Source organism: Lycium barbarum, chromosome 4 (genome assembly GCF_019175385.1).
Source record: "Lycium barbarum isolate Lr01 chromosome 4, ASM1917538v2, whole genome shotgun sequence".
Taxonomy (NCBI): domain Eukaryota; kingdom Viridiplantae; phylum Streptophyta; class Magnoliopsida; order Solanales; family Solanaceae; genus Lycium; species Lycium barbarum.
The window spans coordinates 3,008,101-3,080,189 of record NC_083340.1 but is presented as its reverse complement, the minus strand read 5'-3'; the positions used below and the strand labels follow the sequence as shown (position 1 = coordinate 3,080,189).

At 34.8% G+C, this 72,089-nt stretch overlaps 5 protein-coding genes and 1 pseudogene across 9 annotated transcripts in view; 3 read left to right on the top strand and 3 right to left on the bottom strand.

Moving 5' to 3' along the window:
- Positions 1–14,767: 14,767 nt before the first annotated feature.
- Positions 14,768–20,077, top strand: LOC132634850 (G-patch domain-containing protein 1). The gene is made up of 11 exons (XM_060350963.1): positions 14,768–14,956; positions 16,423–16,507; positions 16,842–16,918; positions 17,012–17,039; positions 17,123–17,216; positions 17,307–17,373; positions 17,916–17,997; positions 18,447–18,628; positions 19,054–19,281; positions 19,368–19,481; positions 19,640–20,077. The coding sequence occupies exons 1-11, from the start codon at positions 14,879–14,881 to the stop codon at positions 19,691–19,693; spliced, it is 1,089 nt and encodes a 362-aa protein (XP_060206946.1). The 5' UTR covers positions 14,768–14,878; the 3' UTR covers positions 19,694–20,077.
- Positions 20,078–20,454: 377 nt separating this feature from the next.
- On the bottom strand, positions 20,455–23,937 carry LOC132634851 (meiotic recombination protein SPO11-2). Its single transcript, XM_060350964.1, has 11 exons — positions 23,860–23,937; positions 23,398–23,481; positions 22,566–22,695; positions 22,349–22,486; positions 22,158–22,246; positions 21,556–21,684; positions 21,390–21,484; positions 21,184–21,246; positions 21,030–21,106; positions 20,805–20,935; positions 20,455–20,724 (listed from the first exon to the last, which is right to left on the bottom strand). Exons 1-11 carry the CDS (start codon positions 23,935–23,937, stop codon positions 20,590–20,592), a joined length of 1,149 nt encoding a protein of 382 aa, XP_060206947.1. The 3' UTR covers positions 20,455–20,589.
- Positions 23,938–41,473: 17,536 nt separating this feature from the next.
- LOC132634848 (uncharacterized) lies at positions 41,474–48,219 on the bottom strand. 5 transcript variants are annotated; one of them, XM_060350960.1, is made up of 6 exons: positions 47,952–48,218; positions 46,929–47,055; positions 46,699–46,825; positions 45,680–45,812; positions 45,484–45,588; positions 41,474–43,778 (listed from the first exon to the last, which is right to left on the bottom strand). In XM_060350960.1, exon 6 carries the CDS (start codon positions 42,288–42,290, stop codon positions 41,631–41,633), a length of 660 nt encoding a protein of 219 aa, XP_060206943.1. In that variant the 5' UTR covers positions 42,291–43,778; positions 45,484–45,588; positions 45,680–45,812; positions 46,699–46,825; positions 46,929–47,055; positions 47,952–48,218; the 3' UTR covers positions 41,474–41,630. The 5 variants fall into 5 exon arrangements, 3 of the variants coding, with proteins under 3 accessions (XP_060206943.1, XP_060206942.1, XP_060206944.1); XM_060350959.1 differs by having other exon boundaries at positions 46,929–47,047; positions 47,952–48,217; XR_009580358.1 differs by lacking the exon at positions 41,474–43,778 and adding an exon at positions 44,304–44,607 and having other exon boundaries at positions 46,929–47,047; positions 47,952–48,184.
- Positions 48,220–50,277: 2,058 nt separating this feature from the next.
- On the bottom strand, positions 50,278–57,334 carry LOC132637075 (alpha-soluble NSF attachment protein-like). Its single transcript, XM_060354221.1, has 2 exons — positions 56,714–57,334; positions 50,278–50,520 (listed from the first exon to the last, which is right to left on the bottom strand). Exons 1-2 carry the CDS (start codon positions 57,332–57,334, stop codon positions 50,278–50,280), a joined length of 864 nt encoding a protein of 287 aa, XP_060210204.1.
- Positions 57,335–57,999: 665 nt separating this feature from the next.
- On the top strand, positions 58,000–60,879 carry LOC132637074 (alpha-soluble NSF attachment protein-like; annotated as a pseudogene).
- Positions 60,880–70,148: 9,269 nt separating this feature from the next.
- Positions 70,149–72,089, top strand: part of LOC132634847 (probable WRKY transcription factor 29) — a 2,499-nt gene continuing 558 nt past the window's right edge. Inside the window, exons 1-3 of the mRNA XM_060350958.1 lie at positions 70,149–70,545; positions 70,816–70,929; positions 71,981–72,089. The exon at positions 71,981–72,089 is cut by the window's right edge and continues 558 nt beyond it. Of these exons, the coding sequence (XP_060206941.1) occupies positions 70,214–70,545; positions 70,816–70,929; positions 71,981–72,089 (555 nt within the window). The 5' untranslated portion in view covers positions 70,149–70,213. The remainder of the gene's footprint in view (positions 70,546–70,815; positions 70,930–71,980) is intronic.

Genomic DNA, 72,089 nt, shown 5'->3' with positions numbered 1-72,089 from the left:
ATTTAGGCCAACCCAGAATCTGTGGTTTGAAAACTAGAATATAATCTTATTCCAATTATTTCAGACAGTCCCCATATGATGCCAAAATGCAGGTGTCAAACAATCAGACCTAATACCAGACCTCTAACTTGAGTTAAACAAACTCTCAACTACATTGAGACAAATAAAGATAAGATCCCAGCCATCTAAATATCTGAGAGACATCCTTATGCAATGACAGATCCTTACAAACCATCTTGACAGTGATCTTATTTAAACATCTCGAACATTTACTCTCAAGATCACACACCATACCTATACTATTTCCACTGGAAAAGACATCTTATCACGTATTTTAACATGTAAAGTCACGCGAAAGGAAATTTAGAGAGTTTTAGCTCGAATCGGGAGACACGCAGTAATAGTTTAATCTCAATACCAAACCGCATGAACACATTTTAATAAGATGGACAATGCTGATCGTACACAATATTCAGGTTTCAGGAAAATCTATTGGCGCAACCTTTCACCCTTCCACATAAATCAAATTCAAGATTAAGCTAAGCATCATGTTTTTTTTAAGCCGAGCCACTTATCAAGGATTTGAAATCGATACAAAGTTATACATAATATTGTTAAAGTTGACTGCCCTGTAGATGATTCACATCATCAAACTAAACCAAGATAAGCATATGTTATAAACTGAACATAATTTGGCTGAATCAAATGCATACCGAGAATGAAACAAATCGTACATAACCTAATTAACTTATTACATATAACCTTAACCAATTAAAATCTAGACTATTGCTCTTATAAACACACAGGAATGTTGGACTTTAAAACACGAGGAAAGAAATTTACTTTTTTTTCGTGAAAACAGAAGGGTAAATTTTAACAGAAAGAAATGAACATAGGATGTCGATTTGAATCGATGATCAACTGGGTTCTACTATGTACTTAATCTCGTAACGTCGAAACACGAAAGCAATTAACATAAATAAACAGCGCATCCACAACACACATTAAAACACAACTTCAGCCAAATTTCGTACAAATATATATATATGAAAAAAGAAATAAGACGACTGACCTATTTCGTGTGCAGCGAAATGGGTGCGGGGTTTCGATCTTACCTCGAAACACCACCGAATCCTAAGTCGATGTCTTCTCAGATTCGAAACGGCCAACAGAGAATCAATCAAAATGTTCGGTATTTTCTAATCGATATTAGGTAATATTATGACAGCTAAAAAAATGCACTTTGCAGGGGATTTCGCCAATGGGAAAAAAAACTTGTTCTTTTCAAGAAATTTCGGGGTTCAAGATCTGTATCTCTTTTGGGGGGCTTTCCAACCTGTCCTCAAATGATTCAACTCGCCCCTCTTTATAGGGTTTTGCTCTTTTTTTTGTGTTGAAGAAAAAGGGAGGAGCGGGAGAGAGAGAAGAGCGGGGAACAGGGCTAAGTGGGGGACAGGGCATGGTGGGGAGCGGAGAAGAAGGAAGAAAGGGAAGGAGAGAGAGGAGCGGCGGATAGGGGCGGGAAAGGGAGAAGGAGGAAGCGGCGGAGAATGAAGGGAAAGGGAGAAGGAGGAAGCGGCGGAGAATGAAGGGAAACCCTAGGGTTTCCCTTATGTTGAAGCTGATGCGGGTTGGACCCGGTTCATTTATGGACTGGGTTGATTTTTTGGACCGGGTATTAAGAGAATGGGCTAGGGAATTAAAAACATGGGCTGGTCTAAAATTTGAGATAAAAAATATGGGCTAGCCCAAAATATTTAGGAGCTAATTGGACTTTGATTCGGGGTCCGATAAATCAAAATACGGACCGAGTGCAAGAAATAGTTTGGCTTCTAAATTTGAAATAAGAGACCCATTTTAATTAACGATGTATTAAGGGTGCCAGAATATCACCTAATACGGAAATATGTAATTATAAAAGATCCGGATAATAAAATTATATGATGTTGCAATGACCGTGCAATAATATTTAATAACAAACGCTATCATTTAAATGTGCGAAATAAATGCGATGTGTATGCGGAAGTTGGTAGAACGTTGAGAAATGCAAGTTTCAATAATACTAAATAATAGCAGCAAATAAATAGCGGTAGTAATACTGCTAATAATGATAACAATAATGATAATGGTAATAATGATAATGCTGATGATAATGGTGATAAAAAATAATAATATATATAATAATAATAGTAGATAACAAATATTGATAATTAATAACAAAAAATAACAATAAGAATAATGATAATAATTAATAATAATAATAAAGATGATAATAATTAATAATAATAAATAACAATTATTGATAATAATAAATTAATAATAATAACAATAATAGTGGTAATAATAAAACAATAATGATAATAAGAATAAGAAATAATAATGATGATAATAATAATAATAAATAACAATTATTGATAAAACAATGATAATAATTAATCATAACGATGATAATGATGATTAATAATTAATAACAAAGATAACGCTCATAACAATGATTAGTAATCAATAATAATAATAATAATAATGATAATGGAAATAACAAGAATAATAATAATTAATGACAATTAGTAATAAATGATAATTTTAAGAATAATAATAATAATAATAATAATAATAATAATAATAATAACTGCAGTGGAATAATAAAACGGGGCGTTAATAAAAGACTAATAATTATAGTAAAATTAAAATGCATATTTTTTAATTTCTCAAAATACCAGAGGTATAAATAGGTATTTCGGGGGAGAGGCGGGACAAAATTGGGTGTCAACAGCGCGCCACATTATAATTAGGAGGCTATAAGCATATGTCCTATTCTTGAACGTTCTCGTCACCTGTCTACAACCCCCATCTAGATTATGAATCCACAAAAACTTTCGAACTATATATGGCCTGATTCTCGTGCAGCCCGAGATATGTAGGCGACTCGAAACTGAGATTCGACCATAATTTTTCATAATTTCTTCGACCCTCATAATATTTTCCATTAATTTTCCTAAATCATACTTTCTTACAAACTCATACTCGTTGGTCCAAACAAAATTGGCTACTACGTCAACTTCTTCGCCCGAAGATTCTTACATCATCTCCGGTCGAAGAGGGGCATCTGTTGACACCCAATTTTGTCCCTCCTTTATTTAATTTTATTCACTCGGACGTCTAAATTTATTGACGAGCTAGATACTTTATTTTCACTGCTATTTATATTCGCTACTTTTATTTTAACATTACAAGTATTAATTTATCACAAATTTTAAATGTTCATCGTCATTTCACTTTCGGGTTTGGGATCGTTAAATTAATTACAAGACAACACTTTGTAAATCCTTACTTTCTATATACTAATTACTATTTATCTTCACATAATAAATATTGTACTAATTACTAAATTAGAAGCCCGGAAATAATTAAAATAGCGGAGGAAGGACCAATATTTTTAGCAAATTAATGGCTTAAAATACAAATACAATATTATTTCCTACCCAAAACAAACAACCCACATTTCTATACCCAACCCACATTTTCAACCCATATTTAAATTAATGGGCCAGCCCAAACGGACCAGCCCAATTCTATTTTTTACTCGACCCGGGTCCGGCCCAAATCTTAAATCCCTAATCTCTCTTTCTTTTTCTCCCTCAGCTCATCTCTCTCTCTTTCTCTTCCTCTTTCAGCCGCAACTCACTCCCTCTCTACCCTCTTCCCTTCCCTTCCCTTCTCTCCCACGCTCCTCACCCGCTCCTCCCCACTCAACACCGACGACCCTATTCCTCCACTTCAGCCGCCTCCCTCCTTTCTACCCTACCTCTCTTTCTTTTTCCCTTTTTTTTCATCGCCGCCGCTCCCCACTCCCGACCCTACCTTACGCTCCTCCATTCACGGACGAACCCACTCCTCACGCTCCTCTCTTTCCCTTTCATCATCACCACCGCTCCTCTCCATGAATCAAAACCCTATAAATAATCCTAGTTGAATCAGGGAACAAAAAGGAAGGAGGGGACTGAAAACGAAAACCTCACAAAACACAAGTTTTAATCAACAAAGACAGCGAACAATTACTCTATTTTCCTTTCATTTTCTGTTTAAAACTTTAGTTTCTTTAATCGATTTCGAGTTCGTCGCGTTCGAGTGTAGATTCGAGACCTCGTCGATCCCCACTTCACTGCTCCCACAAAAGGTCGGTGAATTCTAAGCTTTAACCCTTTTCTCTGTTTTCTTTTACTTTCACGGATGAATCTGCCTATTTGAAATAAAAACATGAATTCGGGTCTTTAGTGTAAAATCATGCCTTCGGCATAAGCTAATGTCGTATATGGGATGCTTTTGTTGATATTCAAACATCTGTTATGTTGATATATTGTGAAAATAGATATCGAGCATTCCTCTTATCGATACCTGTGTCATTTGGATAGAATTCATTTTTTTTAGAAATCATATGTTAAGTTGCTGATGTTTTCGGCCTGTATAAACTGCAGAGTTCTGTTGCTATCTTGGTGGTTTCCAATTAATTTTCTGCTTTGTTTGCTGCTTGTTTAACGTGCGACATGGTTTGGTCGATTTGATTTTATAAGCATCTTAGTATTACGTAGTTTCAGTATACGAATTGAGAAGCATGAATCATTTACAGCTTTTAGTATATATTTTTCCATCTGTTCAAAATGATTTAGTCTGGGCTATAGATTATATGGTTTAGCCTTCAAATGTGTAGGTGTTTGGTTTCATAGTCCCGTTTTCATTTGAATCTGTCCTCGCCTTAGTCTATTTTCATTCTAATAGTTTAGTTTGTTCATGAGCTTTTTTTTTTTTTTTTTTTTTTGTGAATTGATTTAGTAATAGTTCTGTTAATATTAGGCAGTATACTATGCTAGCGTAATCGAAGGGGCTTCGCGGGTAATTAAGTAGTGATTGTGCATGTTTTCTTTATGTCATTCAGTCGGACATGTTCATGACGAGATTTAAATTTTGTTAACATTTACGAATTTGTGTCAGTGCTCTGTTGGAGCCTTATAGAAGTGTTTGAAGTCTTTGTTGACGAAATCTGTAAGTTGTGTGCCGCATTACCTTGTATATGATTTTGTATGCTGCCTTCATTAAATGTACATTTGTTTGCCTGCTTGTGTCTGTTATGCTAGTAATTGGTGTATAAATTTTATGGGAATAAATCGGCCTGAACGTTGCCTAATTTCAGTCCATTAAACTTTAAAGAATTTCCTATAAGAGCATATGTGAAAAGAGGGTTAGTCTCAGACATCTGTTTCATCTTGTGTGGTTTTGAGATAGTTCAAATCTGTTAAGGTCTAGTAGAAGTTCTCATCCGGTAATTAAGGAGTTTTTTTTTAGTTTAAGTAGTCTCCCTTTTCCATTTAACTTCTCATGAGCTACTAAAAGGAAGCAGGGGAATATTGCATGACAGTTTAAAGAAAGGTAGTGGTCACTATTGCCGTATGCTTATATTGACGATTCAAAATATGACTTGTGAATTTCCAGGCGCACCTTGTTAGTTTAAGAAAGTAAAATATAGTTAAGTTAAGATACTTTCTAGTGAGAATAACTTTGTTCTAAGTAGGTGTTTCCCTTCTCGAGTTGGTATGATTCGAAATAACTAGTTTAGGAAGAAAATGTATCTTCCTATATACTGATTATGCTTGTTTGCTTAAACATATTTCATGTCTTGCTGTTGTTCATACCATGAAGTGATATAGCTGCCATGATGTCGTAAATGTTTTCGATTGCATCATAATATAACCTGCTGAGATTAAGGATCATAATAATTATATCTAGTTTGACATGATATAAACAGGCATATTTGGGGTGATAATGCATGGTCTCGGTTCTGTTTTGTCTCGCATGGGTTCGAAATATGCCATCTGTTAAATTATGAAGGAAATCTGTAAAGAATTTCAAAGAGTGGGTTATGTACCACACTTGCATTTTTTTATTTAGCTGAATGATGTGAGTGTTGTGTTTGAAGTTCTAAAATCATGACATGATCTGGTGACGATTGCCCCTCCCAGGTTCATGATATGAAATACTTTGTTGTTCTGGTTGTTAGCCTCTGTAAATAAACTGAAGCATTGGTTTAGGAGACATCATGTATATATTAGGATATATACATAAGAGTATACCTGGTATATACATGAATCATTTACATTATACATGTTTAGTATTATCTATTGTTTATTTACTAATCCTTTGTCTTTTCATGCATGTCGCATACGAGTTCGAGGGACTCGTTTTTCTCCCGCATTCGGGGTTGGGCTAAAACCCAACGCAAAATTTCTCTTCCAAGTCAGTCAACCTAAAGTCAAAAAATGAGGAAATACAATTTGGGCCCAAGCCCAATCACTACCAACAGTAAACGGACAGCCCACAGCAGCAGTCCCTGGAAATGGGCTGAGCCCATTTGATCTATTTGCTCTTCTATCTTATTTTTTGTGCATCTAATTTATGTTGTATGACTAACGTTTATGCTTGTTGATTAATATAAACTTTAGTAATATTAAGAGTTTTAGTTTAGTTATGGGTAGTTAATTCCACAAAAATTACATTCCATTCTACTTTCTAAATTATTATAGTATCTATAATATTTACTTGGAGTAATTGATATTTTCAAAATGGTATGCCTACATATCTTCAAGCTAAAAGAATCAACATCCACTCCTACTACCTTAGAAGTTTGAAACATAACAAATCTTACACTAACGTTAATTTATTCTAAGAAATAAAAACCAATTAGTTTTAACGGATAGCTTTTCACTTTAATCCTTCTCCCAACATTTGGAATGCATATTTGTTGAAACAACCTTAGCGCAATATATACATTTAACCATTAGTCTCTATATGAAACCTTTAAAATTTTATTTTAACATTAATCTCACAATAACTCTTTAAATTTGTGAGTCGGCATAACTCACTTTTTCAAATACACATAAACGTCACATGTCCTGTTTTCTTTTAATCTATTTTAAACTCTTTATGCAACTATTATTCTTCTACAAATTTTACTTTAAATAACTTTAGGAATACTTATAAGATTACATTTGAAACATCATATTTACACTCAGCCTAATTAATTTTAGTTCGGTCGGTTAACCATTGTTAATGGGTCTTGAAGGGTGCTTAATACCTTCCCTTTAGACTAATTGAACCCTTACCTAGAATCTTAAGTTTCGCAGACCTTAAACAGAGCCGACTTTAGAGAAATAACTTTAATAAACTTTAGGTGTCCTAATTCACCATAAATAATTAGGTGGCGACTCCTTAACAACAAACACAAAAATTTAGGAATCTCCAATATGTCGTACTTCTATTTTAACCTCCGGGGTTAAAAAGGGGGTGTGACAACAACCCGTCACAAATAAGGTAAATTTAATTACTTCAAATAATGTTGCTCCTAATGCTAACAAAAATACCTCAATGAAGCCTAAGAAGAAAATATTTAAGAAAAATAACGGTAGACCTCCCAAGAAAAATAATGGTGATATGAACCAAGCACAAAATCAACAAGCACAAAATAGAGGACCATGCTTTGTCTGTGGCAAGAGTGGGCATATTGCTCGATTTTGCAAGTTTCGGAAACGTGGTCCTACACCTCAGGCCAACGTTACCGAAGAGCCACTTGTGGCGGTGATAACAGACATAAATATGGTTGAAAATGTTGATGGATGGTGGGCTGATTCTGGTGCAAACCGTCATGTCTGCTATGACAAAGATTGGTTCAAAGTGTATACTCCATTTGAGGAGCCCAAAACCATCATGCTTGGTGATTATCACACCACTCAAGTGCTTGGAAAGGGAGATGTGGAGTTGAGCTTTACCTCAGGAAGGGTGTTAACTCTAAAAGATGTACTTTTTACTCCTTCCATGAGAAAAAATTTGATGTCTAGTTTTCTTCTTAACAAAGCAGGCTTCAAACAAATTATTGAGTCTGATCAATATGTAATAGTGAAAAAAGGTATTTTTGTGGGAAAGGGGTATGCTTATGATGGGATGTTCAAGCTAAATGTTGAGATGAATAAAGTTACTAATTCTGTTTACATGCTTTCTTCCACTAATTTTTGGCATGCTCGTTTGTGTCATATTAATAATCGTTATGTGGGAATCATGAGTAGTTTAGGATTAATCCCAATGATTAAAAAGGATTTTGAAAAATGTGAAGCTTGTAGTAAAGCCAAAATCACAAAAAGGCCTCATTTTCAAGTTGAAAGAAAAACTGAATTATTAGAGTTAATTCATACTGATATTTGTGAACTTGGAGGAATTTTAACTCGTGGAGGAAATAGATATTTTATCACTTTTATTGATGACTTTTCTAAGTATACATATGTTCTCTTGATGAAAAATAAAAGTGATGCTTTTGAAAATTTTAAAATTTATCTCCATGAAGTTGAAAATCAGTTTGGTAGAAAAATAAAAAGAATCAGAAGTGATAGAGGCCGTGAATATGAGTCTAACGAGTTTAATTCTTTTGTTAGATCGTTGGGAATAATTCATGAAACTACTCCACCTTACTCTCCTGCATCTAATGGTGTAGCGGAGAGAAAAAATAGAACTTTGGTTGAGTTGACAAATGTCATGCTTATTGAGTCGAGTGTACCTTTAAATTTTTGGGGTGAAGCTATTTTAACTGCTTGTTATGTGTTGAATCGTGTGCCTCATAAAAAGACTAAATTAACACCATTTGAGTTGTGGAGAGGTCACAAGCCAAATTTGGGATATCTAAGAGTTTGGGGTTGTCTAGCTTATGTAAGGCTAATGGATCCCAAAATAAGTAAATTAGGTAAAAAAGTTACTACTTGTGCTTTTCTTGGTTATGCTTCAAATAGTACATACAGCCTATAGATTTTTTAGTCTTGAAGATAATACAATAATAGAATCAGGAGATGCTATTTTTCATGAAAATAAATTTCCATTTGATTCTAAAAATAGTGGGGGTCATAGGACTAATGAAAATATTTTGTCACTACCTAGCTCTTCTACTTCTGTTTTGAAAAATAAAGAAAGTGATGATTTTGAGTTAAGAAGAAGCAAAAGAGCTAGAGTAGAAAAAGATTTTGGTCCTGATTTTTATGTTTTTAATGTTGGAGATGACCCTCTCAATTTACAAGATGTTTTATCTTCACATGATGCTAATTTTTGGAAAGAGGCTGTAAATGATGAAATGGAATCACTTATTTCCAATAAAACTTGGAAGTTAGTTGATTTACCACCGGGTTGTAAAACAATTGGGTGTAAATGGGTCCTTAGAAAAAAATTAAAACAGGATAGCTCTGTTGATAAATATAAGGCAAGACTGGTTGCTAAAGGTTTTAAACAACTAGAAGGCCTAGAATTTTTTGATACTTTTTCTCCGGTAACTAGAATTACATCCATAAGGCTTTTAATTGCTATTGCTGCAATTTTTGATTTGCACATTCACCAAATGGATGTAAAAACTACTTTTTTAAATGGGGACCTAAATGAAGAAATTTATATGGAACAACCCGAAGGTTTTATTGAAGCAGGCCAAGAAAGCAAAGTGTGTAAACTTACTAAATCCCTATATGGCTTGAAACAAGCACCAAAGAAATGGCATGAGAAATTTGATTCCTGCATGATTGAAAATGGTTTTAAAACAAACGAATGTGATAAGTGCATCTATCATAAGTCTTGGAATAATTCACATGTTATTGTTTGCCTCTATGTTGATGATTTATTGATCTTTGGCTCTAACATGAATGTTATTGATGAAACTAAAAATATTCTTAGAAGCCATTTTGACATGAAAGATCTTGGTGAGGCAAATTTAATTCTTGGAATAAAAATTACTAAAACATGTGATGGAATATTCCTTGACCAGTCACATTATGTTGAGAAAATATTGAAAAAATATAACTTTCTTGATTGCAAGCATGTTATAACTCCTTTTGATTCAAGTGTTCACTTGTTTCCTGTTCAAAGTGACAATGATGTGATAAATCAAAAGGAATATGCTAGCTTAATTGGAAGTTTGAGATATGTGACTGATTGCACTAGGCCTGATATTGCGTATGCAGTTGGAGTACTTAGCAGGTTTACAAGCAAGCCAGGTAGTGAACATTGGCATGCCATAACGAGAGTTATGAAATATTTAGTTGGTACAAAATCCTATGGCTTGTTTTATAAAAAATATCCTGCTGTACTTGAAGACTTTACTGATGCAGATTGGAACACTTTATCTGGTGATTCCTGTTCTACCACCGGTTATATCTTTACGTTGGCAGGTGGTGCTATTTGTTGGAAATCAAAAAAGCAAACTATTATTGCTAACTCTACCATGGAGGCTGAACTAATTGCTTTAGCTTCAGCTACTGAAGAAGCGAATTGGTTAAGAGATTTATTATTTCAAATTCCTTATTTTGAAAAACCAATTCCTCCTATTTTAATTCATTGTGATAGCACCGCTGCAATTGGTAGAGTTCAAAACCGTTATTATAACGGTAAATCCAGATCTATAAGGAGAAAACGCAGTACTGTGAGATCATATTTGACAAGTGGTACCATTAATGTTAATTATGTCAAATCTTGTGATAATCTTGCAGATCCACTAACCAAGGCCTTGGCAAGAGAAAAGGTCTGGAGCACATCGAGGGGGATGGGATTGAAGCCCATAAATTCATGAGTCGTATATGAGGAAACCCAACCTGGGGACTAGAGATCCTATAACCAGGTTCAATGGGAAAAACGAATCATATGATGACTTGTTGAGAAAAATGCACTATTTTATTTAATCCCTCCCTATGATGTAAGTGCATTATTCTGTAACAATTTGTGGAGGTTGAGTTTATAAACTCTTAATGAAACTCTGTAGCTCGTATGAGTGGGGTGTTAAGTTACAGAAGCACTCTTGACAGATTTCACCTATGTGAGTGTGGAAGTAGGCCGCTTTCTATGAGAATTGGGCTCGTTCTCAAAAGCACTCATGAAAATCGGGATAGCACAAGGCCGTAATGTGCTGGCTATTAAAGCTCATGTCAACATCTTGATTATTATGTGTAAGCAGTAATTCTTTATTTCCCTAAAGCAGTCATAGTTCAAGTCTGAGACCACTACGGCTCTGGAGTAAAGATTATTGTTTTACTAAGTGGAGGTTCAATGCAGAGCACACCTTCATTATGCATATTAATCTACCTTCAGCTGATAAACTCTCTTATGTTAATATTAAAATGAGTGGGGGATTGTTAGGTTTTTGAGCATTTTAATATTGCAAATATCTTTCACATTTTGTCCAAATTCCTCACATGTTTTGTGTCTTGCCATGCAATTTTATTTTCATTTGGGTAGCCACAAAAGTTGACCATATCTTTCACATTTTTTGTGGAAAAAAATGTGAAGACCATGGTAGCCACCATATGAACATGGTAGCCACCATATGAACATATTTGGTCTTAGTTTCACATTGCTTTGTAGTAAAAAATGTGACAATGTTTTTCACATTTTTTGTTGACCATGATTTTCACATTTTTTGTTGAACATGTTTTTTCACATTTTCATCCATTATAAAAGGATGAATTATGATTCACCAATTGATACATTCAAGAAAAAAAAAAAGTTCAATCCTTAATTTGTGGGTGTAGAGAGGAAAAGTGAGGAAAGTGAAAAATAAAAGAGTTTATTAGTTGAAGGAAGGTGTTCTTTTGGTGGAGCTTTGGACTCAACATCTTGTCCAGAGTTCGTTGAGTTATACGACGTGTTCGGGCTGTTGTATCCTGGAGGGGACAAGTCAGAAAGATTACTGCTGGACCGGTAAATTTGCTGCAGTGGGCTTGAATCTCCTTAAAGAGAGCGAGATATCCGCGCCTCAGCCATAAAATTTTTTTATTGCTTCATTATTATTTTTCAATTGTAATTGTAATTTCACTGCAAGATCACCAACAAGAAGTAACAAAATAACAATTCAGTTAATCCTCAAAGGGTGTGACTTTTGAGCTCTTCTTGTTTAACTAATACTACATAGTTATTACATTTTTAAAATGCTTAAAAAATGAGAAAATAGATAAATGATCATTCTATTATAAGGCATATGTCACATCATCGGACCTATGTCCCCTCTCATTCTAATATAAGGGAGATGTCACATCATCGGGCCTATGTCCCCTCTTATATATATATATATATATATATATATATATATATATATATATATATATATATATATAGACAGAGAGAGAGAGAGATGAGGAGGTATATTTACAGACATTTAGAATTTTAAAAATATTATGTTACCCATCTTACTACCACTTTTTTTAAATTTAATTTCTTTTTCTCTATTTTTTACGTCATTTAGGGTGTTAGTCATCTAAAGTGACTTAAAGTTCATTGGAGTCGAGCCTCATTTTTTACTTGGCTATTCCCTACCCAGTAAATATTGCAAGAGTCTTATACAGTCACAAACAGTAAAGAACAGAGTTACAAGTACATTGGTTATTTCTCTATTCAAAGTGTTCTATGATACTGAAAGCTGGATTTGCTTTCTTTCAAGGAAGTGAATTTCTCTAAAAAGATATTGAAAAAAAGTCTGAGACAACCAAAGAAGAAAACATTTTAGATTTTCAGTAGGTATACACGTCTGCAGATACCATCTAGCCCGTCTATTCTCCCACCCCAACATATTATTACCTAGGTAATGTTCAAAGTAAGTCTTGTGTTTAGTTTAGTTTGTGCCTAAAGTTTGATCTATATCCTTTCTACGTCCTCTTTAAAGTTAATCTTATTTCTGATGTGGATTTCAAAGACATGTTCAATCAATGGTCAAGCCAATGCCGCAGATATTGCAGCCTAAATACTAAGTTAACAAATGTTTTATAAAAAGGCCGTCCTAAAAGCGGACAAAATTGTGCCTTCAGGCATAAGGCAAACCCTCCCTTAAGGCAGAGCTGTGCTTTCAGGCATAAGACAAAACTCTACCTTAAGGTAGAGGTTTACATTAAGATAATTTTTTTTAACTCAGTTGGAATTTTGCAAACTCTGTCTTAAGGCCTAACTTTTGCTCAAATAGACCTAATTTTGCTACGAAACTCTACCTTATGAATTATTATTTTTTAAAGAGCTCGGGTTTGACCCCAAATCTCATACTATTAGGCGAAGGGGAAAGATTAAAGACCAGCAATTTGAGGGACAAAAATTAAAGACTAGTGCCTTTGAAAGGCAATCCGCACAACAAAAAAGTAGGAAATTTTACTTGTCATAACTACTTCTGAGACCTATTTATGAATAGTAACTACCTTTTATTTTATTTATTGTTCATAACTAAAATATTTTCTTAAATTACACATCATAACTAGTGTCCTGTATTTCACAAGTTTCTCTTTTAAATTAGTTTTCTCTCACCTCTCAAATCTATTTCTCCCTTACCCTTCTCTTTCTCTCTCCGTTCCCTCTCCTGCCCCCAGATCTAGATCTGTGGGATCTACTTCCCTTGGCTGGACTTCTATTTTTGTTTTTTAATGCAGACTTCTAAATGTTTGCATATCTGAATTCTGTAAAGCATCAAATTACATCTTTATTTTGTAGTTGAAGCAACCAAGAAGTCACTTTTCCCCAAACAAAACGAGATTGTGAATGCAAATAAGAAAGCAAAATGGTAGAGGGAGGAATAAGCAAAGTAGATAAAACAGAGTTCACAAATTGCTGGAGTGCAGTGTGGGAAACTCCATATATTATGAGGCTGGCTTTATCAGCTGGCATTGGAGGATTTCTTTTTTGGTTTGACACCGATGTCATTTCTAGGGCGCTTTTTTACATAAAGGAAGATTTTAAAGAAGTCGATGAGAAAACGTGGCTTCAAGAAACTATTGTTAGTATGGCTGTTGCTGGTGCAATTTTTGGTGGTGCCTTTGGTGGTTGGCTTAATGACAAGTTTGGAAGGAAATTTTCCATTCTCATAGCCGATGTTCTCTTCTTTATTGGTTCAGTCGTTATGGATTTTGCTCCGGTTCCTTGGGTGATTATCCTTGGAAGGATATTCGTCGGTTTAGGAGTTGGTTCAGTCGTGATTTCACAAGTTTCTCATTACTGTAGGACAACTCCTTGCGTATCTAATCAATCTGGCCTTCACTAATGTAATTACTCCACCTCCGATGAGAGTTGTGGAGCTTCATGCTCACCAAGTGTTTGATAAAACGTTTCAGTATATTTTAGTGTACTGTTTCAGTATATTTCGTTGTATTTCAATGTATTTCTGATTTATGAAACAGTTTCTGATATATTTCATTGTATTCCATTGCATATACACATACTGCAATTTTATATTTCTTAAACAATCAACCATACTTCATTGTATTCCAGTGTATATTTTTCTGTATTTGGAAGTATTTCTAAAAGTTTGGAATGGAGTAATTTGGAGAGAGAAACGTGAGTTGTTATAGAACTTCAACAGTTATGCGTGATACATGGTTAATTTAATTTGACTTACCATTTAAAATGAAAGAACAGAATCTGTTCCATAAATACAGCCTATTTTGACTCTGCCAGATTTTGTATTTCAGTGTATTTCAAAAATGCGACCTCTGCCGGATTTTGTATTTCCATGTATTTCCCTGTATTTCAAAAACGCGAAATACAATGGAATACAACAAAAACTAGCTACGATTTGTAAATATAGAAAAAGTAGCTATAAATTGTTTATGTAAGTTTACTAAAAAAGTAACGTTATTGGGTCGATTTTCAGCTTCCAAATTTGGGCCTACCTCATGGGTCGCTTCAAAAATTGGCCCAACTAAAGAATAATGCGTCATTCCATTCCCCATTAGTTCCACAGTGTTTAGGTCTCAAATTGCTTTGCTCTCTCTTTCCTTTCTTTCACCAACCCTAGAGAGAGAGAGAGAGAGAGCGCGTTGCAAAAGAGGACACGTGTCAGGCTATGGCGGCGCCGGAAGCTCCAGTTAACTATGTCGGAGTTGCCAGAAAATCCGCCGCCTTCCGCCTCATGAAACAAATGGTTTGCTTTTTTTTCATAATTGCTCGTATTTATTTGTATGTAGTTAACTCAATTGTATTGCGATGCTTGAATTTTGTTGTAAATGCTTTTTTTTTTTTTTGAATTTTAATTTTCCTTATATACGCTTGCAAATGCTTGTATTTGTATGTAGTTTACTGAATTGTATTGCAAACCTTCAACTTTTTTGTTTGATCCGTGTCATTTCAGTTCAAATTCAATAATTTTGCACGTTTGTGTACTAAAAAACCACAAAAAAGGAGATGTAAAATAGTCGTTTGTTTTATATGCAAATTGAATGAAATTTTATTAATTAAATAAAACTTCTTCAATCAACTTATCTTATACAAAAATTGATGATGAAATATGAAAACAATAAAAAATAAATAGAGTAATGTAATAGAGAGAGTAAGGTTCTACATTAGATTAGTATAGAAAGGATTTGCACGATATTTAATATATTCTAGCATAGCATTACTTTGCAATTTTCATTTTGCTTTCGCATATGCTTGTAATTGCTTGTATTTGTACATAGTTTAGTTGCATTGTATTTCAAAGCTCGAACTCGTTTGTTATTTTCATTTTACTTTCATCTATGCTTGTATTTTGTATGTAGTGAACTGCATTGTATTGCAAAGGTTGAGCTTTTTTGCTGTTTTCATTTTACTTTCATATATGCTCGTAAATGGTTGTATTTGTATGTAGTGAACTGAATTGTATTGCAAAGCTTGAACCTTTTTGTTATTTTCGTTTTACTTTCATTCTACGCTTGTAAATGCTCGTATTTTTATGTAGTGAACCAAATTGTATTGCAAAGATTGAACCTTTTTGTTTTTCTGATTTGATCCGTGTTCAAGTACCAATAAACAACAAAGAAGGAGCTGAAAAAATAATCTTTTGTCTTATATGCAAATTGAATTACATAAAGATGGATAGAAATATAAATATGTGTAGGCTCGCGAATGCTCGAGTTGAAGGTCATGACAACCTATAAGATATAAGTTATTGATTAAAAATAAACTTTGTTTTATATGCAAATTGAATGACATAAATGTGTAGAAATATAAATGTGTGGGCTCGCAAAATTGCTCGAGTTGAAGGTTATGGCATACCTATAACTGAAATAAGTTATAGATTAATGTTTATGGGATCTCCTTTGAGACATAGCAATATTGAAGCTCAAGGCTTTTGTAATTCTGAGAAGTGAAGGATATCAAGCGAGTGGTTTTGAGACATACTATGTGTATGATGTATGTTTTGATTCTGAATTTCCTGAAAGGTTTTCTGGTGCTCTCTATATTTGCTGGAGTTAATTGCAATGGACCGTTGATAATTAGGAACATGTATGGCAATATAGTGGTTAAATCTATTTTGCTGTGTTTCTGCTTGTACTTGAGGCTTGAGCTAGTTAATCTGCAAACTTACAGTAAATACATATATTTCTAATACGTATGAGATGCGTTTAATAGGGATGGGAAGAAGGAGAAGGCCTAGGCAAGAACAAACAAGGAATCAAAGGATATGTCAGAGTTCAGAACAAACAAGACACTGCAGGTTTTTCTTGGACTGCCTTATTGCTACTCTAGAAGTAATCTCCTCTGTTGCATGTCTGCAGTAGGGAAAAAGAACATCTGTGCCTTCTCATGTGTTTGTTGGTGTGTGTGTGTGTTGGGGGGGGGGGGGGGGGGTGTGGATAAAGGGAGGGGGTAGTGAACAAAAAAATTCTAAATTCCGTAGCACTGCAACGAGGTAGCAAGTGACTACCACTGAGCTCTATGCGGGTTCACTGGGTTGCGTGGAAATTGAAGTTGGAAGTTTTTTTTTTTTTTTGGTCATTTGACTTTCAACAATCAATACTTAGCTGCTTTGTTTTCGAATTATGAAATAGGTATAGGTACCGAAAAGCCAAATGAGTGGGCGTTTGACACTGCTCAGTTTGATAGCATACTTAAAAGATTGAAAGTGGTAACTCTCCTTTTCAACTTTGAGTTTTAATTTAATTAACAAGTTTGTATACAATATTTTATATGTGTAATGTTTTTTTGTGTTATTTGGCAGCAATCAGCTGAAACCAACAATGATGAAGGTACATTGAATTGTAAATCATTCTTAAGTTTTACTTGAAACCTTTCGTTATGTTGTATGAATTCTTCTGGGTGTTTCTAACAGTAAAAGAGAAAAAAGAAGTGCAAAATGACTCGGCAACAAGAACTTCTAAGGGTGAACAAGAGACTGTTGCTAAGAGTACTCGGCCTCAAGGAAGGTGAGCAAGTTAATGTTATTATATACTTCTTCATTTGTGGCGAGCTGGAACCCATTGTAATAACCAAATTTTTATTCTTCTGTGCACCAGATATAAGAAAAGGGAGAGAGGAAAGCTTGTGCACGCATATTCATCTCAGGATCTTGAAGGAATTCTTGTAAGTTTACTTTTGCATGAAAACGCTGTTTCCCCTTTATGGATCGTGATTTGGGATGTAACAAGCTAACCAGCAATTTATCCTGGTGTTATCTCTAAGCGTATTAGGAAGTTGTAATTTTGTTATTCGAATAACAGTCAAGAAACAAATTAGTTTTAGGGTATTTGACCGTTCAAAACCTGTATACCTCTTCCATAAAACTAGAAACCTTGTTGATAATTGAAAGTGTTTTTTTCTATTTTTTATATGATGTAATGGTTGACTTGGGAGTGGGACTAGCTAGTCTCTCATTCAATTAAATACACAAATTGGACATTGCATTGGCACTTGGTATCTGTTCTAGTTAGAGGGTGTGGGTATTCGGTGAAATAGTCAAGGTGTGATGAAGTTTGGCCGACACCACCACTGTCTTTTACAAAAAAAAAAGATGCACTCACTTGCTCATGCTTGAGCCTTATTTTGACTCATAGCTTGTAATTCATGCTCCTTTTGGCAATATCTTCAATAATTTTTTTTGCTTGTCAAATTTGCATGTCCTGTAGGTCAAAAAGGCAAAAACAGAGACAAATGATGATCAGAAGGTGCCAGATACAGCGGAGAGTATTATTGTTGCAGATGATGCAGGTAAGTTCTAAATATGTTATTTGCACTTAGGCTGCCCATTTGAATCATGAGAAATAGCATGTGGAAAATGCTGGGGTTGTTTATAAATATTCTTTTAAGAGGGAGAAGAGTGAAAATCCTGCTCTGGAATCACTAATTCCCTACTCCACTGAGGAGTAGCTGATTTCCTAATATCATCCACTAAGAACTTCCAAAATAACAAGCCATAATCATCTCAGTGAATAGGATGAGGAGGCTCCTCTGATCTAGTAGATATTTTATTGCTATTTTAGTTTCCAATCAAAATTATCATATCAAGGCCCAAAACAATGTAGGAAGAGTGTATTTTTGCATATTGTTCTCTCTGGGTGATGGGAGTGGGGGGATCAGTGGTTGGTGGAAGGAGTTTTCGGAAATATGAATAGATACTAATTGCTGCTGGTTGTTGACTAAAATAATTCCTTTGCCAGGGAATGAAGATCAAGGTGTTCCCTCAGAATGGTGGGGCTATAAAAATGGATTTGTTTCAGGAGGATTTCTTGGAAGTCAAGCTCGGAGAAAAAAGTCATCCTCGTCCGAGAAGATGCGAGACTTCAGTGACAGGACCACATTCCATGAGGAGGATCAAGAAAATCTTTATAACCTTGTGCAAGTAAGCTTTCCAACCATTTGAAGAAGAATAAATTTTACGCTGTAACTGCTAAACAACTTGAACTGCCACTGTCCCCACGACATAAATGCGACTCTACTTCTAATGAAGCTTAAAATTTAAGTGTCTTATGTTGTGGTATCTTTACTAACTTCACTAATACATCTATATCCTATTATAACTATAACAATATTATCAGGTTCTGAATCCTCAGATAGAGTAATTCGTACACCTCTTAAGATACATTTGTCTAGGTAACAATTGAAGGTCCAAGGTGTACTGTTTTGGTTATTAGAAGGTTGCAGTTTCTTAATTATTCTGATATGAATCATTTCGGATTAGCTTTCTTGCTGATGTTTCTCTAGATCAGCATATTAGCGTAAGAGAAGTTTATCAGATAATATAATGACAATGTCTTTCAACTGCAGAACACAGCCACAACTGGAAAACAAGGACTGGGTATTAAGGACCGGCCGAAGAAGGTTGCTGGTTGCTACTTTGAGGGGAAAAAGACGTCCTTTGACGATAGCGACGAAGAAGATTCTTCTGAGTCAAACCCTCCCATGAAAGAAGAATATGAAGAAATCAGTGACCCAGTCAAAAATGGTGAACCAAAATTGAAGCTGAAGAAATTGTGTAAACGGCTGTTGAAACAGGTTTCTTTAGATTGTTTTTGTCACTGATTAAGTGATTTAGGTGAAGTCTTGTCTTGACTTACATTCATTTATGTCTCACACTCCAGGCACCTGGGAACTCGTTAAAGCTGAAGCAGCTTAAAGTGCTAATTGATGAACAATCATCAGATCTTTTCTGCAATTTCACTAAAAAAGAGGCTATTGCTTTTTTGAAGAGCAAGGTAAAGTACTTTTGTTGGCAGAATTGCCGTTTGTAACCCGTGCATCTTGTAAAGTCTTTTGACAGGTGTTATTGTTCTCCGTCTTTTCTGTCTTTTCAACTATCTTTGTGGATTGTTCTTTTTAGCATTGCTAATTTAACTTGTCTCCTTGTATGCAGCTTGAAGGCAGTGACAAGTTCTCAGTGGAGGGGAAGAGGGTGTCTCTTTCTTAAAGAGGGCTGAAAGCATTTGTCTTTGCTGAGATTAGCTGTAACGAAATGTAGATGGCCACCAAAACTAGGTTCACAGTAAACCACTTAGGTGGGAGGTTATGAGTCTTCCACCTCAATTTCATGTTATTTTTGCTGAGATGTAGCAAGGAGCAGCATTGCGTTTGGGGATTGAAGTACAGCATTTAGGCAGTTTTTTCTTCATCCACCGACCTGCCCTTGTTCTTTTTTCTCTTCTTTTTAAATTTTTATTTTATTTTATACTTTTAACATTATTTTAGGTTATCATTGATCTGTTATATGCTAAGGAATAGAGGTCAGTATACGTTTTGTATTATGAACATATACCCATTCGATTGTTACACCTTTTTAATTTGTTATTGCACATATCAGATGAGCACGTTCGCCCCATATACCCCTTTCCCCAGTGGAATGACCATATATTTTGCTTTATTATTGATGAGTCTCCAGGTGGTTGACTTGGGACGTTTCTGTATGGTTGATAGTGTGAACTGCCTCGCCGCTTTGCCCGATCAGCATGTTTTCTGTGAGGCTGTAAATTGACACAAGATCATTGCACTAGTCTGGATGTGTTCAGTTTCTTTTCAGGATTGGTGGGTTGCTTTGAAAATTTGTTCTTTGTCAAGTTGGACATCGCATCTTTGCCCCAAAGGCCTTTGTCTTAGATCTTTCAAAATAAGACGTATTGATGTTTTGTAGTGAACAATTGAACATAGAGCCTTGTAGCAATGGCACTCAGTGTTGAGGCGTAATTGTTTGAATTTCTATTACGATTAGATTTCTAAATTCTGAACTTCAGACATGGTTGGAGTAGCATTCAATTCTGGGAAATACATCATCTTTTTAAGTACTATTTTGTTTTAGATGAGGACAAGTTATCAGAGATAATTAGCTTGCACTATTTTTGTGGCTACGAACTTCACCAAGTAATCATATCCATGACAATAAAGAGCTTCAATCTCTGCCCGTCGACCGCTCTCAACCATTGCTGCCACCTCTTCTTTGTAGCTATCCTGCCAGAAGTCGGTAAATTTTTTGTTCTTAAACCAAATAATGAATAAAGAATGACGTTCCATAGTAACTGGATGCATACCTGCAAAATCTCTGATGACATCAAGCTTTTGGCAGTCTGCAGATCGCGAGGTTTCAAGGGCTCCAATGATTCTTCAGGTATAAGTTGATTAATATCATCCTTTCGCAGTCCTAGCCACTTGACATTGCAAGCTAAAATAACATGTAGAGTAACACACTCTTATAAAATGGAGTATAAGATAGCAAGCACATAAAATTCAACACAACTCTTAAGAGAAAAGAGCACCATATCTGTATGCTTCAAGTCCCATCCCTATGCTTCCGAACTTGAAGGTGCAAAGAATTGCTAATCCAGCTGGATTCCTTAAAAATCACAATTCGATTTGTAAGAACTTTGCTCTGCAACTATGTGGTGGCAACACTAATGAATTCAATTATACCAGTCAACCAGCCCCAGGACTGGCAAATTGGGGAATGTCCGACACAGTCGATGAAGAAGAAACCTGAATAGGTACAGAGATTGGAATAAGTTAATGAGTTAACAATTGAATGAACATCATTCTACTGTGATTCTTTGAGCTAGAACTTCAGAGTAAAGGATTTGTCTTTGAAAATTATCTACTACATGCTTAACTATTCACCTTACCTAGTGGCAATATCAGGGAATCCCTTGGCAGTGATCAGAATGCATGGGATTTGATTGAATACACGATCCTCAGCCAGTCGCTGGAATATAGCATGCTAAAAAAGTAGAGCTACTTTTAGTTTCTTGCAACATCATTGACTAAAGTTTCCAACAAGTGATAAAATACCTTCTCCACCACAATGATATATCGTGCATCTGTCTCCATGGTTAAATTTTTCAACAAATCCAGGTCTCCAGATATAGCATAACCCGAAGATCCACAAGTAGAGCAGTCAACAACTTCCTTGTTTGGCTCCTTGTAGTTAAATAAGTAATCAACCTTAAATCACATATCCATCTTCGGGAGAAAGAAATACCAGGTTCTACATGTTGGATAAACTACCTGCTTCAAATCCACGACAAGCTTAAACTGAAAACTTCAGGACTTGTACATGCAAGTACTAAGTTCCTTGATTTATAGCACAAAAATCAAGATAAACAAAGCAAAATAGTTTGTCATACACGGCCACCAGCAACTAACTTTTACCAACTATAGAAACTTGGAAACGTTAAAAGTTTGACTAGGTTGGCTCATATTGAAATCAATCAACCAACTGTGCTCTCAATTGTAAACTAGTCAAGATCAGCGATAGGATATTAGGAATTTTCTTTATTGATTTTCCATTTATATTTATGTCTTGGGTCAAGTTAAGCTACTAATAATGCTAAGTGTTTGATTAAATTTAGGAAGCACAGCTGATATTACAATGAAAGTGTTAAGAATAGTACCTGCAACAATAAACGGCCTGCTATTGCCCCTCTGCTTGATGCCATTATTCCAAGGCTATAACGGCTGCATCGAAGCAAAGCCACCAAGTCTGTTCTTCATAGAAGGTAAATGAAGGATCCCATTACCAAAATCAAACAATGCACTGTAATCCTCATTCAGAAATGGTGAAAAAAGAAGAAACAACATTGACCTTGGATGGTCCTATTGACCTGCAATTGAGAAGTGAAATAATCTGGTGAATCACAGAGCAGCTTGTAATATAGCTCTCTCTGAGTCACCCTCTTATCCTGAACCAGAATTTGGTAGCACATTTCCATAACCTTCCAAACTTGATCACAAAAACTTAGCCAGCATTATTGTTTTGTCCAATGAGTAATTTGATGGTAAGAAAATTAATAGTCTTTTACCTCTTATGAATGACTTGGCACTTTTTTCTTTTGTTAAGGATCGCATGCAAAAAGAATGGGACAGAAAGATCCATGAATCACCGGTCAGTAACCCTCGGCTCACTCTGCTATTGCTGGAGTTCCTACTGATCTGTGTCACATAAACTATATAGTATAAACTATCAACTATGCCTCTAGTTGGCGCCTACTATATGAATCATCTATATCCATTTCTGTTCAGGCCTATTTCATCCCAATACTGGCAAAATCGTTTGTACTTTGAGGTAACTGAGAGTTCACATATAAGGGCCCATTTGGCCATGGATAATTTTCACTTTTTCATGGAATTGTATTCCGGAGTCATGTTTGGATATAAAATTGTTACAATTTTCCGGAATTCGAAAAACTCCAAACACTTGCGTTCACATTTTTCACTCCAAATCACTCATAAAATTCAACATTTTTTCCAAGTTGTATTCATGTCCAAACACAACTTCAATTTTCAAATACCATTTTTATTTTTCCAAATACTACAATTTATTAAATTTCACATTTTTTTATGTCCAAGCACCCACTAAATCTTCTCAAAATTGCAAAATTTTGTCCAAATCTGCATTTCCTTCAATTTCTCTCTCTCTCTCTCTCTCTCTCTCTCTCTCTCTCTCTCTCTTTCCCTCTTCTGTATGAACAACAGACATTCTGAACACTTAAGAAAGCATAAACTCAATGGATTAATCAACTTTTTGGATTTCATTATACTAAACTATTGCTGTTTACAACACACCTATGAAGTAGGCTAAAATTGCGAGTTACCAAAATTTCGTGAAAAACAAGTAATAGTAGAACTTCTAACCAGTGATAGATCGGAAATTGACGGAGAATTCGAACTTAGTGCTTTAAGAAAATTCAGAACCGCAACTTCTATTCTAGCTCGGACCTGAACACATAAATCCAATTAGATGCGAAAAAACAAAAATACAATCGCGAAACAGTTTAATTTTCCATCCTAACAGTTTAGTACTTCACTTCTGAGACGATTTAAAACTTACTCTATATATTGCAAACCTAAAACAAAATAGATAAAGATATCCATCTTATTTAACTAAACTTCTAAATGAAGCAATTCATACATTCGACACTGCTATTAATCTATGAATTTGGTTTAAGTTTCAATGCTAACAGTTTAGTGTTCTTCACATGATTCGATCTAACACGAGCTCTTAAGTATTGCAAACCGTAAATAAATACTCCATTTCAATAACTTAATTTAACTTTAAATGAAGCAAAATTCATATTCTACACTGATATTAGTTACCTGTGAAGGAGGAATAATATCGGCGTAACAGAGGTGTTGATCAGAGAAGAAAATTGTTGATCTGCTCAATTCTCCCATACCCTTTCAAATGGCGGTAAATCTGCAATTTGAATTTGAAGGCTAACTATTTATATACGATCTGATTTCGGCCCACTTTTGGATATGGGCTGGTTTTGGAGATATTGCACATTTTTTTTGTGCGGATTGTCCTTCATACGGACTGGACTGGTCTTTAATTTTTTGTCCATCAAACCGCTGGTCTTTAACTTTTGTCCATGCTTCTCATTTAATGAAGTAAAATTTTCACAAACAGCTATCTTTTAGCTCTTTCTAACAATCTATAACTACATGTTCTACATTTACATTTCGTAGCTGGAGGACCCTATATTTAGCTAGTAGACGTGTCGACTTAAATATAGGATAAATATAACGGAAATACACACGCTGAGAAAACTGAAAGTGCTATATTTATAGAAACAAAATCTATTCCAATTTAAATTAAAATCAATTTTAATGTGCCCTGATTCGCGCAAATATCCTCCCATTCCATATCTGATCTCATATCTCATTCAAACAGCTAACAAGATGTTATGTTATATTGGTGGTTTAATAAGATTTGAAAAGTCTACTCTATATAAACTGATTTGACCTTTTGTTTTGGATTTATGTTTTAATAGTTGTATTTTGTATATATTTTAGTTGCATTTTGACTGATCTGTTAGATACTACTTATTCTGGTTTACTGTTAACTATATTTCATATATATTTTACATATATTGGGAGTGTATTTAGATGAAATTTTAACTTCTGTAACACACTGTACATTAAAAGTGGACTTATGGAATATATCTAAGTTATATTTGCTGTATGTTTCGACTGTATTTAAATGGTTAAATATACTACAAAAAATTACAATTATGGTGAAAAACAATAAACACGAATTATCTGAAGAAACATGTGAAAAAAATAAACAATACAAAATATACTTAAAATGCGCATAAAATATAGATCTGTTTAAGTCACAGATCTGTAACAACTGAACTAAAAAATACAAACGAACTAAATATACAGAAAGTACAACATAAATATATAGGTTAATACACGGTGAAACGTAAAATTCAGTATAGAGGCCAAAGTAAAGTGTAAGCTATGCCAAGTAAATTTTCCTTTAATGAAAGATTATAGGCCAAAGTACTCTAATTCGTTGGTCTATCGATCCCCAGCAGAGTCGGGGAAAAAAAATGCAGCATAGAAACTATGTCTTGTCCGGTATAGTTCTGTAGAAATTAACTTTTTTCAGCATAAGTTATGTAGTAATTAATTCGCTCAGCATAAATTCATAGAAACTTTGCCTTGTCCGACATAAGTTCTGTAGAAATTAAGTTATTTTGGATAAATTAATTTCTACATAACTATGCCAGACAAGGCATAATTTCTATGAAACTTTGCCTTGCGCAAATAGGTCATAGATTCAATTTTTTTCCATGTTAGGGATTATTACGTAAATAAATAAGTTAATGTTTTTTAAAATTTAATAATAATACATAAAATCTTAGAAGAAAAACAAAATTAGGGATGCTGCTTATTATTGTATCCCCCCCCCCCCCCCCCCCCCCCCCGCCCCTTTTTTTTTTCTAATCTAGAAAAAAAACTAAATTAGGCATGCTTATTATTGTATCCCATCTGTTTTTCTATTCCTCAAATAAACAAATTGATGCTTTGATAAATTCAATAGTTGTTGGAATTTCATTTTCCACACGCTCAGATTCACTTGTGAAGATGTAGTGGACAAAAGGGACAAGATGTAGTGGACATTCATTTTCTTCCACCTTGAGTGACAAGATATAGTGGACAAAACGCACTCCTGTCAACATACAACAATTAGTGATTAGAATTATCATTTTCTTCCACCTTGAGTGACAAGATGCACTCCTGTCAACATACAAAAATTAGTGATTAGAATTAGACATAAATTAATTTCAGTTTTGTATTTATTGTATAGGGAATAATATTGTACAAGTGTGTTAGGTCAGATTCCTTTTTTCTGTGTATATATACATGCACTGTGATAATGAAAAGAGACAGAAAAATTCCAAATCTGCTTTACTCTGTTTCAATTTTTCTCATGGTATCAGAGCAGGGATAAACATCCTGCTAATTTTCAGATCTTCTCTTCACTGTTTTGTTCACAGTTTCATTTTTTTTTTCTCTCGTTTTTTTTTAAAACTCTTTTGATTCTTATTTCATCATCTTAGCTAAGGTGGCTGAATCCAAGTTAATGGATTCCAGCCAACTAAGTCACAGTCAGTTTCTGCTTTTATTCATTGTCATTCTGAATTTCCTTGTGATATTTGTCCTTTAGCAAGACAAGCAAGATTACCTTTTAAATTAAGTGCTATTAAAACCAAATTCATTTTTCAACTCATTCACATTGACACATGGGGACCTTATAAAACAGCTACTTATGATGGATTTAAGTACTTCTTGACCATTGTAGATGATTATAGTAGAGGAACTTGGACCTACTTATTGACTACCAAAAGCAATGCTTTCTTCATTCTTAAAGCCTTCCTCAAAATGGTAGAAAGACAGTTCAATACTCAAGTTAAAATTATTAGGTCTGATAATGCCTTAGAATTAGGAAGCAGTCATAGCACTTTTGAATTTTTTAAAACTCAAGGGATTTTACATCAGACTTCATGTGTAGGAACACCTCAACAAAACAGAATTGTAGAAAGAAAGCATCGACACCTTTTTGAAACTTGTAGAGCTTTAATGTATCAATCAAAAGTTCCTATTTCTTTTTGGGGAGATTGTCTCCTCACTGCTACTAGCTTAATAAACAGATTCCCTTTTAGTGTCCTACAGTTCAAAACTCCATATGAAATCTTATATAATCAATCACCATCCTATGGTTTTCTAATAACCTTTGGGTGTTTATGCTATGTTTCAACTCTTCCAAGTCAAAGATCAAAATTAGAACCTAGAGCCATTAAAGGGATTTTTCTTGGTTACCCCACTGGAAAGAAAGGCTATAAAATCATGGACCTCAGCACTAAAAAAATCTTATTTTCCAGAAATGTAGTCTTTCATGAACATTCATTCCCTTTCTCTACTCATTCTAGTCCTCCACCTATATTTCCTCATACTTTTAACCCCACTCAATCACCAGATCAACCCTCAGACTCTGATGTCTCACACCCTGATCTCTTCCCTGATTCTCCTTCTCTTTCTCCTGTTATTTCACCATCTATCCTAGAATCCCCTACTTCTGACCAATACTCTCCTTCCCCTATTCCTCCTCCTACCATAGAATCAACTCCTCACCTTTCTTCCATTCCTACACCTCCACAAAATATTTTATCTACAATGTCTACTACTAAATCAGGCAGACCAACTCACACCCCATCTTATCTTAGAGATTATTATTGCAATGTTTTTTTCCTTACCAACTTAACTTATTCTTGCTTTATCCCAGCTGTTTACCCTCAAACTCTACCCTTTCTATGACTAATAAGCACCTACTCAATTCTATTTCAAACATAGCAGAACCCACAAGTTATAAACAAGCAGCACAACATCCTGGCTGGCAACAAGCAACGTCCACTGAATTTGAAGCTCTGATTGCCAACAAGACTTGGGATGTTATGGAACTACCTATGGGTCATAAGGCTTTAGCATGCAAGTGGGTCTACAAGGTCAAAAACAGGTCAGATGGGAGTTTAGAAAGACTCAAGGCTAGACTTGTGATAAGAGGGGATACACAAATAGAGGGAATTGCTTACACTGAGACGTTTTCTCCAGTTGTTAAAATGACAACTATCAGATGCTTGTTTACTGTAGTAGTCAAGAGATACTGGTCCATTTATCAACTAGATGTAAACAACGCTTTTCTTCATGGTGAGTTAAATGAAGAAGTTTACATGAGGTTTCCCCATGGAATACAACCTCATAATCCTAATTTGGTTTGTCGATTAAGGAAATCTCTCTACGGTCTCAAACAGGCATCAAGGCAGTGGTATTCAAGATTAACTGCAGCCCTAAACTTCAAAGGATATGTTTCTTCCTTAAATGATTATTCTTTGTTTTATAAAAAGGACAGGGATTTCATTTCTTTGGTTGCAGTTTACGTTGATGACATATTAATGACTGGCAACAATCCTACTGAACTAGCTTCACTTAAGCAATTTTTGGACTCTGAATTAAAAGTAAAGGACTTGGGGAAAGTTCATTTCTTTTTGGGTATGGAAGTCATTCGTGAACCACACGGCATTATTTTGTGTCAAAAGAAATATACCTTGGAGTTATTGGATGAATTTGAAACTCAGGCCTCTGCCACTGTCAACTCTCCTCTAGATCCCACTCACAAGCTCAAATCTGATGAGGGTGACCTTCTTCTTGATCCCACTGTTTACAGACGTCTGTTAGGAAAATTAAATTTCCTAACTCACACACGCCCAGATCTGTCCTTTGTCGTTCATCATCTCAGTCAGTTTATGTCCAAGCCTCATATTCCTCATTTCTTAGCTAGATTACGGGTCATTCGATATCTTACACTTGCTCCTAGCCAAGGCCTTTTCTTCTCTAGTTCACCTTCACTCGATCTCTTGGCTTTTTGTGACTTGGACTGGGGTTCATGCCCTGACTCTCGTCGATCTGTGAGTGGGTTTTACATCACTCTTGGGGGATCTCCTATTAGTTGGAAATCGAAAAAACAATCATCAATTTCTTTATCCTCCGCTGAAGCAGAGTATAGATCTATAAGACGAGTTGTTGGGGAACTAACCTAGTTGGTCCGTTTACTTGATGATTTCTCCGTTTCACCGACGTTGCCAGTTCCGCTACATTCCGACAGTCAATCAGCGATCCACATCGCGAAAAACCCTGTTTTTCACGAACGAACCAAGCATGTCGAATTAGATTGCCATTTCGTTCGGCAACAGTACCTCTCTGGCTTGATCTCATTAACTTTTGTTCCATCTTCATCTCAACTCGCCGATATCTTCACAAAACCGTTGACCGGACCTTCGCATTTCTCTATTCTTCGCAAGATGGGTCTCGCACAGCTCCCCTCCACCTTGAGGGGAGGTGTTGAAATTCATTTTCCACACGCTCAGATTCACTCGTGAAGATGTAGTGGACAAAAGGGACAAAATGTAGTGGACATTCATTTTCTTCCACCTTGAGTGACAAGATGTAGTGGACAAAACGCACTCCTGTCAACATACAACAATTAGTGATTAGAATTATCATTTTCTTCCACCTTGAGTGACAAGATGTAGTGGACAAAACGCACTCCTGTCAACATACAAAAATTAGTGATTAGAATTAGACATAAATTAATTTCAGTTTTGCATTTATTGTATAGGGAATAATATTGTACAAGTGTGTTAGGTCAGATTCCTTTTTGCTGTGTATATATACATGCACTGTGATAATGAAAAGAGACAGAAAAATTCCAAATCTGCTTTACTCTGTTTCAATTTTTCTCAGTAGTAAGTCATAAAAGTCAGAAAAAATGCATTCTCTGTGTTCCAAAAATACTACCGCAATTTTCAAAAAATAAAATAAAATATGTCTATTAATTTTGTTAATGTTTTATTAACAGATGAATCTCAGCCATCACTTTTTTCTTGGACACATGGCAAGTGTATAACAATGTATGGATTTTTACTGGATAGTTTTGTACTGGACGCGATCCGTTCCCTGGGTGAGTGAGGTAGGAATTGTTCGAAATTGAGCAAGTTTTAGGACTATTTATGGTAAACTTTACCATTATATTATACCAGTGTATAATTTTCGTTTGCTCTATCATTTACTGTTTACCCATTTATAACCATTTAATAAATCTGGAATATGCAGTAAATTTATCTATGCTTATAAATTATAATCACTAAAAGTGATAATATTTCTAAAAGCTCACTGTGATTATAACGAAATATGTTACAGAAATATTCTTTATAGTTCATGTCTCGAATTTGCTATCAAATTATATTGGACAATTGAGATTGCATGATTTGAGGGACAAAAATTAAAGACTAGTGCTTTTGAAAGGCCATCCGCACAACAAAAAAGTAACATTATTGAGTCAATTTTCAGCTTCCAAATTTGGGCCTACCTCATGGATCGCTGGCCCAACTAAAGAATAATGCGTCATTCCGTTCCACAGTGTTTAGGTCTCAATTTTTTTGTTTTTTATAACCACACTATGTGAACACCTAGTAGTTTCTTTTATTATTTTAATAATCTAAAAGAAGAGTTTTACAGAATGGAGAAAAGGAAAAAATAATAAAATAAAACAAAGCCAAGAGACAGCTAAGTGATGTCCGACCAAATCATGGGCTCTTATTTTCTCAAATAAAGAACCCAATTTTTCTCTCCTCCATTCTTTCACCCAACTATCTCCTGCATTTTTTATCCTCAAGTAAGGCGAATTCAATTTATCATTGTTGATGAGTCCCCTTCCTTTAGCTCCTAATTCTTGAAATGATTCAACATTCACTTCCCCTTCATCTAATGCTAGATTGGCCAAGTGGTCAGCCAACAGATTCCCCTTTTCTCATGATATGAGTGATTTTAAAAGTTCTATTTTGCATTCTTTTCCAAATCTCCTTTCTTTCACCAACCCTCTCGATTTTTCGGTAAGCCCTAGAGAGAGAGAGAGAGAGCGTTGCAAAAGAGGACACGTGTCAGGCTATGGCGGCGCCGGAAGCTCCAGTTAACTATGTCGGAGTTGCCAGAAAATCCGCCGCCTTCCGCCTCATGAAACAAATGGTTTGCTTTTTTTCATAATTGCTCGTATTTATTTGTATGTAGTTAACTCAATTGTATTGCGATGCTTCAATTTTGTTGTAAATGCTTTTTTTTTTTTTTTTTTTGAATTTTAATTTTCCTTATATACGCTTGCAAATGCTTGTATTTGTATGTAGTTTACTGAATTGTATTGCAAACCTTCAACTTTTTTGTTTGATCCGTGTCATTTCAGTTCAAATTCAATAATTTTGCACGTTTGTGTACTAAAAAACCACAAAAAAGGAGATGTAAAATAGTCGTTTGTTTTATATGCAAATTGAATGAATTTTTTTATTAATTAAATAAAACTTCTTCAATCAACTTAGCTTATACAAAAATTGATGATGAAATATGAAAACAATAAAAAATAAATAGAGTAATGTAATAGAGAGAGTAAGGTTCTACATTAGATTAGTATAGAAAGGATTTGCACGATATTTAATATATTCTAGTATAGCATTACTTTGCAATTTTCATTTTGCTTTCGCATATGCTTGTAATTGCTTGTATTTGTACATAGTTTAGTTGCATTGTATTTCAAAGCTCGAACTCGTTTGTTATTTTCATTTTACTTTCATATATGCTTGTATTTTGTATGTAGTGAACTGAATTGTATTGCAAAGGTTGAGCTTTTTTGCTGTTTTCATTTTACTTTCATATATGCTCGTAAATGGTTGTATTTGTATGTAGTGAACTGAATTGTATTGCAAATCTTGAATTTTTTTGTTATTTTCATTTTACTTTCATTGTACGCTTGTAAATGCTCGTATTTTTATGTAGTGAACCGAATTGTATTTGCAAAGATTAAACCTTTTTGTTTTTCTGATTTGATCCGTGTTCAAGTACCAATAAACAACAAAGAAGGAGATGAAAAAATAATCGTTTGTCTTATTTGCAAATTGAATGACATAAAGTGTATAGAAATATAAATATGTGTAGGCTCGCGAATGCTCGAGTTGAAGGTCATGACAACCTATAAGATATAAGTTATAGATTAATGTTTAGATTAAAAATAAACTTTGTTTTATATGCAAATTGAATGACATAAATATGTAGAAATATAAATGTGTGGGCTCGCAAAATTGCTCGAGTTGAAGGTTATGGCATACCTATAACTGAAATAAGTTATAGATTAATGTTTATGGGATCTCCTTTGAGACATAGCAATATTGAAGCTCAAGGCTTTTATATTTGCTTAATTTCCATAAATTTTGTAATTCTGAGAAGTGAAGGATATCAAGCGAGTGGTTTTGAGACATACTGTGTGTATGATGTATATTTTGATTCTGAATTTCCTGAAAGGTTTTCTGGTGCTCTCTATATTTGCTGGAGTTAATTGCAATGGACCGTTGATAATTAGGAACATGTATGGCAATATAGTGGTTAAATCTATTTTGCTGTGTTTCTGCTTGTACTTGAGGCTTGAGCTAGTTAATCTGCAAACTTACAGTAAATACATATATTTCTAATACGTATGAGATGCATTTAATAGGGATGGGAAGAAGGAGAAGGCCTAGGCAAGAACAAGCAAGGAAGATGAACTATTGTAAAACTGATTTGAAATTGAAGGAAATTAAGGGATATTGAGCATAATGGCGTGTATTTAGGGGGATAGGAGAGAGGGCCGTTTTTTTGGGCTTAAATTTAGAGGTGTGATAAGTTATCAGATGAGTGGTAATAATGTAAGTTATGCCAAGTAAATTTTCCTTTAATGAAAGATTGTAGGCCAAAGTACTCTAATTCGCTGGTCTATCGATCCCCAGCAGAGTCGGGGAAAAAATTGCAGCATAGAAACTATGTCTCGTCCGGTATAGTTCTGTAGAAATTAAGTTTTTCAGCATAAGTTATGTAGTAATTAATTCGCTCGGCATAAATTCATAGAAACTTTACCTTGTCCGACATAAGTTCTGTAGAAATTAAGTTATGTCGGATAAATTAATTTCTACAGAACTATGTCGGACAAGGCATAATTTCTATGAAACGTTGCCTTCCGCAAATAGGTCATAGATCCAATTTTTTTTTCCATGTTAGGGATTATTACGTAAATAAACAAGTTAATGTTTTTAAAAATTTAATAATAATACATAAAATTTTAGAAGAAAAACAAAATTAGGGATGCTGCTTATTATTGTATCCTTTTTTTTTTTCTCTAATCTATAAGAAAAACTAAATTAGGCATGCTTATTATTGTATCCCATCTGTTTTTTTATTCCTCAAATAAACAAATTGATGCTTTGATAAATTCAATAGTAACTCATAAAAATCAGAAAAAGTGCATTCTCTGTGTTCCAAAAATACTACCGCAATTTTCAAAAAATAAAATAAAATATGTCTATTAATTTTGTTAATGTTTTATTAACAGATGAATCTCAGCCATCACTTTTTTCTTGGACACATGGCAAGTGTATAACAATATATGGATTTTTACTGGATAGTTTTGTACTGGACGCGATCCGTTCCCTGGGTGAGTGAGGTAGGAATTGTTCGAAATTGAGCAAGTTTTAGGACTATTTATGGTAAACTTTACCATTATATTATACCAGTGTATAATTTTCGTTTGCTCTATCATTTACTGTTTACCCATTTATAACCATTTAATAAATCTGGAATATGCAGTAAATTTATCTATGCTTATAAATTATAATCACTAAAAGTGATAATATTTCTAAAAGCTCACTGTGATTATAACGAAATATGTTACAGAAATATTCTTTATAGTTCATGTCTCGAATTTGCTATCAAATTATATTGGACAATTGAGATTACATGATTTACCAAAAAAGAGACCTAGAAATTGTGCTTACAGCCTACTGGTTAGAGTAACACTTAATTAGATCCAGATAGATATTGTACATTCGTTTTTTTTTTTTTAAATCCTTTCCCTTGTACTCCATCCATACAAAATAAATGAATTTCTAACAAAGTCCAAATATGTATTAGTTGATTATTCCAATACTACCCTTCTGTCTAATAGTTTAACTTTTCAAACTCTCAACATTGACTATGTAAAATTAGAGGAATAGTCAATGTTGAGAGTTTGAAAAGTTAAACTATTAGACATAAGGGTAATATTGACAAATTACCCATTGATTAACTTTCTTAAGGGGTGTGTCACAACCCTAAAATTCATTTATTAGAACGGAGGAAATTTTCTTTAGTAACCAATGATTAATCTCTTTCTTAATTAAACAATGTTAACATAATTTAGTTAACACTTTCATACCACTAGTTAATACTCCATCCGGTTCAAAATAAGTGTCCATAGCCTTTAGTACACCCCTTAAGAAAATACTAATTTCTAAAACAATTTTTTTTTTTTACTAAACTACGGTTAATTAAGTACTACCTAGTACTCCCTCCGGATAAAAAAAAAAGTATCCACTTAGCCTTTTTTCTTAGATAAAAAAAAAGTGTCCACTCATTAAATCAAGAAACAATTAACCTTATCTTTTCAGATTTGCCCCTATTAAGTGTTATGTGATCAAATCTCAATGCCTATTTAATTAGGGGTTGTTTAGTCAATTTACATATTTTTTCTTAGAGTGAGTAGTTTCTTAAGGGGTGTGCAAATGGCTAGGTGAACTCTTTTTTTTGATCCGGAGGGAGTACTAATTAATATAGTTTCATGGTTACATTAAAAATTTATTTATCTAAATAGGGTAAATTTTGGAAAAAATAATAATTTAATTCTTTATTGATTATGTAAGTGGACACTTATTTTGAATCAAATTAAAAAGGCTAAATGGACACTTCTTATGAAACCGGAGGGAGTACAGTAAATTATACTCCCCTGTCCCAAAATAAGTGTTATCTTAGCAAAAAAAGATTTGTCCCAAAATAAGTGTTACCTTAGAAATTCAAGACAAAAATTGGAAAGTGTCGCACACTACATCCTTAGCATTAAAGAAGTAGTCCTATCTAATCTTGCTCAATTCTGAAAAAAACATCTACTAATAAATAGAGATAATTTAGTAAACTCTACATTATATTTATTGACTTCTTAAAGGACGTGATTTTTGCTAAGACGACACTTATTTTGAGATGGAGGAAATATCTTAGGGGTCGTTTGGTACACGGTATTAGCTGGGATATCGCAGCACTAACTGTGAGATTAATTTTGTACCATGTTTAATAGAGGATAAATTTATACTTTGTACCAAACAAAGTATAAAGTGCATCCCAGACATAAAGATGGGATATCCATATATATCCCATCTTATCCCGTTAATCTTGGGATTATTTTATCCCATCTCCTAGATGAGATAAATTAGTCCCAAGAGATGGGATAAATTAGTCCCAGGATTATAATCCTGGGATAATTTGGAGATGGGATAAATTAGTCCCAAGAGATGGGATAAATTAGTCCCAAGATTATAATCCTGGGATAATTTTATCTACGTACCAAACGACCCTTTATAGTATTAATTATTTTTCTTAATAAGTGTGAAAGAAAGCTAAAAACCCCACTTAATTGGGAACTTTATTCTTCGAAACAACAAGAGGCTCTACAGATCCAAAGCAGCAAAGATTTAGATGCTGTAATCTACTCCCTGTCGATATGTACAATTGTTGACATTTCAAGAAAAGTGGCAAAATTTGAAGACATCAACGTCCACCCAAAATTAAAGTGCCTGTCTTCATCAAAACTGGATATCATTAACTAACCAGAATTAACTGAGCATTTAGAAAACAAGAGAACAGTTTATACAGCTAGGTTTTGCCCAAAATGAACAGCAACACAAAAGTTGGCTTCATACACACCAAAATACCAATACATATGCATTTTCAACTAATTATTAAAGCCAAATGTAAATCATCCTAGCTATAGTAATATTAGCAGTATTGATTTTACATAATCGTATTTAGTTTATGGCATCATACTCGCTCCAAATGATAAAAAGAAGCAAATTTTAACGATCAAATTGGCCAATGACCACTAGAATATTGACAATATTACCCTTTTGCTAATCAAAGGGTAATTTGACAATATTACCCATTTACTTTTCTTAAAAGTAGAAATAGACAAATAGTTAGCCCTCTTTAGACTTTGAAAAATTCATTTATTTTAGACCAAAGAAAAAATTGCTACAAATTAACTCTCTCCGGATAAAAAAGAGTGTTCACTTAGTCATTTGCACATCCCTTAAAAATAACTCCTATTTAACTTTTAGCACCTTACTCACTTCAAGTGACAAAAAGAACCAATTTTTAACAGGAAATCATCATGAACCAGAAATTAACTGATCATTAGAAAACAAACACAAATATATATATATATATATATATATATATATATATATATATATATATATATATATATATATATATATATATATAGTCTTGCCCAAAATGAATAGCAATACAAAACATATGCTTTTTCAACAAAGCTAAAAAGTAAACGGAAAAGGGCCAAAATTACCCCTGAACTTTGAAAAATAGTTCATCCATGCCCTTCGTTATACTTTAGGGCACATTATACTCTTACCGTTATACTTTGGGCCAAATATGCCCTTGAGTATAACGGAGTGCCACGTGTCGGTCTCTCAGTGGCCAACTTATTTCCCCTCTTATTTTTTCATCCGGATCAAACAAATACAGATCCGACCCAATCAATTTAGTACCCGACCCGTCAATAACATATCATACCCAAATAAACCTAAACCTAATCCATCAATAACACATCTAACGCTGCTCTCTTTCTCTTTCTCTCTCTAAAAAATGCATACCACCTCTCTCTATCGTCGTCAACCTCCATTTCATCATCAAATATTGTACATATATGCGTTTATCTGCTGCTGTTGTTATTAATAAGGTTCTTATTGGAAGAAGGTTCTTCATAAACTCCATAATCTTCGTTTATATGCTACTGCTACTGTTGTATTTTCAGTTTTTTAAAGGCTTGTTGCGGATTGTTAAGTCTTAACATTAATGGATGTTGATTATTTTTTTTTTTTGAAATCTGGGGTTTTGCCCAACGTTAATGTTTGTTGAAATCTGGGGTTTTGCCCAACAGTTTTATACTCCTAGTTTATTATCAGTTGTTTGTTTTTCCCCCCTTTTCTTTGTGGTTCTGATATGGTTCCGAGGGGGATAGACAGCAGCGCAAATTTCATTTGTTGTTACCCTATGCTTGACTTAATCAATTTTAAAAAATAATTCCTTTTCATTTTTGGCGATAGACAATAATGAGAACTTGATTTGCTGTTTAGGCTAGATCATTTTGGGAGTTAGAAAATAAGTTTTGTCCAGAGTCTTATTTTGTCTACTCATTTACATTAACTTTTACTTACTAATTAATTGCAGCTTATTAAGATGATAAAAGTCAACTTATTCTTCCATCATGGTGGTGATTGGATTCGAGAACCACATGTATTGTATGAAAAAAAATGGGTTCACTATTGGAGAGAGTATGATCCTGATCTCTTGTCTTATATTGACATTGTAAATGAGTACACTTTCCATTTAGGATTTGTAGGTGTCCAACAATTAATTGTTGCTGGACCATCTGGAAAGTACTTTGAATTAGAAGGTGATGAAGGTATTAGGAAATTATTATCATTTGTCTCCGAAGAATACCATGTCATTCATTTCTTTGCTACTGATGAATGTGAAATAGTTGTGCATGTTCCAAATATTCTACAAAGTGATGAATCATTTTTCTTAGTACCTAATTTTGTTACTGAAGTTGGGACAGATTGTAGTGACACTGAGGATGATAATGGTATGGCATTTGATTGTCCAGAATATGATAGTGAGGAATTAGAGAGACTTGCTACCCACAAGAGAAGACCCTTTTCTAAGGCCCATAGTGATTTCTGAATTTTCCACAAGACTTCAAATGAGGTAGAAAACACAAAAATCAATAGGTAGAAGGGCAATAAACTTTAGAGGTGATCACAATGGTGTTAGTGAGGCAACCAATCTTCTAGTCTCATTAACAAGCTTAACTTGGCAAGGGAATGATACAGTTACTACCAGCCAGTAGGATTGGGAAATTGAATCCAAGAAGGGGACCTAACAATTGATTTAGCTTTATGAAATGTTATTGTTTTTTGTGAATTATGGTGATGTAATTACTGCTTAAGACTGGGGTGTATTAGTTTTTGGGGTTATAGTGTGGCATCCATACAACTATTGGCTTATTTTGTGTTGTGGTTGACAATTTCTTTAGCATATTTATGGTATTTGAAATGTCCAGTTGTTTTGTCGAATTGAATTATGTTTAGTTTTACCGAAATGTTGATGAATGTCTAGTTGTGTTGTTGAGTTGAAATATGCAGTTGTAATGTGCAAAAACTGCAGTTGTGCAGTTGAAATGTGTATGAAGTGTAGTAAATTGAGATATGCAGAAAGAGTGCAAAACTGTGTTGAAATGTGCAAAAATGTGTTAAAATGTGCAGAAATTGTGTTAAAATGTGCAGAAACTGTGATGAAATGTGCAGATACTGTGTTGGTTATGTGCAGAAACTGTGTTAAAATATGCAGAAACTGTGTTGAAATGTGCAGAAATTGTGCTAAAATGTGCAGAAATTGTGTTAAAATGTGCAGAAACTGTATTAAAATGTGCAGGAATTGTGTTAAAATGTGCAGAAAATGTGTTGGAATGTGCAGAAACTGTGTTGGTTATGTGCAGAAACTGTGTTAAAATATGGAGAAAATGTATTGAAATTTGCAGAAAATGTGTTAAAATGTGCAGAAAATGTGTTAGAATGTGCAGAAACTATGTTAAAATGTGCAGAAACTGTGTTGAAATGTGCAGAAAGTATGCTAAAATGTGCAGAAACTGTGTTAAAATGTGCAGAAACTGTAATAGAATGTGCAGAAACTGTGTTGGAATGTGCAGAAATTGTGTTGAAATGTGCAGAAACTGTGATAGAATGTGCAGAAATTGTGTTGAAATGTGCATAAACTGTGTTAGAATGTGCAGAAACTGTGTTGAAATGTGCAGAAACTGTGTTAGAATGTGCAGAAACTATGTTCAAATATGCAGAAACTGTGTTAAAATGTGCAGAAACTGTGTTAGAATGTGCAGAAACTGTGTTGAAATGTGCAGTTAGAATGTGCAGAAACTGTGTTGAAATGTGCAGAAACTGTGTTAAAATGTGCAGTTAGAATGTGCAGAAACTGTGTTGAAATGTGCAGAAACTGTGTTGAATTGTGCAGAAATTGTGTTAAAATGTGCAGAAATTGTATTGGTTATGTGCAGAAACTGTGTTAAAATGTGCAGAAATTGTATTAAAATGTGCAGAAACTGTGTTAAAATGTGCAGAAATTGTATTGGTTATGTGCAGAAACTGTGTTAAAATGTGCAGAAACTGTGTTGTTTAATACCAACAGGTGCCTGTATTTTCATTGTTAAATTAGGGGTTTGAGTTTTTGTTTAATACCAACAGGTGCTTACAATTAATTTTCATCATTGAAAAAAGAAGTAGAGAAATGAGCATGTACAATTGGAGGCAAACATATATTTTGTTCCCATATGATATCATTTATAGGAGCTGTTACAGGCACTTCATTCAAGTATTGGAAACAAAACATCATAGCTTTAGAGAATCATAGACACAAAAAGCTCCCTAAAAGCAAATTTACACATAATATTAGCAACACTAAATTAGCAAATTTACACATACAATAACAACAACAAACTAGCTTACATACCAATACTTTAACTCCTAAACAGACACTTCTACTCCTAAACATCGTCATCTACCAAAACAAGCCTTTCACTTCTATTACTAGACCAAGCATAATTCATCCCAAATTAGCGACAAAAAAATCCAACTAATACGGCCAATGAAATCATAAACAACATCTTCAACTTCAACATCTTCTCTTCCAATTCCCTTAATTTGTTCACTTGAGAGTTATTTATAGCCTCCAAGTTATGCACCTTTTTCTTCAAGTTGTCTCTTTCGAGCTTAACTGCATTCAACGACTCTCTTAAATTGTCCATCTTCACCGTAGCCACTCCCAATTTACCCTTCAAATCACTTATTTCCAATAAAGCATTGTCTACAAAATTATCTTGCCACTCCCAAAAATCACAATTTTCAGCCTGTCCAAACCAATAAAATATGAAAAAATGATCAACACTTTAATGAAACAACAAAAATAAGACTCTGGACAAATAATTCAATAATAACACTTACCTTAGGTTTAGGACACTTATAGAATATCCTACCAGGATTTGAAGGTGTTAAACAACACAGTTTCTGCACATTTTAACACAATTTCTGCACATTTCAACACAGTTTCTGCACATTTCAACTAACACAGTTTCTGCACATTTTAACACAGTTTCTGCACATTTTAACACAATTTCTGCACATTTCAACACATTTTCTGCATATTTTAACACAGTTTCTGCACATAACCAACACAGTTTCTGCACATTTTAACACAGTTTCTGCACATTTCAACTAACACAGTTTCTGCACATTCTAACACATTTTATGCACATTTTAACACAGTTTCTGCACATTTCAACACATTTTCTGCATATTTTAACACAGTTTCTGCACATAACCAACACAGTTTCTGCACATTTCAACACAGTTTCTGCATATTTCAACACCATTGTGGTCACCTCTAAAGCTTATTGCCCTTCTACCTGTTGGTTCTTGTGCTTTCTGCCTCGTTTGAAGTCTTGTGGAAAATTTAGAAATCACTATGGGCCTTAGAAAAGGGTCTTCATCATCTTCCTCAACTGAAGTATATTCAAAGTTAGGAAATGGGGTGCTGCTACTAGAATCAACAAACAAACCAAGAAATGGACCCGAATTTAAAATGGAAAAGGAAACAACAACAACAGCACCAGTTGAACGCATATATGTACAATCACTACCTTCTTGAGGATTTAAATGAACTGAATTCAGAACATGAAAAACCTAGGGTTTCTAATAGAGAAGTCAGCTATGGAGGTTGAAGACGATAGAGAGATGTCTGCGTTTTTTTAGAGAGAGAGAGAGAGAGAAGAGAGAGAGAGCAGCGTTATTGATGGGTTAGGTTTAGGTTTATTTGGGTATGATATGTTATTGACGGGTCGGGTACTAAATTGATTGGGTCGGATCTGTATTTGTTTGATCCGGATGAAAAAATAAGAGGGGAAATAAGTTGGCCACTGAGAGACCGACACGTGGCACTCCGTTATACTGAAGGGCATATTTGGCCCAAAGTATAACGGTAAGGATATAATTGGCCCTAAAGTATAACGAAGGGCATGGATAAACTGTTTTTCAAAGTTCAGGCGTAATTTTGGCCCTTTTCCGAAAAGTAAATCGCCCAAGCAATAGTAAACATTAGCAGTAGTAATTTTACATAACCCTATTTAACTTTTAGCACCTCACTCACTCCAAATTGGAAAAACAACCGCTTTTTAACGATCAAAAGGGCCCTTGGAATCTAACTGACTGCAAAGAGTCAGGCATGATCAAAATCCACCAAAAATTAAAATGCCTGTTTGAATTAAAACAGGATAACATCAATGAACCAGAAAATAACATTGAAAAACAAGAGAACTGATATATAGCTAGGTCTTACCCAACATGAACAGCCACACAAAAGTTGGCTACAAACCTTTTTCATCTAAAGCTAAAAAGTAAATCGTCCTAGCGATAGTAATAATATTAGCAGTAGTAATTTCACATAATCCTATTTTAACTTTTAGCACCGTACTCACTCCAAATTGCAAAAAGAGTCGGGCATGATCAAAATAATCCACCAAAGATTAAATGTCTATCTAAATTAGAACAGGATATCATCAATGAACCAGAAAATAACATTACAAAACCAAGAGAAAGATATATAGCTAGGTCTTGCCCAAAATGAACAGCAACACAAAAGTTGGTTACACCTTTTTCAACTGAAGCTAAAAAGTACTAAATCATCCTAGCAATAGTAACATTAGCAGTAGTAATTTTACATAACCCTATTTAACTTTTAGCACCTTTCTCACTCCAAATTGCAAACAGAACCAATTTTTAACGATCAAAAGGGCCACTGGAATCAAGCTGTCTGCAAAGAGTCAGGTACGTAAGATAAAGAACACGGTCCTTAGCACCAGTCCTGTGATTCTTGTTATGTTTGCAGAAATATTTGAGCTGTTCAAGTGTACAACAACCAAGAAACTGTCCCAATAACAAAAATAGCCAATTAATCTCTTTCTTCTTTGTTGCTATAATAGGTTTCACACTATTCTCTTGTTTACAAAACTTGCACGTTGGAAAAATAGGGTTCATCCATATATCTGGTGCACGGTCATGCATGGAAGCTTTATTTAACGCAATAAAGGTTCCAATTTGCTCGAATTTTTCGCGCAAATTAAACTCCATTTCGTATTTTTTCTCACACCTTTTGCATTGAACGTCACCTTTGATAGTAAATATTTGATTAGAGTATAGTACGTTGAGACTATGAACTATTGCTCGTTTATTAGTTGCCCATGGATAAGGTGGTGAAACGGTGTCGTTTTTTGATATATTTGATAGCTTTCGCTTACGTGGCCTGCGTTGTTGTGGTGGTGGTGGTGGGGGTTGTACATGGGGCTGTGGGGGTTGTACGGTGGGAGAAGGAAAAGAAAGAGACAATGTGAGCAAGTTATTGTCGATTTCATGGTTGTTGTTGTTGTCGTCCCTAGACATTTTTTTTTTTTGCTGTTAAGGAAATAATGGAACTTTATTTTGATGGGATATTTATAGTGCAAAGAGATGCGAATAAAAAGGAAAGGGGAAGGGTTTGTTATTATGTGTAAAATGTACGATGTACGAGTAGATAAAGACGAAAGAAACAGAGTACGGTAGTAATTCCATTTGGTTTAGACTTCTTTCTTTTTGAATTTCGAAAAAATGCCCTCTTGAATTCTGTTGAAGTTGGGAATGAATTTATGATGTTTTTATACGCGCTTCGCGCGGTGCATTAGTCGGTTTTTAAGTTACAAATGTTAATTAGTTTTTCCATGTCATATCCCAAAAAAAAAAAAAAAAATTCGTTATTGCAATTCTAATTTTTTTCATCACTCTTAAGTAACTAATATCACAAGCATATCTCTTCTAGAAGTTACTTTCAGCAAATGTAAAAATGTTCGAAGCAAGGGCATTAGTCAATTTTTAAGTCACAAATGTTAATTAGTTTTTCTATGTCATATCCCAAAAAAAAAAAAAAAAAGATTTGCTTGTTGCAATTCTAATTTTTTTCATCACTGAAGAAACTATTATCATAAGCATCTCTTCTAGAAGTTACTTTCAGCAAATGTAAAAATGTTGCTGCAAGAGATATCATATTCAGTTCCGGTTAAGTTCATTTTGGATTTACTTAATTAATCTTTTTAACTTCTCTGATTGGGGAAAAATTGAACCATTTCAAATTTATTTTTACTCAGCCTTTTCAAGAACATGTGGGTGTCCCAATTCCTTGCTCAAGTAAAGGATTAGGCAGTGATTATTCTTGCTGTGTTTTAAACATCCAAAATTCCTATCCCCAATAGCTAATGATTCAATATACTTCGATGAACCAAACTACACCATAAACCAATACCAAGCCTCCAGTAGCTAATGATAAAAATATACTTTGATGAACCAAAGTACTGAACTGAACCTTGAATCATCTTCAGGGTGGGGGGTTTGGGCCGGGGGGGGGGGGGGGGGATGCAAATGTTTGTATCAAACTGTCTACTACTTCTTCATCTGTATATGCTCCATATGAAACACCGTCCTCATCACTCTCCTCCACCAGTTGTTCTATGTCATTTTGGATGTTAGGGCCATGCCTTTGGTTCAGTCCAGTGTTCATTCTGTCTTCTATGGAGCCCAAGTCTACCATGATCATGCCACCTTTATTTTATTTGTCAGCAGTGTTGAGGCTAATAGGGGCCAATGTATCTTGTGTCCCAGTATTGTCTTGTGTCTTTGTTCTCTTATCTTCCTCCTGCAGATCACCAATATCCTGAATTTCCTAATATTGTGTGTCTCTCTAGCCTGTCAATGATGATGTGTTTATCCACTCCTGTTTTTAGATTGTTCATTGCAATATTCTTGTTCTTCTGCTTATTCCATAGCATATTCTTCACTTTCAAAGTGTTCATAGCATATTCTTGATCACAAAGTGGATATAATTACAACCAGATCAATCAACTGCACAATTAATTCGCATAAACATGAATTCATGATTACGAAATGGCACAAAGAGATGTCATAATACATAAATAAACGATGGCGTGTATTTTAAGTTTGGAGTTCTATAATCTATAGAGATTCTGCATAATGACCTTGAAGGAGTAGGAAAAGCATAGAAATGAGATGTAGCTCTTCACAAAGGGGAAATCATTCTAACCTTTCACAAAAAAGAAATTAAATTTAGCCGGCAAAAAGTAAAATGAAACTTTACTCTTAAAGCTACGTAAATATAAAAGCGAATAAAATATTCAAGACAAAAATTAAAAGAAAAGTTATGTATCCGCTTCTAAATTATAAATAGATAAGAAAAGATTAGTGATGCTTTATCAAAACATACATTGTTTGATTAGTTCTGTCAAGAACTCATGACTACTAAAGCTAACAATGACTTTGAAGTTAATGATCTTACCTTGTTTCATGTAGAGTACAACTATTCTTACTCAAGGTTCCACAAAGTTACCATACAACACTACTGACCAAAGGTCAACTTCAAAGTTCAAACCTTGTCACATATTTGTTGGTTACTGCAACACAAAGCAGTTACGAATATGTTCCACAATCAATTATCAGGACCCTGCCAAGAGTTGATAGTCTTTTGTCTACTTTTGTCTAGCTTCTTATAAAATCAAATACAGTTGAACTCTTTAGTAGAGGGCAGCCGTGTGTATAATTGAAATAATAGGTCGCAATATCTGAAATAATACTCAAACTACAAATTCACGAATCATATGAAATGCTTCCTCAAACCAAGGCCGCCACCTACTGTCCCAAACAATTACCATCTACCCTACAAAAAAAACATCAATATATTATAGCACCTACTTTATAATTTTTTTGACGCTATTTCAGTTTTATTTATTTCAATTACAACAGCGGAGAGAATTCACTTAACGTGTACAAATCTAACCAGCTATCCTACAAGACAGAAGAATCTCAAACCATTTAAATAAAACCCATGGAAACTGATACTATATGTTCAAACACTCGGCTACTCAAGGAAAATAAGAAAAGAACTAAGCGCGTCTTTGGTACCCAACCACAATTTCAAGACAAAGTCTCCTAACTTCTAGAGTTAACTGTTTCACACGTAAATTCAACTATTATTCATCTTTTCAACTCCTTGTTTTCAAAATTTTCGGATGGCTCATCCTTTGTATCCTTTTAAGAGTAGTATCTTTGTGACTGCCTTATGTCCATACTGCCTAGGTAAGACCTTTCAGGTTGCAGAGAAATAATCATTTCATTTATGTTGTGAAAGATGATGTCAAGTCTAAGAGTGTCTAGAATATAGAGTGCTACATACTTGAGTGTATGTTGGCGACTTATCTCACCCGATATATAGCCTGGTCAATCTTAACTTACCGAACGTAATTATTGTTCTGGAGCAATTAGCTCATCCTGCTACTACATCAAAAAGCAAATTAAGATTTCAGAAGCATATATTATGAGACACAAGCCTTTAGCATATATTATGAGACACAAGCCTTTAACATTCACAGTTAATGCATTTGGTTATGTAGTCACTCCGCATAAAGGGATAAGTTCAATGATCAATGATTTGCTTTGCACTGTGGTTGAAGATTCATTTTAACAGTTCTTTTCTTTTCCTCATACCTCATTGTTCACTAAAGAGAGTATTAGATTATGACGTCGTTATATGTACCTTAATTTCTTCTTGGAACCAATGCACAAAGATTTAAAAGTATCTCCATACTTGGCGATAACCATTTGTAGTAGCAATTTTCCTTCCTCTTGGTGCCATAGACATCTTAAACCAAACGAAGGAATCAGAATTTAGAGCCATGAACTACACCTCAAAATGTCACCATCAACTCTACCAAAATGTGCTCAAATAGTACCTGGTCTTGTATCTTTTTGTCAAAGATGACACATCCTAACTCCAACCTAACTAAATTCTTCCATCATGACAAGACTAACCAGTCTATACGCTCCAAAATGGTAATTACCAATACCTTGTAGCTGTTTGCTTACCTGGAACAGAAAGCAAAACAAACTGAACTTTTTTGCAGTATCTACTAACAGTAGAATGTTAACATATGATGTCATTGTGTATTTACAGAAGTTGATAGAATGTTGTGGTTGTGGAGTCGGATTCCATCACAATATTTGAAAAACATGAGAAAAATTCAATATCATTTCAAACTTAAAAAATAAAATTCTTGATGAATTATCTCGAATTCCTTTAAACTGATTTTGCTATCGAAAGGAATTAGTTCAACTTAATGCATATTGATATATTTTTTTAATTCAAATTTTCAGAATCATGCCAAAGAATGCACGTCTTAGAACAAAAGCGCAACACTATAGCAGTCATAATTTTAACCTTTCGCTACTATTCATGTCAGAGTTGAACAAATCAGCCTTAAAAAGCTTCACAATCATATTGCAGAACTCATGTTCCTCCTCGTCATGATCAACAATTACACATTACACCCATCTTTATCCTTAATCAGTGGTTAAAGTATTCCTCAATCTTGATCATACCTTCAAACTGATAAAAAGATCTAAAGCGGACAACTTTTAACACAAGAGATGTAAGCACTATAAACCTATATAACTATGTTTTAACATATTTTAAGTACTAAGACTAACAACTGTTTCTCTTTCTGCTATTGTATTTCTTTAAATGAGTCAAATATCATTTTGAACTCTACTCACCAGTCTTATAGCCAGATATGTATTAGTACTAAAAAGATGACATTTCAAGTCTATGAAGTTTCATGGATTTAGAATTTGGAGAATAAACATTTTCCTGCCAAACAATAGCTATTTGTGCACCATCCAATTGAAAACTCTAATTGTGTAATCTGAAATGGAGAGAAAAGAAGAGCAGAAGAGTAAATTAATAAAGAGACACCTTGAGAAAAGTTGAATCAATTGCTGAGATTTGTATGTGTACATAGAACTGACAATGAACTAAACTTGCACTGATTTGTTTGACCATCCAGACCAAAAATCTTTGGCGGTCACCCCAACCACTGGCCCTGCGGGTGATTCAAATCCTCAAAAAAATTAGACTTCTTATGAAATAAATAAGGAGATCAAGGTTATCAGTTTCATCTGAGATGGAAGGACACAAAACTATACCTTTACAGTTGGTGGCGGTAGGATCATGTAATCCCTGATCAACAGGAGACGTTACTTGTTTTTTTTAAAAAACCAAATTCTAATCGATCCATACTTTATCCTATAGGTGAACTTTATTCCTGCAATGCTAGCATTCACAACACATTGAGATAGTGGAGGAAGTCCATTCCAAACTATTTATGCCACAGAGTAGAGTATATACGCAAAGAATCACATTGAAGGCAAGTGATGAAATAATAATTGACTTGGATTGATTCTTATCCTTATAATCTCAGTTATCAGCAACGCACAGGGGCGGATTTAAGTGGAGGTGAGGGTGTTCACCCGAACACCCTCGGCAAAAAATTGCATTGTATATATATGGTAGATTTTCTGTGTTTGTGTACATATATTAACTTTTGAACCCCCTGAAGTGGTCCAGACTATTCAAAATTGTCTTTAGCATCCTAGGTTCGATTCCCAGGGACAACATTATGTCTTATATTTAGCTTTTGTTGTTTTTTCGGACCCCCTGAGTGAAAATCCTGAATTCGCCACTGGCATTGTAAGTACAATGAATTGTCAAATAAATTTCAAGTTAATGTGGCAGAGACAAATTGTAAGATAACATAATTTTCAAGATTCATAACAATCGCGTGCTTCTTCTCCAAAACAGAACTGAACACTCCATGTATGGAAACTGAACATGCAAAGGTTTTAGGATATTAGAAGACTCTCCTCCATCCTGTTTACAATAAATGTCTTGTGGATTAAGTTCTTTCAAATTGGTTTGTCTACAGCTATAGCTACATTTCTTATAAATGTGTTGCATGTAACACATGGCAATCCAAATTTTTTCATTCAAAAATGGCTTTCAAGTATTTTACATAGGCAACTCACACAATTGGAGTCCAAGAGATATTGAGAAAACTTATACATTGTGAATAAACATAAAAAAGCACAATACAATTAATTGAAAGAGATTATTCGTGGGTTGTGAATAAATCCAAACTTTTCAATGTAAGTAAGAGACAAAGTACTCACCAGGCAACGAAGTGAATAAAGAAGGCATGCAGAGCAGAGTAGGCCGTACTTTTTACACGTATAGCATCGGAGAATGAGGAATCCAGGAGTTTTTGTAAGGGAGGAGAACGGTTAGAAACAATGGGAAGAAAGGAAAGGAAGCGCCTGTTAGAGTTTTGATTATCGGAAACATTAGCCTCTTCTGGGTTGCTTTAAGCAAGGCCCAAGGGTTGTGTGAGTTTTATTTAATTAAACAATTGATTTTTTTTTAGAAAAAGATAGTCATTCTGATCATAGAGGTCAGCGGCCATTTGCCTCCTTTTATATTGCTTGATGTCGTTTAATATGGGATCCATCCTTTAAGGGGTGCACTTTTTTTTTAACATTATTAGTTTGTATTATTTTTATGCATATAATATATATACATATACTATGTTCAAAACATAATTAATATAATATTATAATTTGTGCTCCGTATCTAAAATTTTATTATATTAGTGTTTGCTCCGAATACAAAGTCTGCACATATTTTTTAACATTATATTTTTTTTAATAAGGGGTTCACTTTTTTTTATATTGCTTGATTTTGTTAATATGGAGTCCACCTTTTTTTTTCCCCGTGAGTTTGGAGATGGTGGGTTCCACTTAATTTACTTCCTTTTTTTTTTTTTTTTAATATTGGTTGGCATTTTTTTTCTTTTATTTTTTAATATTGGTTGGTCTTTAATATGAGGACCACACTTTTTTTTAATGCTTAATTGGTTGGTATTTTTTTTTATTTTTTAATATTGGTTGGTGTTTAATATGGGGACCACACTTTTTTTTTTTAAATGCTTAACGGACGACGAAGCATGAGACCATTTTACTTGTCACGTTATTTTTTACACAATTTTTTAAGGAAACGTCAATTAGAATTAGAATTTCACTAATTTACCTTATTAATTATTTGATCTCCATTTAATATTATTTTTCCTTTTATGACATTAATCTCTTTTCACATTTATTAGAGTAAGGAAAAAAATGAAAAAGTAATTAAATTTTATCTTATTTTAATATATAAGTATTTTAAGTATGTTGTTATACAATAATTTCATTTGCTCTCACTAATGGGTTGATACGCATGTGGCAATAAATCCATCATTATTGATTTAATTGTTTGATTTTCTAAGCACTTTTATATTTTAAGTATGTTGCTGTACAATAATTTCATTTGCTCCCTCTAATGGGTTGATACGCATGTGGTAATGAATCCATCATTATGGATTTAATTTTTTAATTTTCTAAGCACTTTTTTTTAACATTATTTGTTTTTTTAATATGGAATTCACTTTTTTTTTAATATTGCTTGATTTTGTTAATATGAGATCCACTTTGTTTACCCCCATGAGTTTGAATGTGGTGGGTTCTACTTTTTTTCCCATGAGTTTGCATGTGCCGGGTTCTATTTTTTTTTTTTTTTAATATGAGTTTTTTTTTTGTATGTTGTTGTACAATAATTTCATTTACTCCCGCTAATAGGTTGATACGCATATGACAATAAATTCATCATTATTGATTTAATTGTTTGATTTTCTAAGCACTTTTTTTTAACATTGTTTGTTTTTTTAATATGGAATTCACTTTTTTTTTTTTTTAATATTGCTTGATTTTGTTAATATGAGATCCACTTTTTTTCCCCATGAGTTTGAATGTGGTGGATTCTCCTTAATGGTTGGTGTTTAATATGGGGCCTAGGGGTGTTCAAACGAGACCGAAAAACCGATCCGAACCGATAAACCAAGTCAAACCGATTTAATAAACCGAAAACCGGCTCGGTTTGGTTTGGTTTGGTTTTAGATTTTTAAAAACCGATAACATTTGGTTTGGTTTGGTGTTACTCATAAAAAAAACCGAACTAAACCGAACCGAACCGATAAATATGTACATATTTAAAATATTATATATATTTATATATGTTAATATTTATATATGTTAATTAAACTTTATCTATTTTTTAACTTCTTCATAATTTAGGACCATTCCAAGAGAAAAGTCTAGCCCATGTTCCCCAAGCCCATTTACAGTTAAAGTAAAATAAAAATCTCTTACTGAATAGTTAACATAAATAAACTCTCCATGATTACATTTGTCTGTTAAGAGGTTTCTCTGCTGAATTTTCTTATTCTACTTTTTGGTAATCTTTTTTTTTTTTAATACAAGCACATGCTAAATATTCTAAAAAGAAGTTATGTTTTGTGAGTGCACCATGCACTATCTTTTGTTCCTTTTTTCTCTTTTTCATGATGTTCATTCTTGTCTGTTGTGGCTAGGCTTGTTAAGTGGTACTTTGTGTTGTTGCGTGCCAGCTTCACCACAGCTCCACATCAGAATCATCATCAAGGCAACAGAGCTTCGTCCTTTCAAGATGAACAACAACCGCTCTTGCCGGTTGGCTTGCCATTCTGTTCTTGATTGAAGCAGCCATAGCCATGAAAGCCTGTTCTACATTAGTGGCACTTTTTGCACTTGTTTCCATGAAAGGTATGCCAATTTCATCAGCAAAAGCCTGAGCTGTCTCTGTGGAAACTACCTTCTGTGCTGTGAGATCACACTTATTTCCAACAAGAAGTTTGTTCACAATATCACTTGCATATCGGTCTATTTCACTCAACCATTTCTTGACATTGTTGTAAGTCTGTAACTTTTTCTTCCCTTTTATTTTTTGGTTACTTTTTGTATGTTCCCTACTCTTTGTTTGTGTAATTATTTTTGTGTCTTTGAAGTTTTACTTGAATGAATTGCTTCTCTAGTCTTTCATCTTGTATGTGTTTTTTATTTTATTTCTCTGTTATTTTAGATTTTCTCCACTGATTTAGATTTTTTCTGTTGATTTAGTTTTTATCTAATGATTTTGAATTTCTCTATTTATTTAGATTTTTGGATACTTTTTTTCAGATGGAAACTACAACTACTCAAAAGTGCAAGTTTGTAAATAAGTTTGTCAATTTTTTTGCATTATAAAATATATTATTACAACCCGGAAAAACCAAACCAAACCGACAAAACCGATAAAACCGAAACCGATAGAATTTATACTATAATGGTTTGGTTTGGTCTGAATATTAAAAAAAACCGCCTTGATTGGTTTGGTTTGATTTTAGCCAAAAACCGAGTCAAACCGGACCATGAACACCTCTAATGGGGCCCATAATTTTTTTTTTAATATGAGTTATTGATTTAATTGTTTGTTTTTCTAAGCACTTTTTTTAACATTGTTTGTTTTTTTAATATGGGATTCACTTTTTTTTAATATTGTTTGATTTTGTTAATATGAGGTCCACTTTTTTTCCCCATGAGTTTGAATGTGGTGGGTTCTACTTTTTTTTTTTTATTACTGGTTGGTGTTTAATATGGGGTCCACAATTTTTTTTTAATATGAGTTATTGTTTAATATATATGGTCACAATTTTGTTTTTAATATGAATTGTTGTTTTTTTTTAATAATAAATAATATATGAGCCCACCATTTTTTTAATAATAAATAATATATGGGCCCACCATTTATTTAATATATATGAGTCCGGTTGGGCCCACAAACGTACGACGAAAGGGGAGCCCAACCGGCTCTTCTATATATATATATATATATATATATATATATATATATATATATATATATTATATGATATAAAATCTTTAGAAAAAAAATTAAAGAAAGTTATTAACCTATTCTCATTGTGTAATTAAGAAAGAGATTAATCATTGGTCATTAACGAAATACTACAAGGGAAATAATTTCAAATGTACAACATATCTATGTGGATCTAATTAAGTGCTAATTTTAACCAGTGGGAAGGTCTTTTTTTTTTGTTGGTATATCAGGTAATCTCAAATAATCCAATATAATTTGTTACCTCTTTTTTTTTTTTTTTTTTTTCAATTGCATATTCCAGATTTATTACATGGTTATAAATGGGTCGGCGGTGAATAATAGGGCAAACGGAAACTATATATTGTAATATAATATAATATAATGACAAAAATTTACTCGGACTGAGTTTTGCACCAACCCAATGAACATATACGGGGTGAATCCTCGAGTCCGCAACTTAAATGACCCAAAAACTAACATTTGAGACCAAAATAACCCATTAAAAAAAAGTGACAAAACTACCTTCTGCGGACGAAATTAGTGCGCAATAGGCTAAACTGTACTTTTTCAGTTAAGTTCTATTGCGCACTAATTTAGCGCGCAAAAGGACTAAACTGCAAATTTAATAAAACGCCCCACCCTTGTGCAATTTCAAAGTTTGGAAATTTCACGTTTTTTCCATATTTTAACCAAAGATTAGTCATGTTTCAAAACGCCCGAATATCAATATTTTATATAGAGCATGATATCTTTTTCTGCGAACAATAATGTAGGCTCAATACATCAAGTATACGTAAACGCTTGGATCGTCGTTTTAGGGGTTGTAAAGTGCCCCAAAGTAAGTTTTGTTTGTTTGGAAACTTATTATCTTTAGGTTAAAGTGCTTTATATTGTTTGAATAACGCAGTAAATTAATGTGATATGCAAGTCCCATAATTTTTTTATCCAGTAGACTTAAGTAGTTATAAAAATAAGATAAAATTATCAAATAATGAGTATAAGGAGAAAAAGTAATTGTAAATTGGTGAAACTTTAAATGGTCATAACTTTGCGCTCGGACGTTCGATTTTTGCCATTTTTTTTTAAATTAGGGAGAAAAAGTAAATATAACAAGTTTCCAAACAAACAAAACTTACTTCGGGGCACTTGTCACGCCCCGAACCATGGCCTGGACGTAACACGACACTCGGTGCCTGACTACCTGTGACCGAGCGAACCACATGACTTGCTGAACTAACATGATTTCATATTATAAGCGGAATATGACGTGAATGCATGATGAACCTTTGTACAACATAATAGGTCATATTACATAATAAAGTACTTGTTTAAACATGAGTGTGCCCAAATGTCCATATGACTTCAAATGTCTATCATGACATAACTGATTTGTCTAGTCTATGAAACCTCTATTTTGAGTTTGGACTGGAAGTCATACGTACTGGGACAAGGCCCCCAGCATACCTTTACATGCAAAACTATATAGAGAAGACAATGCTTAAAACCCCGAATGAAATGGGGCTCACCAATAAGCTAGCACGAGCAAATCCTAATGATCAGAAGCGTCGTCCTGTAAATCCGTACCTGCATCGTGAAATACAGGCCCCCGGGAAATAAAAGGGGACGTCAGCACATTGAATGTACTGGTATGTAAAGCAACCGGAAGAACAACATGGGACATAGAATAACATGATAGGAACTAAAAACTGAAAACTGGGACATGAACATGAGCATGAGCATGAGTACATAACATGGAATTGAAACTGAAACTGAGTACTGAAACTGAACATAAAACATGAGTACTGTAAGCATGAGATAATCTGAAATGATCTGTAATAATCTGTAATACCGACATAAACCACCACGGGGAGAAGCGTGGAGTCTGATCTCTGCCCGATCAGCTAAGCCATCTCGTACCTTGCCGGGGCACGAGACATGAACATAACATAAATGGATCCAAATCCCTCAATGGGGAACATATGAAGGAATCGTCCTACTGGGCGGAGCGATTCTTATCCTACGTTGGCATACGTAGTTTCAGGCTATCTGAGCCTTCTCGGTATTATTACAACTCCCGAACATGAAAATAACATAGTTGGCTAAGAAGCCCATGACTTTCGTGAATTAACTTGTACTTGTCTTGAAATCATGATTTTCACGAAAGGACTTGTAAACATATTTTCATGAAATAACTTGTAAAAATAACTCATGCAGTTTCATATGAACATAATGAGAACACATGAGAAAGAATTCATGATTCATGGATTAAGCTAGGATTCCTAATGTCCGAAATGGAGGTTTAGGAACACAATAACGAACATACATATGGAATTCATGTTCATACATACATAATTACGGGCTACCAATACATTGGGTTTAATGCCCTAGGAGTTGAACTTCATAGAATTTACTAAACGGATCACGGGGAAGAACATAGAAGTTCCCACATGTGGATGGAAGTTCTACATACCTTAACCTTCCGCTTTTGAGCGTATCACAATGTCCTTCACCCCCTTCAACTTCAATCTATAGCATACAAGTCATAGGGATTCTATATTAGCAACAACATCCATGTTTTGTTCATCTAAGCATTTTATCAAACACTTAGTGGGCATGAAGCTCTATAACCCTCATTAATGGTGTTTTCTTCACCAAATCCCCATTCTCTTACTTCTAGTCATTTCTACAATCCCATTTAGATGCAATTAACATCATTCTTCATAATCCATATGAATACAACAATCCCAAATCAACAACCCAACAATTCTAACATAGTTCATATAATTATCTTCAACAACCCAATCATTATTCTCCCAATAAATCATCAATTCACAATTATAAATGATTTGGGAGTAGAAATATTACCTTTTGGGTAGTCACCACGAAATCAACACTCCCAAGCCCGATCTTTAGCTTAAAATGACGACCACAACTCGTACTACACTTTATCCTTCACGAGCTTTAGGATTCGGGGCCTTAAAATTGGTTGATTTTCTCCTTCTTCTCTCTAAATTTCTCTCTCTCTTTTTCCTCTCTCTAAAATCTGAAATGAGGGGAAAAAATGAGGCTTCTAGGGTTTCATTTTCTTTAAATACCAAGGGAAAATGGGTTGACCGAACTTGAAAACGGGTCGGGACTGTTCTGTCTTAAAACGTCCATATCTCCCAATCCCGACGTCGCCTGTGAACCCACAACCTATGGTTGGAAAGATATTTCAATAATCTACAACTTTCATTCTTTGAGTTTTCCCAAATTCTCAACTTACGATGGGTTTATGGCCTCCCGAAGTCAGTTGACCCGAATCTCAAATGCGGACCAAAACGCGCCCACGTTACGGTACCGTAACACAGGGTACGGACCGTAACGTCGCGTCGTACCCTGATGAAAGTTTCCAGAAACTTTCTGGAAATTTTCCCTGTGTTACGATCCGATGTTACGGTCCGTAACACAAGGTACGGTCCGTAACACGAAGGGACGGACCGTATCTTGGGACCGTATCTTGGTGAAAATTTCCAGTGAGGTTCTGGAAATTTCGTCTGTGTTACGGTACACTGTTACGGTCCGTAACACGAGTTACGGTCCGTAACTCGTCACCGTAACGCAGGCGATTTTCCAGCGAACAGGCTTCAGTCAATGGGGCATAACTTTTTGCACATATATCCATTTAATCCCCATAATATACCGTTGGAAATCTTGTTAATAGGGCTACAACTTTCAACAAGGAAGTTCTTCCAGATTCACAACGGATCAAGGAGTTATCGTTGCCCGAAATAGACCTGTCAACCCACTAGAACTTTAAAGATATGAGTTTAAACTTGGTTCCAAGATGCGGGGTGTTACAGCACTTTACAACTCCTAAAATGACGATCCAAACGTTTACGTATACTTGATGTATTGAGCCTACATTATTGTTCGCAGAAAAAGATATAAGGTTCTATATAAAATATTGATATTCCGGCGTTTCGAAACATGATTAATCTTTGGTCAAAGTATGGGAAAAACGTGAAATTTCCAAACTTTGAAATTGCACAAGGGTGGAGCGTTTCATTAAATTTGCAGTTTAGTCCTTTTGCGCACTAAATTAGTGCGCAATAGAACTTAACTGAAAAAGCGCACTTTAGCCCTAATGCGCACTAATTTAGTCCGCAAAAGATAGTTTTGTCACTTTTTTTTTAATGGGTTATTTTGGTCTTAAATGTTAGTTTTTGGGTCATTTACCCCCTGTTTGGATGGTGGTTTCCCGTGGTTCATTAATGTACAGTATGGTATGGTACAAAATGGTGTTGTATTGTATTGTACTGTATTAATGAATACAATGTTTGGATAGACTGTATCGTTTGTTGTGGTTTAATAACATTTGTATTGTTTGGTTTGACTGTATAGTACTGTATAATAACTTGTAAGTTTACTAAAATACCCTTAACTCTTAATTAGAAATAATTTATATATATTAATAAAACTCAGGTAAAGAATAAAATAGGAATTTTAAAAAATAAGTAGGTAGTAGGTGGGGGAGGGTTGAGTGGTGTGAGGTGGGTGATTGTGAGATGAGAGTGGGGGTAGTGGGTAGTAGGGTAGGGGTGGGGGTTGGGTTGGGTTGGGTGGTGGTGAGGGGTAGTGGGTAGGGGTGGTGGAGGGGTGGGTAGTGTGGGATGAGGGTGGGGGTGAGTTGTTGTGGGGTGGGGTTGGGCGGTGGTGAGGGGTAGTGGGTGATGGTTGGGGTGGTGGGGGTAGGTGGCAGAGGAGTGGGGTAGTTAGGGGTTGGGGTGGGTGGTAGGGCGGGGTTGGGGTGAGTGGTGGGGGGTGGGTGGGGGTGAGTGGTAGCGTGGCAGGGTGGGGGTAGGGGTGAGTGGTAGGGTGGGGTGGGGTGGATGGTGGAGGGTATAATGAAGAAATGAAATACGTAACCACGGAAAAACCACCAAATCCGTGGTTTAAAAAATTGGGACTTTTCATGATTATATAACCATGGAATGAACCACAGGTTTACAACACCATACCACATAATTTTAAGAACAATGGAAACAAACATGGTTTCCTAGAAAACCATACATTAATGAACCACGGGAAACCACCATCCAAACATGGGGTTAAGTTGCGGACTCGTGAATCCTGGCTACCTTTTAATTGTAAACATACTATAACATCATACAAATTGGTCGCTTGTAAAATTCAAACTCTCGAAAAGATCAACTGCTTTCTCATAATAAATGGTCGCTTGCTCCAAATTCCGTTCTTTTTGTTCATATAATTTAGCAATTTCCTTGTAATATCTTGCGGACTCATTTACCCTTCCAATATCCAGACACATGAGTACTGCCTGCTCTAGACATGATATTGCCTCTCTCGTATTATTTGTCTTCGTGTAGTAATGAGCAGCATTATCGTAAGCACTAGCAGCGTCATGTTTGCTATCCAACTTCAGATAACAACTTGCTAATTTGACATATACCTCTCCAACTCGATCCCATGATTCCACAAGTTTGAGGCAATTAGCAACTTTATCGAACAAATCTACAATGTCATTGTATTTGGACCCGAAAAGCCCCCAAATGCTGAGTTTCTTCTCAGCTTTCTTCATGAATTCTTCTCCTCTCGCTATCTCATAATGTCTTGCCGAAACAATTAGCCTTTCCATATTGTCCCGAGCCATGTCTAGTGCCTGCTTTACACATAATGTTGCCTTTCTCGAATTATTTGTCTTCGTGTAGTAATGAGCAGCATCAGCGTAAGCACCAGCAGCGTCAAGTTTGCTATCCAACTGCTTAGTCATTTAAATCTTAGCCATTAATTCTAACCCATGCCATGTGTCTCTAATCCAACGTAGAACTTGGGGAAAATGGAGAGAAGGGAAATGGAAAGGAGCGCAAACGAAAATTATATACTATAATGTAATGGTAAAATTTACCACAAATAGACTCCTCAAACTTGCCCGATTTCGAACATTTCCTACCTCACTCACCCATTTTTCAAATGTCACATATTTGACCTAATTAGTATATTCTACAAAATTTATGAAAGTCGATGAGAAAGAACCTTAGAATTCACATCACATGTCAATGAAACAGCCGTATAAATTCACTGTTCTTGATTTGGTCCATGTATATACATGTAAAATAAATTTAAAAAATTGTACGTGAGTCTCTGTGTGTATAATACATCGCGGCCAACTCATACAACTCTAAATCTTGAATCCATTTTTATAGCATGAAAAATAAATATTTAAAGTTGTAGGAAATCAAAATTGATTAGGATTTGACATTTTAATTCAAGTCTAGTTAGGATTTATAGTCAATTTCATATAGGAATAGGTTTTCCTATTTTGAGTTGGAGTAGTTTTCGTATTATTATAAATATGGATGTTGCTAGAGCATTCAGAGCATCTTATAAATAAATGGAAATCCTCTTCCGCTAAGCAAACAAAAAACCACAAAAATAATGAAGCATCAGATAGCGAGAGGAGAACAATTTGTGAAGAAAGCTGAGAAGAAATTACTCAGCGGTTGGGGAATTTTCGGGTCCAAATACTATGTCGCTGTAGATTTGTTCGATAAAGCTGCTAATTGCTTCGAACTCGCGAAATCATGGGATCGAGTTGGAGCAGTATATGTCAAATTAGCAGGTTGTTATAATCTGAATTTGCATAGCAAACATGAAGCTGGTAGTGCTTACGCTAATGCTGCTTATTACTACATGGAGACAGAAAATACGAGAAAGGCAATATCATGTCTAGAGCAGGCAGTACATATGTTTCTGGACATTGGAAGGCCAAGTGTGTCCGCAGGATATTACAAGAAAATTGCTAAATTATATGAACATGAAGAGCGGAATTTGGAGCAGGCTATCATTTACTATGAGAAAGCAGCTGATCTTTTAGAGAATTTGGATTCAACAGCATCCACAAATCAGTGCAAGCAGAAAATTGCAGAATTGTCTGCTAAAGTACTTGAAAAATATAAATGATCAACTGAGATTTTTGAGGACATAGCGAGACACTCCATCAGAGACAACTCCTTGAAGTATGATGTTAGTGGACATCTTCTGAATGCTGGTATTTGCCAACTTTGTAGAGGTGATGCTGTTGCAATTAACAACGCATTGTAACGATATCAGCAACTTGATCCGACATTTTCAAGGACACGCGAGTGCAAGTTGCTAGTGAATTTGGCAACTGCTATTGAAAAGGAAGATGTTGCCAAGTTTAATGGTTGTCTCAAGGAATATGATAGCATGACAAAGCTTGATGAATGGAGGACAACACTTCTTCTCAGGGTGAAGGAAGCGTTGGAGGCGAAGAAGCTAGAGTCAATGAGACAATTTGGCTGGTTATTTTATAAAATTTATACTAATTTCAATTATTTTAATTTGTATGACCGAAATTAGACTTTTAGAAACTGTCCTATTATATCGGTTTCACTTCAGTATCAGTACGGTTCGGTAATTTTCAGGTATTTTTCTTAAAACGTTATGTAAGAGTCACAATTAGAAGTTCTTTGCTTCATTAAAGAATTTGCTTACCACAGAAAAAGCATGGATGAATTGTATTTGCTACTAACACATATTTTTTATGATACATTTGTACTTGGGAAATAAACATATTGAAATCTTAGCATCGTCTCATGTGAAGAGCTAAACTGTTAGAATTGAAATCTAAACTGTTTCCCAATTTCAGCATGCCTTTGTTTTCTCTTCTAATCGGATTTATGTATTCAGGTCCGAGCTCCAATCAAAATTGCCCTCCTGAATTTTCTTAAAGCCCTAAGTTCAAATTCTCCGTCTATTTCCAATCCATCACTTGTTCGAAATTCTACTCTCTTTTTTCCTCTAAACGAGTTTTAACAATTGTGAGAAATTTAGTTTCGGTTTACTTATAGTGAAATCCAACTAAAGTTGATTAATCAATTATATGTATGTTTCTTAACTGTACAAAATGTCTTATGTTATATCAGTGTAGACTGTAGAGAGAAAATTTGAAGGAAAAAGCAAGACTATGAGCCAAAATTTTGGGATGAAATTTAGCAATTTTAAGAGATTCATATAATGAACCTCTCTGCTGCCTTTAAATTACAATTTACTTATCAGTATTGGGATGAAATAGACCTGAGCAGATACGGATATAGATATCTATATAGTCGACACCAAACAGATAGGGATTGAGGCAGAGGTGATAGTTTATACTATATGTGTCTATGTGACACACACAGATCAGTAAAAATTCCTGTGAGCCGGGGGTTACTGACCGGTGATTCATGGATCTTTCGATACCATTCTTTTTGCACTTGATCCTTAAGGAAAGAAAATAGTGCCAAGTCCTTCATAAGAGGTAAACTAATATACAAATCTTTTTACCATCAAATTACTTATTGCACAGACTAATAATGCTCACTAAGTTGTTGTGCCAAGTTTGGAAGGTTATGGAAATGTGCTACCAAATTCTGGTTCAGTAAAAAGAGGGTGACTCACAGAGAGCTATATTACAAGCTGCTCTGTGATTCACCAGATTATTTCGCTTCTCAATTGCTGGTTACTAGGACCATTCACGGTCAGTGATGTTTCTTCTTTCTTCATCATTTCTGAATAATGATTTGTGCGTTTGGTTGATTTTTGTAACGAGGCCCTTCATTTATCATCTATGAAGAACAGACTTGGTAGCTTTGCTTTGATGCAGCCGTTAAAGCCTTGGAATAATAGCATCAAGCAGAGGGATAATAGCAGGCCGTTTATTGTTGCAGGTACTAAATATTCTTAACCCTTTAGTTTTAATTTCAGAGGTTCAAAGTTTAATCAAAAGCATAGCAGTATTAGTAGAGCTAAGAGTCTATCGGAAACCGTCTCTCTATCTCTACGAGGAAGGGCTAAGGTCTGCGTGAACTCTACCCTCCCAGACTCCACCCGTGAAATTACACTGTGTATGTTGTTGTTGTTGCATAGCAGTATTAGTAGCTTGACTTGGCCAGTAACATGGTCTATCATATTGGAATGAAATAGGCCCATAACAAAAACTGGAGAGAATTCACATAGCCTATCTCAACTAGTTTAGAACTGAGGATACGAAGACGGAGTTAGAATTTGAAGTTTATGCGTTTAGAATTTTAGTGTTTTTGAATTAGTAGGTTCTAAATTAATTATAAGTACATATTAACTGAATTTCCTAAGACAAGGATTTGAACCAAAATTACTGGTTCTGCCGAACCAGTTTCCCACTTTGCAGATCTACCCCAGCCTGTGGCATTAACAGAACTCCTTGAATTACCTATGAAGAATTGCGCCGTCTCACTAGTCAACATGGAAACTGCGGTCTTAACCAGTAATCCTTAAGTGGGATAACTCATAAATCACATCCTTCTGTGTCACTATAAAGGTCGACTACTACATAGGAATATAGGGGAGTTTTTCTGCTGAAAATACCACTTCTACAGTAAGCCAGAGATGCTAATTAAGCAACCTGACCGCAACTGTTAAGCTTTAAATTCGTTCATGATGGGAATAAAATAGACCCGCAAAAATAATATTCACGGTATTAGTGATAAACGCGGAACACTAACTTATGGTTAAATCAGCAAGAATAAAATGCAGCAATAATGACACCAAGATTTTATGTGGAAACCCTTCTGAATAAGGGAAAAACCACGGCCAAGAGGAGCAGCTGATATCACTATAGAGGAATTTTACACTGTGTAGTAACGAGTACAAATACTCCTAAGACCACTACACCCTCAAAAGAAATAACACTCTTTTGATTTTCCCACCTCACTACAATATCACTCACACTCTATTTTTCTTCACAGACTATTTTCTTACAGTCTATGGAATACCTCACTTTTGCTCTCACTCAGATGTATTGTCTGAGATTTTTGGTGTGTTACAAATGAACCATAAGCTGCCTATTTATAGGAATGAATTTCCTATGGTGAGGTAAGCGCTTCCATCACGATTATGATGAGGTAAGCGCTTACATCATGAAAGTGTGAACAAAGAAATTGGCTTGTTAGCCAAGTCCACAATTGTTGCCAATGTATAATTTGTCAAAGGAAGAAAAATCTTCCTTTCTTAAAATATGGGATAGGGGACTGGACCCCACAAATCTCCCCCTCCAGTCCCATTCACCTGAAGGAGGGTACACTGGCTTCTAATTTGAGTGCATGCCGACAAGTTCTTTGCACGATTCGAACTTGTCTCTCGGTACCGCCTTGGTCAGCATATCTGCAGGATTTTCATTCGTGTGAATCTTCTTGACTTGGAACAATTCGCTTTCCAATTGCTCACGAATCCAATGATATCTGACATCGATGTGTTTTGTTCTCGCATGGTACATGGAGTTCTTGCTCAAGTCTATTGCACTCTGACTGTCACAATAGACAACATACTCCATTTGCTGCAATCCAAGTTCTTGAAGGAATCTCTTGAGCCATATCATCTCTTTGCCAGCTTCAGTAGCCGCAATATACTCTGCTTCCGTTGTAGATAGTGCAACACACTTCTGCAACTTTGACTGCCATGATATAGCTCCCCCTGAAAAAGTAAACAAATATCCAGTAGTGGATTTTCTGTTATCAAGGTCACCTGCCATATCAGAATCTGTATAGCCCTTCAAAATTGGATTTGATCCTCCAAAACACAAGCATTCATCTGATCTTCCTCTTAGATACCTGAGTATCCACTTCACAGCTTCCCAATGCTCTTTCCCTGGATTTTCGAGAAATCTGCTAACAACACCGACTGCATGAGCAATATCTGGTCGAGTGCATACCATTGCATACATTAAACTTCCGACGGCAGAGGAATAAGGAATCTTGGCCATTCTCTGTTTTTCCTCTGTTGTTGTAGGACACATCTTTTTGCTCAATTTCAGATGACCAGGAAGAGGTGTGCTAACCCACTTAGCACTCTTCATATTGAAGCGCTCTAGTACACGTTCTATGTACTTTTTCTGCGACAAATAAAGCTTCTTTTCATCTCTCGAACGAGTAATTCTCATGCCCAAAATCTGCTTAGCATGACCCAAGTCTTTCATTGCAAAAGACTTACTCAACTGTTTCTTCAACTCGTCAATCCTGGAAGCATTTTTGCCTACAATCAACATATCATCCACATATAGCAGAAGGATGATAAAGTCACCATCAGAAAATCTTTGTACAAACACACAGTGATCTGAAGAAGTCTTCTTGTAGCCTTGCTTCCCCATAACAGACTCAAACTTCTTGTACCACTGTCTGGGAGCTTGCTTCAATCCATAGAGACTCTTCTTGAGTTTGCATACAAGATTTTCTTTACCTTTTGCCTTGAAGCCTTCAGGTTGTTCCATATAAATCTCCTCTTCTAAGTCACCATGAAGAAAAGCAGTCTTCACATCCATCTGCTCAATCTCCAAATCAAGACTAGCAGTCAAACCAAGAACTGTCCGAATGGAGGACATTTTCACGACAGGAGAAAATATTTCGTCAAAGTCAATACCTTTCCTTTGACCAAATCCCTTAACAACCAATCTAGCTTTGTATCTGGGCTTCAAGCTGTGTTCTTCGGCTTTAACTTTGAACACCCACTTGTTCTTCAAAGCTCTCATGCCCTTAGGCAAGTTCACCAACTCATAAGTATGGTTCCCACGCAGAGATTTCATCTCATCTTGCATGGCTTCAATCCATTGATCCTTGTGCTCATCTTCCATGGCCTCCTCATAACATTCAGGTTCTCCCCCATCAGTGAGTAATACATACTCATTAGGTGAATAACGGGAAGAAGGAACATGCTGTCTAGTAGACCTTCTAAGTGGAATATCTGACTCATCCACGACTTCATGAGTAGGAGCATCTACTTCATCAATAGCAGCATCGTTATCATCATCAACATGCTGATCTGGAACATGATTCTGGGCATCACCATCGTCATCGAGCCCACCAACTTCATCAGCATTTGTATGAGGAACTTGATCAAGATTAACTAAACCTTCAGAACTTGAAGATTTTATCTTCTCCGCTTTGTTAATATCTTCAATGGTTTGATCCTCCATGAAGATAACATCACGGCTTCTCACAACCTTCTTCTCAATTGGATCATATAGCCTGTAACCAAACTCATCAAGGCCATAACCAATGAAGATGCACTGCCTTGTCTTGGCAGTTAATTTCGACCTTTCATCTTTAGGCACATGTACAAAAGCTTTACAACCAAACACTTTCAAGTGGTCATAGGAAACATCCTTTCCATACCAAACTCTGTTTGGAACATCACTTTGCAAAGCAACCGCAGGGGATAGATTAATAACATGTGCAGCGGTCAATAAAGCCTCACCCCAAAAGGAATTCGGCAACTTTGCTTCAGAAAGCAAACATCTGACTCTTTCCATCAAGGTCCTGTTCATCCTCTCTGCTAAACCATTAAGCTGAGGAGTCTTAGGAGGAGTCTTCTGGTGTCTGATACCCTGTTGCTTGCAGTATTCGTCAAACGGTCCACAATATTCACCACCGTTATCAGTACGAATACACTTCAGCTTCTTTCCAGTTTCTCTTTCAACTGAGGCCTGAAACTGCTTAAAGACACCCAACACTTGATCTTTAGTCTTTAAGACGTAGACCCAAAGTTTCCTTGAGCAATCATCAATAAAGGTAGCAAAATAAAGTGCACCACCCAAAGTCCTTGTCTTCATTGGACCACATAAATCTGAATGCACCAACTCAAGCAACTCTGTCTTTCTTGAAGGAGGATGAGACTTGAAAGAAACTCTATTTTGTTTTCCAGCCAAGCAGTGCTCACACTTTTCTAATTTAGCACTTTCGAAATTTGACAATAATTTCTTTTTGGCCAGAACATTTAGTCCTTTCTCGCTAATGTGGCTAAGCCTCTTATGCCATAACGTTGAAGAGCTATTGCTCTCAACTGCATTCACCATATCAACACAGGTAGAGGCCGTAGTCCAGTATAGACCACGACGCTTTTCGCCACGAGCCACAATCATGGAACCTTTAGTAAGCTTCCACTTTCCAGCACCATTGGTACTGACATATCCCTCATCATCCAAAACACCAACAGAGATCAAGTGCAAACGAACATCAGGTGCATGCTTTACATTGTTTAAAACTAGTTTAGTTCCAATACTAGTTTTCAAACAAATCGTTCCAACACCAGCCACCCTGGATACAGTCTCATTACCCATACTCAAAGTTCCAAAGTCACCCGGAGTATAGGATGAGAAAAATTCCTTCCTTGATGTCACATGAGATGCGGCACCACTGTCCACAACCCAGCTTGACTCATCACAAGCAATATTTATCAGATCCGCATCAAGGACAGTAACAAGATCTTCTGTAGTGACAGCGGCAACACGATTGCCATCTTCTTTCTTTTCCTCCTTTTCTCTATTCTCTTTTTTCAAAATCCGGCAGAACTTCTTTGTGTGCCCTTTTTTCCCGCAATGATAGCAGTCAATATCTTTAAGTCTGCTTCTGGATTTGCTTCTATGATGTTCTCTATTTTGAGAACCACGATTCTTGCCTCTCCCCCTAGTGTCAGTCACCAAGACATCTGATGAGGAGGAACCTTGAGATTTTCTTCTCATCTCTTCATTTAAAAGACTGCTCTTGGCAAGATCCATAGAGATCACACCATCCGGAGCAGAATTTGATAATGAAGTTCTAATAATTTCCCAAGAATCTGGTAGGGAACCAAGTAGAAATAAGCCTTGAATTTCTTCATCAAAATTAATACCCATAGCAGATAACTGGTTCATGATCCCCTGAAAAATATTCAGATGATCTGTCATTGCGGAACCATCGTGGTATTTTAAACCCAGCATTTGCTTTATCAGAAACATCTTGTTATTACCAGTTTTTCGAGCATACAAACTTTCAAGATGCTCCCATAGGGTCCGAGCATGTGTCTCTCCAGAAATATGGTTCAACACATTATCGTCAACCCACTGTCTAATAAAGCCGCAAACCTGCCGATGCAACAAATTCCACTCTTCATCTGATTTATTATCAGGCTTTTTATTTCCAAAGACAGGTTGATGAAAATTCTTGACATAGAGCAAATCTTCCATTTTGCCCTTCCAAATGGCATAATTTACGCCACTCAAAGTAACCATTCTACTAGTGTTGGCTTCCATCGTTTATCACAAATACAAATATTATTTTATTCGAAGACCAAAGTAATTCTTTTCTGATGTGGAAGTTCAGACTGTGCTGCAACCACAGAGCATACTCAGACAGAACCTTGGCTCTGATACCACTTGATGGGAATAAAATAGACCCGCAAAAATAATATTCACGGTATTAGTGATAAACGCGGAACACTAACTTATGGTTAAATCAGCAAGAATAAAATGCAGCAATAATGACACCAAGATTTTATGTGGAAACCCTTCTGAATAAGGGAAAAACCACGGCCAAGAGGAGCAGCTGATATCACTATAGAGGAATTTTACACTGTGTAGTAACGAGTACAAATACTCCTAAGACCACTACACCCTCAAAAGAAATAACACTCTTTTGATTTTCCCACCTCACTACAATATCACTCACACTCTATTTTTCTTCACAGACTATTTTCTTACAGTCTATGGAATACCTCACTTTTGCTCTCACTCAGATGTATTGTCTGAGATTTTTGGTGTGTTACAAATGAACCATAAGCTGCCTATTTATAGGAATGAATTTCCTATGGTGAGGTAAGCGCTTCCATCACGATTATGATGAGGTAAGCGCTTACATCATGAAAGTGTGAACAAAGAAATTGGCTTGTTAGCCAAGTCCACAATTGTTGCCAATGTATAATTTGTCAAAGGAAGAAAAATCTTCCTTTCTTAAAATATGGGATAGGGGACTGGACCCCACAGTTCACTAGGTCAACTAGGTAAAATTGTTAAGAATGAGGGCACAAGCAACACAATTACAGTAATTCAAATCTTGTTTAATTCTTGATAATAATAATGTAATGGAAACAACGTTATGAAAATAACAAGATAAATGACCAAACTTAAATAATTGAGAAAAGAGAAGATAGAGAGATTCTTATTGTGTTTTTGGATCAGTGGACGGCGAGCAACCACCAAGAACAACAATAACTGGAATAATTTAAGTAGGAAGCTGGTATAGTAACGTGTGTTTCAGGTGTATCCATATGATTACAATAGTGGGGAAGTGGGGGAGTTTATAGGATAAGCTGGGGGTTAACTAATTCCATGATTCTCGCCCGTTTTAGTCGTTATAAGGTTAGATCGTGGACAGTAAATGAGAGTAAATAGAATCCAGCATATCTCGGAATCCAGCCGTTGTTTGAGTTATCATTTGTACAGGTACTCTGAACCTTTCCGGACAGGTCACCACAGGCCTCTACTATGCGGTGCGAATTAAACGGGTTCGGGTGCTGATTCTCGGATGATAAAACAAGTCTTGGTTGGACTGGCCTTGACGAACTCGGTGATTGACTGTAATCCTTCTATGCTTGCCATTTATTTGATCAAATAGTCTTCACTTCGGTATATTTTTACTAATACAGTAACATATTGGAGTACGATGAACCGGCAATGGCCGTTCCGCAGTAAATTAACTAACAGTAGACTGACCAAAACAGATACACTAACTGCTCTAATGTTTGAACACAAAGAAACAAACCTTCAAGATCCGAAATTGGTGTAAAAGCGGATTTATTTACAGTTGTGTATGAGCTGGACATCATACACACATATACAATTTATTTAATCATTTACATGTATATACATATACCGAGTAAAGAGCAGTGAATTCAATTGAACTAACTGCAGAAGGCAAAATAGTCAGTATCCCTGTTTTATTGACATGTGATGTGAATTCTAATGTTCTTTCCACCGGCCCTTATAAATTTTCTAGGCACAGGCTAAGGTCAAATGTGTGACGTTTGAAAAATGGATGAATGTGGTAGAAATTGTTCGAAAATTGAGGATTATTTATGTTTTCATTTCAAGTTGGCGGTGCCTGGTTGTAAGATAATTAGTTCATGTTGAAATTAAAATTAAAACATAGCGACCGTTTATCCCTAGTTATATAGTTTTGGATGTGCTTTATTAATTTTTTTTGTTTCAATTTAAGTGTCTTATTACTCTATTCTTGAAAGAATGTTGCTTTTTATCTTTAGCTCTTCAATTTTAACTTTTCACATGACATGTTTAAGACACAAAATTTCAATAATATATTGGTACATTATACACATATTTAATTAAAGATCACAAGATTCAAAATGTCTATTTTCATAAATGTCCAATCAAAATAAGACATATAAAATGAACCGTTACCATCTATTCATTTATAACCGTGTAATAAATCTAATTGGACTATTGAAAAAAGGTATCAAATTGGACTATTGAAAATTACCTTTTTAGCGAAGAAAAATGATTTTCCTTTAATTGTCAGAAAATCCCACTCTTTAGATTATTCGTCATCTTATCCTACAAGAAAGTAGAGTTATCTCTGCAGGGTATATAGAAGTCACCTCTTCAATATATAAAAATTCTAGGCATGATATACTCATGGCATGTTGTATGATTTATACTATTAAACAAATATTACCACATGAATTGGAATGAGATGAATAAAATCTTTTACCATAACTAATTGAGGTCTCGGGTACGAGCTCAATGGAAAAATTCCGATAAAAAATGTATCTCTTTTTAATGGATCGCGCACGATGCGAATTCAAATTATTTAAGACCCCAAAATGGATAGGGAACATTGAATGAAAAATTAAATAAAATAAATATAGCAAGTTGCTGCGTGAAATATTGAATATGTACTACCGACAGCTGTGAAGTTTTCTCATAAGAAAAACAAAAAAAGAAAGAAAACACGGTTTCATTCATCTAGTTGCTTTGAGAATTCAGGGCTCAACTCCAAAAAATAGAGCTTTCAAATTTTTTCAATTTCTATTCTTTCACCCCCACTACCCACCATAGTCCGCCCCACCCTACAAAAGCTAAAATACATATACACATATACCTATGTTATGTGATTAAATTGTAGGAGTACTAATAGGTGTATGTAGAAAATACTGAATAATTAGGCATGGTAACCTTCATAAATGGTGGTCCATTTTATGAAAAAAGGAAAAACTATAGGGGTGGAATTTTCATTTAATTTGTTTTATTCAAAGTTCCCTCTAGTTCACGCAATATATTTGCTATATAATAACTATTTGTGACACAACATACCGCAACTTGCTCGCGTGCTATATTTTCGTCCTTACGGGTCATGCTTACGTTGATAATAATTGAGTCACACGAAAAATATCTAAATGTGGACTTTTGGGAACCAATTCCATTTTATCTTTAATTATTCATATTTTAATTCTTCTCAGATTATAATTTAACTAGTTTGCAGAATATAATAATAATTTGAAAAAGATCTCTTTTAATTTATGTTAGGTCATTTTCCTTTTTTCTCTTATTAACCACAAAAAAAAAAAAAAATTAAGGTCGCCAAACCTTTATATGAGTAATGTGCAAGAACATTCTAAATTATTATGATATGCAACTTTTTATACAACACGAATTAACCATAAATCAGCTAAAGCGTGAGTATATATGGAACATATTTCTTTCTTGTCCTGACAATTTTTCATATCAGATACGCGCACTCGCACTTGTACATGAATAAATCTATGATAATTGATAATACTTTAAATTTGTTAAAATGGAATACCTTTTCACTGATTTGTAACTTCGCATCCATTTATGATATACGGTGGTCTACATATTTATATTCGATAGTTCTAATTAAGTATTTGCCTTTTATAAATAAGAAACAAAAATATAATCAGCCTAACTCAACCCCAAAAATTATTGCATGATGTGATGAGGACAGTCCAAAGACATTGAAGGAGATAAAGTACTCTAACATTTTCAATCACACCCAAATTGAATGTCTAAAGCGTGAACAATATAGGAGTTAAGACTCAACATTATTGGTCAAACCAAGAAGCGGAACGAATCTGACTGTAACACCATATTAAGTATATGACCTAGCTAATTCAAACCTAAAAGTTAGATCATAATGTGAGAATTATCCACAATTATATAAGGAGACAACAACCGGCTAACTCAAACATTATAGTTTCTAACATCCAACTGACTCAAAGTTCTATTGCCCTTTAATTTGCCAAATGGGGCTAACATCGGAAATTAAAAATGCCAAAAACAAACAAGCTGACTAATTTTTAAGTTATCCTTTTGTGTGCAATTTAAGTATATACTAATTATATATTATGTCATTAACTGAAGATACAACCCTTTATTTAATGAAAGGCCAAATTATTTAAATAATTAGACTCGACAAAAATAGACCATTTCTGACAAATTCATCTAAGTAGGATTTGATCAGTTTAGTCAACAATGAGAACTAAAAAGCCATAAATTGGGACAAAAGCGTGTATTATTTGCTTATTAGGTTCCGCTATCGTTACCTTTGACTTTGTAACAAAGTCAACTCAATCTATCTTAAAATAAGCAAAAAACAAAACTAGCTTGTGTGTAAAGAGGAATAAAAAAATATGCTGAATTTAATAATATTTCCAGTCTTTAAATAGCCCTCAAAGCTGCATATTTTAGCTATCATAAAGTCAGCGCCATTATTACTATTCCTTTTCCTCTTTGCATATTCTTCGAAAAATAAATAAAAAATCAAAGCTTATGATGATGGATTGGGGTCTTCAAGCTGTTGTTATAGGATCATCAACATGCAATGATTTCCATGGAGCTAATAATATTGATTTTTCTTCTAACTTGGGTTTTCAAGAAAGTGAATATTTATCTTTTTCTTATGAGAGGAAACAAGAGGTTTTCAATGATGAGTTAGAAGAACTTTACAAGCCATTTTACCCTGTTGGTGGACAAAATACGTTCATGGGATCTTCAATTTCATTAGTTCCCAAAGAAGTTAAAGAAGAGAAGAGAGAACATCAACCACATGAACAGCAAGTGGGGGTTGCTCCTAGTACCTATGTACCCAAGTACAAAAAAAGGTGAGGAAAATTAATGGTTCCTTAAATTTCTCTTTGATAACCGTAGAGTTAGCGTCAGTTGTTTGCGCGTATCTCGACTAATTTTACCGGGTATCTACTACTTTCTACTGGTATAGATATCGGATGAATCTATCCATCAAGCCTTTGACAGATGGAAGAAATCATCTACTATTAGTAATATTTTAATCTCATAATTCTGTGCAATATTATGTGGTATTGGTTAAATATAAGTGTGATGTTTGACATGGAGTTGGTTAATTTTTATTACAGGAAAAATGAACAGAAGAGAGTGGTGCTTCAGTTAACAGCAGATGATCTTTCTTCTGATAAGTGGGCTTGGCGTAAATATGGTCAAAAACCCATTAAAGGCTCCCCTTATCCAAGGTACTAATCCTCTCAAAATCAGTTCTTTATTAAAACGCATACTGACACACACTGACATACATAAGTAGAGCTTAGAGCTATTTATCATATGGAGACTCTGGGATATTTACTTTAGATTATATTCCCTCCGGATCAAAAAAAGAGTTCACTTAGCTTTTTTTTCTTGGATAAAAAAAAAGTTTATTTAGCAAATCAAGAAAGAATTAACCTTATTTTTCCATATTTGCCCCTATTAAGTGTTATATGATCAAATCTCAAGGCCTATTTAATTAGAGGTAGTTTAGTCAAATTACCTATTTTGTCTAGGAGTTAGTATTTTTTTACGGGGTGTGCAAATGACTAAATGGACTCTTTTTTTGATCCGGAGGGAGTATTTGTATAGAAGTGGTTTCAGTTCTACATGTTAAGAAAATAGAGTCTAACTCACCTTAAAAGTTAAGGTGAACGGATCGGATATGAGACTTCAATATCCACTCGCATGTTGGACATCTAGATCGTAAACAATATAATGTGAGGGATTTGAAATGAGTCTTATTCTGATATTGTGTTAAGAAAATAGATTTTGAACCTACATCGAGCTCAAAAATTAGATCAAGAAGGGGAGTTCCAAAGATCATATTAGAACATCTATCAATTTTACTTCCCCCATCAATATGGACTTCAATGCTAGAAAATTTCTTGATGTATATATTGTATTTTGTTCTTTTTTAAAAAGAAAATTCATCTCAATATTGTTTTATTTGTCTTTTGTTCAAAATACTTTTACACATTTGAATTTTTTTCTACGTAGAATTCATAAAGTAGAAAGTGTTGAAACAACAAATAATATACCACAACAAGAATTTTGACATTTCAATCTTTTGTATTTTCTGAGCATTCTACACATAATTCAATTACTTTTAATGTGACAGATAATAATTTTATGATTTTACCTTTACAAGGGTTAGAATTCAGTTACTTAATGCGACAACAGATTTTATAAGTTTTGCAACTAAATTGACTGTTGAAACTATTCAATTATTCTAACTCGCATTTTTTCCCTTAAAAACAGGAGCTATTATAGATGCAGCAGTTCAAAGGGATGTTTAGCAAGGAAACAAGTAGAACAAAGTTGCTCTGAAACTGGAATATTTATTGTGACTTACACAGCTGAACACAAC

Bases quoted from the DNA above. Each gene is read 5' to 3' on its own strand.
- LOC132634850 (XM_060350963.1), top strand. From the start codon at position 14,879: ATGGCGGCGCCGGAAGCTCCAGTTAACTATGTCGGAGTTGCCAGAAAA. The intron at 17,040-17,122 runs GTACATTGAATT...TGTTTCTAACAG, and splicing joins TGAAACCAACAATGATGAAG to TAAAAGAGAAAAAAGAAGTG. The intron at 17,998-18,446 runs GTAAGTTCTAAA...TTCCTTTGCCAG, and splicing joins TATTGTTGCAGATGATGCAG to GGAATGAAGATCAAGGTGTT.
- LOC132637075 (XM_060354221.1), bottom strand. From the start codon at position 57,334: ATGACTAAGCAGTTGGATAGCAAACTTGACGCTGCTGGTGCTTACGCT. The intron at 50,521-56,713 runs GTATGATGTTAT...GTTGGAAATAAG, and splicing joins ATTTTACAAGCGACCAATTT to TGTGATCTCACAGCACAGAA.
- LOC132634851 (XM_060350964.1), bottom strand. From the start codon at position 23,937: ATGGGAGAATTGAGCAGATCAACAATTTTCTTCTCTGATCAACACCTC. The intron at 22,487-22,565 runs GTAAAAGACTAT...TTTGTGATCAAG, and splicing joins TGCCAAGTCATTCATAAGAG to TTTGGAAGGTTATGGAAATG. The intron at 21,247-21,389 runs GTAAGGTGAATA...GTACCTATTCAG, and splicing joins TTCCCTGATATTGCCACTAG to GTTTCTTCTTCATCGACTGT.
- LOC132634848 (XM_060350961.1), bottom strand. From the start codon at position 42,290: ATGTCTAGGGACGACAACAACAACAACCATGAAATCGACAATAACTTG.